The 62271-nt window shown below is 37.4% G+C and overlaps 1 protein-coding gene, 1 non-coding gene and 1 pseudogene across 3 annotated transcripts; 2 read left to right on the top strand and 1 right to left on the bottom strand.

The window, feature by feature from the left end:
• Positions 1–3255: 3255 nt before the first annotated feature.
• On the top strand, positions 3256–46596 carry MOSPD2 (motile sperm domain containing 2). Of its 2 annotated transcripts, none has more exons than XM_039873590.1 (15): positions 3256–3419; positions 3574–3631; positions 19185–19340; positions 20993–21079; positions 22774–22928; positions 26162–26222; positions 28394–28432; positions 32962–33086; positions 35640–35816; positions 37516–37628; positions 39741–39837; positions 40664–40760; positions 41145–41274; positions 43430–43532; positions 45728–46596. In XM_039873590.1, the coding sequence occupies exons 1-15, from the start codon at positions 3393–3395 to the stop codon at positions 45767–45769; spliced, it is 1467 nt and encodes a 488-aa protein (XP_039729524.1). In that variant the 5' UTR covers positions 3256–3392; the 3' UTR covers positions 45770–46596. The 2 variants fall into 2 exon arrangements, with proteins under 2 accessions (XP_039729524.1, XP_039729514.1); XM_039873580.1 differs by lacking the exon at positions 45728–46596 and adding an exon at positions 44115–45533.
• LOC120611887 (5S ribosomal RNA) lies at positions 12392–12510 on the top strand. The gene has a single exon (XR_005655308.1). It is a non-coding gene; the product is annotated as a 5S ribosomal RNA (ribosomal RNA).
• On the bottom strand, positions 36072–36978 carry LOC120611187 (ribosome biogenesis protein NSA2 homolog; annotated as a pseudogene).
• Positions 46597–62271: the final 15675 nt, after the last annotated feature.

The raw sequence follows: 62271 nt of genomic DNA, 5'->3' as shown, positions 1-62271 counted from the left end.
ACATGTATATCTATGTTATTTTATACTGATGCAACATCTGTTTTAAGTGTTACATATGTTCTTAGCATATGTTCATAAAATAAACCTTTAAACCCATGGAATAAGTGGTAGTTTTATTTTATTTTTTTAAATAGAAACAATCTGGAAATAAAACTGAGGCTCAATTTAGAGGCTCTTAAACCAATATAGACAAGCCCTGATTAGTCAAACCCTGATTATCAGGACACTGGGATATTAAGTCATTTGACTTTTTAATATCCTTACAACAGTGGCTGCAGAAAAAACACGTAACTCAAACCAGTTAAATTTTACCTCACGTTGCAGCAATGATGTGGGGTGGAGGGGAGATGTGGAAGCAGAGTATTTATAAAATGCTACATAATTAATTTGAGCTTTTCCTGTTCTTGTATTACCAGACACCAAAGTTGACTATACTTTATACATAAAATGAAAACAGACGTGAGCACACCAGAAAATAATACATGATATCATCCTCATCCGCTCTTCTCCACCAGCCTCACAAACAAATAAACAATGTTCTCTTTAAATGCTACTAAATTCATTTGGGTGCTGTGAATTGCATAACTCCTCAAGTTACTAAAGATCTGGTTCAGGATGATCCGAAAAGTGCACTATATATGATCTGCAGATGAAATCTAAAAAAGTCTCTAAGAAACCATGCTGATTACAACTAATACAAAATATCTTTGGAAAAGGGGTTGAATTAAGACATAGCTAACTAAAAGTTTCACCTAATATTAAACATAATCTTACAAGCATAATACTGATAGATGTGCCTTTTTCAACACATAGGACATTGTTATCTAAGTAAATTAACTTGGCTATAGAATAGGTCCACTGTTAAAACCTTTTTCTACCTATATAACTAGAAGTCATTTGTTGGGGCCTACCCAGAATCAGTGTCTGCTTTTTCCCCTTTCTAACAATGCCTCGTTGTCTGAAATGCAGGTAAATGTAGGGGAATGGTGATCCACTAAGAGAGGTAGGAAAGATTAAGCTAAAGGAGGTTTTTCTAAGTCATACTAAGGATTTCTTACTTTCTCTAAGCAATGATGACCCAGTGAAATATTTTAAAAACAGCCATCATAAGAGTATACTTCTGTATTACAAAGATCCTGGTGACAGTGTTGCAGACAGGGGTGAGACTGGAGGCCGAGCCATCGATTAGGACATAATTATGAGCACTTAAAGGGAGAGGTGACTGTGGAAGGCAATTTGGCAGTAAATGAAAATGCATATATCTGGCAATTTCGTTTCTAGTTATAAATCGAGAGAAATAATCCTACATAATAATGCACAAAGACATTGCTCTAGAATGTTCACTATGCTGTAATGTGGAATATTAAAAAAATAGTAAAAACTTCAATGAACACCAATAGGGGAATGAATAAATACAGATGGAATATCATACCATAGTTCAAAGGAATAAATTAGATCTATGTATATCATCATGGCTAGATTTCAAAAACAAAATGAGAAAAATTAAGTTGCAGAAAAACGTATACTGCAGTACACTATTGACGTAAATCAGAACACATAAAACATTACATATTTTCTGTTCATCTACAATGGCTATATTTCAAGTGCTTTCTCTGTACCAGGTACTGTTGGAACTTGGACTCACTCATTTATTCCTCACGACATCCTTGTGCCACATGCACCATGATCTCATCCTATAGATGGGGAAACTGAGGCATGACATTTAAGGATCATCTCAGAGGCCTACAGATAGGAAGTGACAGGGCCAGGATTCAAACTGGGCAGCCCACCCCATCCCACCCCACTCCTCCCCAAAGAAAAAAACAAGTAAAGATTCATGCCACATCTAAGTAAGTACTGTTATTCAAGAGAGGGGATGGAAATCAGGGGTAGGGAGACTTTAGAGAGAGATTCAATATGCAAGCCTGCCTCAGAGATAGTCTTGGGTTAGTTCCAGGCATATAATAAAAAAATTATCACAATAAACCGGCCATAATCTTTTGTTTGGTGACAGGTCTGCACTTCAGTTTGTAAAAAAAAAAAAAACCAACACAGCACCTGTGAAGCACAATAAAGCAAAGCACGATAAAAGTAGGTATGCCTGTGCAAAAAGCTATCAAGAATGCACCCGAAAACTTTTTAAACAACATATCATCCATTTTTTCTCCATAAAAATGTAAACATAAAAAGAAGTCTGAGGCCAAAGGCGCTCAAGTGTCAATCGTGATTGACTATGGCTGGTGGAAGCATAAGGACTGCTCTCCTTACAATGTCTTTGTAGTTTTGAGTATCTTTCAATTTTTAAAAGGCAATATTACTGAATGCAAAAACGATTTCAACTTTTTAACCAACAACCAGAAAATGCGCTTCCAGTACGTTATGAATCGATCTTTCTCAATTTTGACATTTTGCACTGGATAAATTGTGAGGCTGTCCTGTGCATTGTAGAGTTTAGCAGTATCCCCGGCTTCTACCCACCAGATACCAGTAGCAGGCTGCTGCCAGGTTGACAACAAAAAAGTCTCCAGACATTGCCAAATGTGCCCTGGGAGGCAAAACTGCCCCCTGTTTTGAGAACAATCACCTTAATAATGTAAGATGTTTTACATCTCTTAACTTTATATAATTGTTTCTGTCTAAATACTTAAAAGACATATTCCTTGTTAAGTATCTCACATTCCAAGTGGGAAAGATGCTGCAGGGGTAAAGGAAGTTTCAAGCGAAATATCCCTGAGTATGTCAATTAGTTAAAATCTAGATATTTCACAGGATGATGGACATAGGCCTCGGGACGCCCGCTTCCTTCCCGCTCTCCCCCAACTACGGGACAGGGGAGAAACTGGAGCCCTGCTGTCCCTTTGCGAAGGCTGGGTAAAGGAACACACGCTGGCCCTACCTCGGCGCGCGGGACCCCGCGTCCTGCCGCTGCCACTTTCCTAACGGCCCACCTGGGCGCAGTGTCCCGAGGCTCCAAACCTCCCGCCAGCGCGCTGCATCCTGGGAGGGCCGGGCCGGAGGCCGCATTGAGCTCAGAGGAGGCGGAGCCTCCGGAAAACATTGTGAAAGCGGATGACAGGTGGAGATCGCTCGGGTGGAGTTCCGCGGGGGAAGCGCCTACGATCCGACGGCTGGTGGGGGTGGGGCCGCGGTGCAGGGAACGTTAGGGGAGGAGCCGAACAAGAAGCGAATGGAAAACCAGGTTGAGGGCCTGATCCCGCCTCCAGACCCAGACGGCTGTATAGGATTGGGCGGCGCAGCAACGCGTCCGCCCGCCTTCCGGCATCACGCGACCGCCTCCACCTCTGCCCTTCCCTCTCTACCTCAGGGCCAGCCTGGCCCGTGATGAGATATTGGGACTGGCAGCTGTGCAAGTGGTAACAGCGACGGCAATCATGTCCACGCCCGCGGCCATGGCGGAGGTGAGGAGTCGATCGCACCGCACCGTTGCCGGTCCCCTCCCCAGACCCGGAATCCTCTCAGGCCGGGGGCTGAGCTCCCAGGTTCAGGTGGGCTGGGCTGAGGGAAAGCAGGAAGGTGCACTTGGTGTCTAAGCCTCTCTTGTCTTCCTTCCAGAATAAAGCCAAGCTCATCTCTGAAACCCGACGGAGGTTCGAAGCTGAGTATGTGACAGGTGGGTACCGCGTTCTCGGTGTTAAGGCAGGTGTGCAATGAACGTCCTCAACTTTGCTAGACTGTTTGTGGGTGTCTCTGTGGGAAGCATTAGGAACTGTTTCGACTCTCACATTGACGATGCCTTGCACGTTTCCAAAATTTTCCTCTCGTAACATGACATGCACACTGCTCCAAGTGGACAGGTGATGTGTCCATTGCTTGCCAGAGGGTTAACGTAAGTTGGGAATCGGTGAGTTTCTAGCATCTCGAGTTTAGGGAACTTGGAGGACACTTTCTAAGTCCATGGCACTGGTGACAATTTCCAACGAACAGTTCCTCTGCTAACCTTTTACCAGCAGCAATCTCGGAAATAAATCTGGAAATTGCCGTAAGATTATTCTCGTGTACATAATTGGGAATCCAAATTCCTTGAATATTTTGCCTAATTCCACATCATACAACTCAGTATGCTACCCACAGAATAGGCCCTCCGGTGCTGGAGCTTTTTTAAAATTATTTTCAATTACAATTGACACAATATTTTACTCTGCCATCTTGACCGGAAATCAAGCTCTTATCTTTTCATCCTACACTGTACCTAGCAAAGTACCTGAGTCCAGAATTGATTTATTGCTTGAACATTCTGGTTGCAGATGTCACAGATACTTGAGTTGTCCAATATTTGATGACTTAATTCTTATACAGTAACTTTTTAAAAATAATTGTTGGTATATATTATTCTAATCCTGATCCTGCCACTTAATAGCTTATTTGTATTTTCTGAGCATGTTTCCATAGCTGTGAAATATGAATAATTAGGAGGATTGAAGGAGAAAGCATATATCAAACTGTCTAGCATGGGGTTAGCATACAGTAGGCTCTCAATGAATCTTTAGCCTCAAGAATTATTTTGGTTACTGTCAAAAGAGTTTGACCTAATGAGCTGGTGTCTCCCCAGTAGTCTTTTACTTATGCCCAAACGAGGAATCAAAATATAGTCGTAGAAATGTAGCAGTAGACAAGATAAAGGTCATCTTGCTCCAACCTTATTTTTAAAATGAAGAAAGGTTAGAGACATTCATTGATTTTTCCCGAAATCCCTGGGGTTAGTAGCTAGGCCAGGGCTGGTGCTCAGGTCTTCTGAATTTCACTATAGTAATCTTTGGCAGCACAATCCTGATGAATTAGATCATGTCACTCCCCAGCTTGAAACCCTTCAGTACCTTCCTTTTAGAAAAAAAAAAAATCCCAATTCTTTATGGTGACCTACAGTACAAGACCATGCATGCCCTAGATTTTTCCCACCCCTCCTCTATCCTCATCTGTTCCTACTTTCTTTACTTAGTACAGATTTTATCACTGCCCGCAGTAAGAAACATATACTATGTTGCAATCCAGTACACACGCTTACAAAAAAACTGAAACAAAAGTTTGTTAAAGAATACTTATTTTGAAAACCTGTGACTGACTACCTGATGCCGTGACCCACAAAATTGTTATCACAATCCACAAACGTGACCCACAGTTTGCAAAGCATGACCAGCCACACTGCCTCTTTTATATTCTTTAAACAAAGTCTGTTTTCATCTCGGGACCTTTCCATTTCTGTCTGTCTGGAAGGCTCTAGGCCAGGTAGTATGCATGGCCAGGTCCTTTTCTATCTCGGTTTAAATGTCTTGAGAGGCCTTTGCTGATTTATTAAATAGCCTCCCTACCTAGTTTATTTTGTCTCCTTTGCAGGTCTTAACCATAACTTGTAATTATCTTGTTAATTTGTTTGCTTATTGTTCATTTCCTCCAGAAGAATATATATAGGTCTGAGGCAACCTGTGGACGTTGAGGGCAAGGTCAGACTCACCTCTGTATACCTAGCACAGTTCTCATCAATACATACTCATTGATGAATATAGCATTGCTCAAATATATACATACAGAGATTAGTCTAAGTTCGTTTGAAGAGCTATCCTAACCAGCTTCCCTCCCCCACCAAAATCTAGCAAGGAACAGCCCTCACAATATGTCTCAAAGACAAGCATTGTTTCTAAGTAGAGCAATGTATGGCATTAAGTATAGGGAGGGTTTTGTCTTTAAATATCCACACTTGGGTATGTGCGAATGCACGTGGGTGGGTTATCTGCACAGCCATTGTAAATATTAACTTAAAGACTTGCGTGGTTAAGAAAAATAAAAACCTTAGACTCTCTCCTCTTTAAGTTTCAGTTGTTTCCTAAAATATAGCATCATATAAACGTAGAATACGAAGGTGATTAAAAGGGTTTTCGATTTATATGTTCTCCAAGTTCACTTTTGAAAACTTAGCTCAGGTGTTTAGAACGTCCACTTTCCCTCTTTCTTTCATTTCACCTTTTCTATTGTCACATTAACAATATTTTCTTTCAGAAGAGGCTGAGGCAGACTTAAGCAATCGTGATGTTTTTGCTAAAGGAAAATACTATCTGCAATTATATCACTTTAAGCGCTGGCTCTGCTCCAAAAACTTCTTTGAGATAGATTCTTGGGAGTTCCAAGCACATTTTTGTTTCCATAGAAATTAAGTTACCAATTATGGATAAATTTGTAGCTGGCAAAAAGAATAAAATGTAAGTCTATTATTGTTTCATGCATTATTAATGGTCCTTTTTTTTCCTCGTTCCTGTGAGAAATTTTATCCCGAGTCTCAAATGAGTAACATTTCCTGTTCTCTCTTCCTCCTTGTGGCCAAAGCAAGACTAATCCCTTGTGACAATAATTTATTCAGTTCCTCAAATACTATGTGCTTAATTCTGGAGAAGAGTGTCAATATTAGAGAAAGAGCTGAAGAAGGATAAAGCCCCTTCCTGAACTACTAGCATCTAGTAGAGGCTTTAAAGCAGAACTGTTAAAAAGGCAACTTATTTCAAGAGTAATAAGTGCTACAGTCATTTCTGTAAGCGTCAAAGACAAGGAAAAAGCACATGGTTGGGGTGGCTGGGTTAGCACAGAGTTAGAAAAAAAAATCACAGAATAAAATGGTGTTTCTCATGGACTTTGGAAGATGGTGGAACTCGTCCAATTGAAGAATGTGATCCGGGCGGATCCGATAATGTGAGCTAAAGCACTGAAGTGAGAAGGTGTGGGGGCATGTTCAGGAAGCTGTAGGAAGTCCACTTTGAGGAGCCTCGGGAGGGTAAGCACACATGGCTAAGAACAGTGGCACTGAAGTGTAGAGAGCCTGAGACACCTAAGCGATGCCTTTGCGCTTTAGTGAGTTTGGAGAGCTACTGAGAGTTTTGTGGGCTTTATTATTTCAGGTTTGTTTTCTGACTTTACTAGTATATGAATACACTTAAATGAATTTGGGTGATACCAAAAGCATCTGAAGAATCCCCCATAAGCTCACCATCCAGACATAGCTCTGCTAACAATAGATGTTTTTCTGGTCTTTTTTCTATACATTTAAAAAAACATAGTTAAAAGACCATTTTGTATGTAATTTTGTGTTGCATTGTTTTTTACTGACATGATCTTATTTCCTCATATTTCTGAAGTAAGCCACATTTTATATTACCATTTACTATTTAGTTCTCTAAATAAAAGACAATTTTCTTTTAAATGTCCCTTTTTGGACATTTAGATTCAATTTTTTGTTAATACAGTATTAGGTGCAGTAGATTACTTCCTTGACTTGTGTCTAAAAGTAGAATGACTAGTTTTAATAGTGTTTTTAAGACACTTTATTTCGTATGTGTGCTAAACTCTCCTTTATAGAAGTTGCGCTAGCACTCATGAAAGTGTTAATGTCACCCCAGCCTTAGCCATAGTGTCATCATTTCTTAACAGATGGTTCTTTGTTTTAGTTTGCATTTGATTACTAGTGAAAATAAACTACTCTTCCTATGTTTACGTCCATTTGCAGTTTAATTTTTTTTTTCATTAGTATGACTTTATAATTGGTTTGGGCTTTTCTTATATCATTTTAATTTTTCGAATGTATTCAAACTTACCGCTTTGTGGTTTCTTCCATTGTTGTTAAATTTTCTCTCATCCAATAACTTGTTCTAGTCCCTTAATTTTTTTTGTCTTGGTTTATTATTTTTTAATTTAGAAATATATGTACAAAATGTATGAAACATGAATAAACACCCACGTACTCAACAATCAGCCAAAGAAATAGAAAGAACCTCCTGTTCCTACTCGTTCTGCATTTGTTGGTGTTACTCATTCCCTTGCTTTTCATTAGTTTTACCACCTATGATGTGTTCCTCTCCAGTACACTTACTAAATTTACCTCTTTATAAACTTTAAATAAAAGCTGAATATTTATTCCATGACTTGCTTCTATTCCTCAAGAGTCATTCATATTGTCAAATATAACCGTACTGTAATTGATTCCTTTTTACAGCTCTGTAGTACTTCACAGAATGAGTATACCAGATGATAGGTTTGGGGTTATTTTTAGATTTTACTGTTATGTACAGCGCTACTGTGAACATTTCTTATGTATATCTGGTGCCTACACTTTCTCTAAGGCAGTGGTTCTCAAACTTCATCCAGGAACTGTACATAGTTCCTTGAGCCCATTTCAAGGTGTTACAGAGCAAAACTATTTTCATGACACTAAAACATCATTTTCCTTTTTTGTCATTCTCTCGCAAGCATACAGTGTTTTCCATCGGTTATACAGCATGTGATGATGTCATTGCTCTGACTACCAATAAATATAACCCATATAAACAAAAAAGCTCTTTGAGGTCCACAGTTATTTTTAAGAGTGTAAAAGGGGGCCCGAGACTAAAATTTGAGAACTGCCGCTCTAGGGTTTGTACCCAACAGTGAAATGGGCAGGTTGTAGAATAGGCACGTGTTCAGCTTTACATGTTCAACATTACTAGGTAATGCCAAACTGTTTCCCAAAATGATTGTACCAATTTTCATTTTAACCAGCAGTATCTGAGAGTTCTTGTTATTCCACACCCTAAAATTTGGCATTTTTTCTTTTTTAATTTTTGCCTATCTGATGGGGTCGTTGGAGTATCTCATTGTGGTTTTAATTTGCCCTTGAGTACCACCAGCAAGATTGAGCATTTCTTCATATCTCTATGAGCCATTTCGTTTCCACTTCTGTGAAAATCACTTCTTCAGACTTTTCTTGGCCCTTTATTCCTCCATATAGATTATAGTATCAACTTATCATGTTTCTAAAAAAAAAATAAACTTAGCGATTTTGAGTGGAATTGTGTTAAATCAGCAGTTCAGTTTTGGGAGACTTAACATTGTCATGATTGAGTCTTCTTATCCAAGAACCCGGTATATCTTTCTACCTGCTAAATTCTTTCTTGTTGAAAGATTTATAATTTTAAACATAAAGGTTAACCTATTTTTGTTAAATTTATTCCCAGGTACTTTACATGTTTTTTAAAATTTTTTTAAGTTTTAAAAATATCGTTTGTATGGTATCCTTTAAAAATTTATTTTCTAAATGATTGTTGCTGGTTTATAGAAAGTGCATTTGATTTTTTTACATTAATATTGAATTCAGAAACCTTACTCTTATTAATTCTAATACATCTCTTAGTTTGGGATTAGTTTGGGATTTCTACATAGACAATAATATCACCTTGAAATAATGGCAGTGTTTTTTCTAACTTTCCAATTCTTACATCTTTCAATGCTCTTACTTCACACTGCCTGGGACCTTTGGAACAGTTTTGAGTAGAAGCAATGATAAAAGCTTACTTGTCTTCTTTCTAATCTTTGAAAGATAGCCCGGAGCATGTCACCATTAAGTATGGTCTCTGTAGTGATCCTTTATCGAAATGAAGATGTTTCCTTCTATTCCTGATTTGCTACTTTTGGTTTTTCTTTCTTGCTTTGTTCCTATCACGATTGATGGTTGAATTTCACTAAATGCATTTTATTTATCTATTGAACACATTTATCGCATTTGATAAGCTTTCCACTTGATGTTTTTCTTTTAATCTGTTAGTATGGTAGATTATATTAATCAGGTTTTTAAAATTTATTGGTGGATTCAGTTAACTAACATTTTATTTAGGAGTTTTGCTCTTATATTCACAAATTGGCCTGTAATTTTCCTTTTTGGTAGTTTTCTTGTGCACTTTTGAGATCAAGAGTATGCAGTTTTCATAAAATGAGTTAGTATTTCCTGAAAGATGCGGTCATTGTGTAGTTCTAACCTGATTCCTCATATTCACCCCTCCCCCTAATTTATTATTATAGTTTTTGTATCCTTGTTTACTTACCATATATTTACTAATATCTCTATTTACCATTCTTTCTTGAGTTTCAGATCTTATATCTGGAATCATTACCGTTTGATCTAAAGTATAACCTTAGATTTTCCCTTGATGGTAAACTCTTAATTTTGAAAAAGTATTTTGTCTTTTTTTTTTTAATTAAGCAATTAACCTTGAGGAATGCCTTCATTTTATTAAGCTCAAGGAGGCAAAGTGGTTAGAAAAGTAGAAGGCTCAGGAAACTTCAGTATCGTAGAGGATCTCAGAATTTCAAGGACAGGAAGATGAGCAGTGAATGGAAGGAACCCTGTAGGTAAAGGGCACATTATCAACTGGAAGTACCTGTTTATTATCTCTGGAAAGGAAAGGTGGAAAGAAAATGACTTTTAAAGTGTAACTACACAATTGGGTATTTTACATAAGCTCTCTAGATTATGAACCACCCAAGGGATCAGCTTATGCTTTATTCATCTTCGCATCTGCAGTACCTAGCTAGCTCTCTTTTGAGCTAGCATATGGTAGGTGATCATAAATTAGTCCTCACAACTAACGTGTTGCATGTCATCCCCAAGAGAGAAAGCCTCTAAAAGACAGATAAAGTTGTCATGATCGGAAGAAGAAAAGATCGTAAGAATCTTCATTTGTGGCATATTTAAAAATATTAAGTCTCTGCTATAGAGAATATAAGGCTAACTTCACATAGAGACTTGAATGATATATTTGTGATGAGATAGAGAACTGGTAGACCTGCTTATTTGGGGATCTTAATTTTCAATAATTACTTATCAGTGCCTGGCAAATATTTATTTTGACTCATCTCTGTAAGTTGTTGATACCTATTCTTCTCATATGCTCATCCTGAATGGTTAGTGAGATACACAATTTTAAAGAGCCTGTTACTAGAAATATTGTCACTTCTAGGATGTCAGTTTGTCTTTAGGCATTTGTCAATTGAAAAGCTTGCATGACAAGAGTGGTCTATTTACCAAATCTGTATCGTTACCAAAAACTTAAACTCTGACAAGAATTTTGGTTTGATTACATCTCTAGGAAGTGGAGTAGAGTTCGTAGAAATACATAAAAAAATATTTCCCCTGCAGCCATTTCACAAGGAATAGGAGGACAAAAATTGCTTCTTTTCCATCTAAACTATCTGGCTGAATTTGTTGACTACAGATATTTGGCATATATGTATAGAAATTTTTCGACATTAGTTATTTTATATTTACTAGTTGGGCCATGATTTGCAAAAGCTTTTCTTTTCCCATTATAGTGCTATATATTCACAACTGACATAGGACATTCATAGATAATTTTTAAGTTTTTATACAGGCACTCTATATCCAGATCATTGGAGGGAAAAAAAAAAACATAAAAATATGTAAGAGAAAATAAAAGACATAAGAAACCCCATATACATTTAATAGGACTTCCAGAAGGAAAAAAATAGAGGCAGTGCTATTTGAAGATATAATAGTTGATACTTTTCCAGAGTTTATAGAAAACATCAAATCCTCAGGTTAAAGAAGCATAACAAGATCTGAGCATCGTAAAGAAAAAGAAATGAATCCATAGGCACATCATAGGGAAACTGAGAACACCGAGGACAAAGAAAAAAAATCTAACAACCGCTGAGAAATGACAGATTATCTACAAAGGAACAAATATCAGACTGATACTTGATTTCTTATCAGCAACAGTTAATGCCAGGAAACAGTGAAATAATTTTCGGAAAGTGCCAAGGTAAATAACTGGCAATTTAGAATATTTAGTCAAAATTGAAGGTAAAATTTTTCAAGAATACAAAGGTTGACAGCCCATTGCTAATAAAAAAAATCTATTAGACTACTTCACTAATAAGTAAATAGAACCCAAGAGGAAGCAGAGGGATGCAAGGAGCAATGAAAAGCAAAGAGATTGGTAAGCCAATCAGTAAAGAAACAATCTAAATTAATATTAATAGTAAAAAAAGTTAACGATAGGAATAGAGGAGACAGGTAAAACATTATAAGAACTCGTTCAGAAGGATAGAGATATTAACTGTAGATTTTGTCATTTAAGTGTGAATATTTAAAGTTAGGGTAACCACTGAGAGACAGAAATAAAATATTCAGTTTCCAAACCAGTGGAGAAATGAAAAAGAGAATGAAGAAAAACATCACCTCTCTAGCAGAAGACAGGAAAGAAGGAAAAAAGCAGCATAGTAACCAGAGAACAGAGTAAAACAGCAGAAAAAAATCCAACTTTATCAATAGTTACCACAAATAGAAACAAATATATACTTCCTATCAAGAGTAGATTTTTAAAATCTTAATTACTTGCTGCCTATGAGACTAACTTAATATAAATTAATGTAGAAAGGCTGAAAATAAAGAGATGGAAAAAGATGCATATAAAAAAAATTTTAAACAAATGTGTTCCTGTGTTAGCTGTACTTTCATTAGACAAAATGTTTAGGGTGAAAAACAATACATATAAAAAGGGATGCTACTAGTGATAAAAGGAACCCTAAAAAGTTATAACAGTTAGAAACTAACAACATGGTCTATGGCCATGCCACCCTGAACGTGCCCGATCCCATCTGATCTCGGAAGCTAAGCAGGGTCAGGCCTGGTTAGTACTTGGATGGGAGACCACCTAGGAAGACCAGGTGCTGTAGGCGTAAAAAAAAAAAAATAAAAAAATAAGGGATTGTAAACTGACAAGGTCCTTGCAATCTGTGAGGTCAACCAAGGATTGTCTTGCCTAAAAAAAATAATAATAAATGAATGAATGAATAAATAAATAAGTAAAATAAAAGTATCTAAAATAATAAAGCAAAAGCTTTATTTTAATGAACTTCTTTCAGAAATAAAGAGAACAAGTAAGAAATCCTTAAGATTTTAGATTTAAACACCACAGTGAACAAAGTTGATAATAGATACGTGCGTATGTGTGTGTATGTGCGAGTGGATAGACTCTCCTACCCAACAAATAGAGAGTATATACTTTGAATATATATTTCTGCTCCTGGAGCTTTTGCAAACATTCACCACATATTAAGTCATAAAAGAAGTCTCAGAAATTACAAAGCAGCTAGATCATATAGACCATGTTCTCAGACCATTATGCGACTGTATTAAAAGTCACAATAAACAGTTACTTAAAAACAAATCAAGTGTTAAGAAACTGAAATAACACACCTCTAAATAACCCAGAGGTTAACAGCTTCCTAGTAATGTGTGTAATTCTTATATCTGCTAAATAACCTGTGGGTTAAAAAGGATATCACAATGAAAATTGCAAAAACTTAAAGCTGAGCAATAACAAAACATCTATGGTCTCACGTGCATTCATTAGAAAATAAGGCACTAATAAAAAGCTAAAAATTCAATTCAAGGAGCTACAAAGTGAACATGAGTAAATACAGAGAAAGTAGAAGGAAATAAGGTAAGAACAGATATTCATGGTATGGGGAAAAAAGATAGTAGATGTAATAAACGTAAGCTGGTTTTTTGAAAGGACTAATAAAATAGACAAAAACGTAGGATGAGTGATTAAGAAAAGGAGAAAAAGGCATACACTAGGAATAAAAGCAGATATACTTATAGATGTGATGGAGATTTTTAAGATCAGGGACTGCAATGACTAGCTTTATCACGGTAAGTTAATAAACTTAGATTAAATGTAAAACTTTCTAGAGAAAAGAAAAATCATCTAAAATTGTCTCAACAAGAAGTAAAAAACCTAAATAGATGAGTGACTATTAAAGATATTGAATTGGTAGTCACAAATCTCCTGCCATTCTCTACGCCCTCATAAAGATGCACATGTACACATAAGGCAAAAGCAGCTTTGTTAGTCCCAGGAATGCGAAGGTGATTCATAATCAGAAAATGCAGCAGAGGAATTTGCTACATTAACATAATGCTCCTCAATGAAACTTTTGAATAGGTACAGTTCAACCATCAAAACTATAAAAAGATAAATATTGAGGAGTGTCTTTAGTCTCCTGTTCTCCTGTGCCTTATCACTCCCTTCTCCTCCCTCTTTAGGTAACCATATTTGTTTCTGTTTCCTTTTTCTGTTTGTTTAAGTCAATATAAACATATATGCATTAACAAAATTAAGTGAGAGAAAGTGTTTATTTCAACAGAGAGAAATCACGCTGACAATAATACAACTTTATGAAAAAGCAAACAAAACTTTTAGCAAACATGGAAAACTTCCTTAACTGTGTTATCTTCTAAAAACCTATAACAAATGTCATGTTTAATTGTGAAACTTCAAAATAATTCCCATAGTCAGAAAAAAGACAGTGATACAGTATATAAAATAATCTAGTTAACAGTATGGCAAGGAATATAATAGGTATGAGATTTGCCAATCTTATCATTCATTGCTTCATGATAGCAACACAAAAAATCTCTAAGCTGCCTACAAATCTAACTAAAGAAATGTACTTTTATGTTATGAAAGAACATTGAAAGAAAACCTGAATAGATGAGCAGAGTGATATATCATCTAAGATAGTGTGTCTCTTACATATCCAGTATATGAATCCATCTCTTTAAAGACCGGAGCTGAAGCAGAAAGCACTGCCGCTCTCTACACCAAAGGGGAGTCAGTAAGTAAAGTCCTGTTTTCAAACAGCCCTCGAGCTAAGAATGTTTTTTTGTATGTTTAAAGGGTCACTAAAAATACAACAACAACGAAGAACCAGCAACGGAGACCCTGTGTGTCCTTCAAAATCCAGGATATTTAGATATTTACCATCTGGCCCTATACAGAAAGTTTGCCAACCCCTGCAGTAAACCAGCGGCTCTCAAAGTGTGGTCCCTGGACCAACAGCAGCATCAGCATCCTGTAGGAACTTGTTACAAATGCAGATTCTTGGATCCCACCCATGATTTTGACACTCTAAGGGTAGGACCTAATCTCTGTTTTAACAAGCCCTCCTGGTGATTTGGATGCTTGCTGAATTTTGAGAATCACTGCCGTAGGCCAGTGGCTTAATCCCATCAAAGAAGATCACTGCCTCTCAGTCTCTCCCCAGATAGGTTCACAGGAAAGTGGAGATTCATTTTGTTATCAGAATACTTTTGCATTTTTTTCAAACTTTATCTGAATTCTAGGTACACTTATAATAACTACAATATACTTCCAAGATTTTCTCAACTGATTAATAGGTCAATTAGAATTAAGTCTTCTATTCAGGGGTAGCACTCTTGTTAATCTAATATGCATAAAATTTACTCATATAGTATTTAACATTTTCAAAGTATCCTTGATCTTCATAAGACTGTGGGTAGGCAGACCTTAATTATCTCCATTTTACAGGGAAGAAAATCAGACCGAGTGACTTGCTCAGTCTCCCTCTATATAGGAGCAGGGGTCTTCTGAGTCCATCCCTCTGTCCTGTGTCCCGAATCTGGTTAGAAATCTTTTCATATTTGTTTACCTTAAAACACAGTTTCTGCCCTGTTGGTAATTTCACCAGCCATCAAGTACAAGACAAAAAGAAATGTTAATAAAGAAACTTTGTTTTATGAGTATCAATTGTATTTTCTATGTTGCAACATTTTTCAGAGTATACACATGAGAAACAGTGTGAAGGGGATATCGCGTCTGTGTGCATGCATGCACGAGAGAGAGATGAAAAGCTGAGAGACTTATCTTTCCCCTGATCCAGAGGTGAATCACCGTTTAATTATTTCTCAGCCAAATTATGAACTTTGCAATGTGTTCAGTGGTGATACACTGTATGAATATAAAACCAATTTACAGAGCAAAATTCATATAAGAACAAATAGTAGAAAAAACAATGAAGCACAGGTGTGCTAATAGTTCCCTAAGGTTTCTTAACAGAAGAGTGGCTGAAATGAGCTTTGAGCTATTTTGAAGAAATGCAAGGCTGAGTCTTAAAAATGTACCACTTGAGATTGCTGGCCTGTGATGAAGTTTTCACTGGTCCACAGCCAGATTAAATAAGGACACTATTATGAAAGTATGCATACGTTATTGGTATATAAAACTGTCAGACGAACTCAAAAAGTCCGAAGGCTTTGGCTAGAAATAAATGATAGAGATTTGTTCAAGTGCTTTAGAGTTTGCAAACTGGGAACACAGCTAGGCAAAAACCCGGAAGTGTTCCAAAGAAAAAAAGAAAAGATGAGAGTTCTTAAAAGTCCCATCCTTGAGAAGAATCAGCCCTGCGTTCTTAGCCCTAGGACTCGTCCCAGTTATCAGTCAGAAGTCAGGCAGTCTGGCTGATGGATGCCAGGTGGTCCAGAAGATGGTCACCAGGAGATCTGGTCACATCTGATGGTCTAGATATGTGAGTCCCTCAGCAGGTAATCAGGGGCTTATATGGAGGTCCAGGCATCGACACAGGACTGGAAAGTTCAAAATTTTACGTTCCCAGGCTAGTTAAAACAAGAATAGAATCGTTTCTTCACGCCTCAACCTACTCGATTTTAGCAATTTAGCACCTTGACTACAGTGACTCCATTTTATTTCTTTATTCTATTCCTCAAAACTAATCTCTTCCTAATCTCTATGAGGTAAAGTCTTTCAAAATGGTGCCCTGGGTAGGTTTTTAGGGGTAGTGTGTGTGCACACAAGTATGTTTTATATCTTTAGCAGCTTCTTTTTTGAGTGTCCATCTTTAGCTGCTTCTCATAACATCTGGACTTACCTAAAGACTAGTTTTCTGAAAAATCCCTGAAACTTGAGTATTCAGTTGTCTGGAGGCTGTATTTGAAAGCAGCAAATTGTTTTGTCCTAAGCACAGTTATTATTACACTTGGCCCTGTGGTCCTAGGCCAAGTTTTCCTTTCCTTGAATGCTCACTTTGTTTCTTTCTCATTCTCTCTTCCCTCTCCTCCCCCTCAGCCCTCTTCTGCCCCCACTTTTCTCCTGCCTCTCTCCCTCCACCCCCAAAAGATCCCCTCCCCAGTTCTTTCCTCAGTCTTTTCCACTCTGTTTTCACTCCTATCTAGGGGTGAATGTTGAACAGGTATGTCATATGTAAGTACACGTTTTATTAATACCAATATTCGTTTTAATATAGAGATTTCTAATTTCAAAGATCTGCATTCCTAAACGCTATCCAGGAGCAGTCGGCTTTAAATTTCTTAATAACATGCACTGTCCTATTTACAGAATCCTTAGTGGTGAATACCAGCAGTGGTAGTGATAATGAAAATAACAATGTTTTATTCTTATGGCTAAATAGTTATTGAGCTTTTACCACCTGCCGCCTATTGTTCTAAGTGGTTCTCAGAGTTCAGACGCCCAAGACTCTTTTCGGGAGCCAGTGAGGTCAAAACTATTTTCATGATAATACTAAGAAACCATTTGCCTCTATCACCCTGTCGACATTTGTACCCATTACACAGAAGCATTGGTGGGTAGAACTGCTCACTCTGCAGCCTGAATCAAGGCTAGTAGTCACTGTAGTCTTCATTGTTGGTTCTCTCAGTTTAAAATAAAAAGCCGATTTTATTTTAGAAAGCCTCTGATGAAACAGTGAATTTTATTAAATCTTGACCCTTGAGTAACATTGTTTTTTAATGTTGTGTGTGACAAAATTGGGAAGTATGCATTAAACACTTCTACATGTTTGAATTGCCAGCTGAATTAGTCACTTTTTTATAGACCACCGCTTTTATTTGAAAGAACAACTGGCAAGTAAACTGTTATTCAGACTTAGGTATTTGGCAGGAATTTTCTTAAAAATGAATGAAGTCAGCCTGTAATTTCAAGGAAAACGCCATGTTGGTCCAGAGGAGAGGACCGCCAGCAGGCAAAATGGATGACGCTTCTTCAGGGGTCAGGTGTTCCCAGGGCTCTCTTGATGCTAAGCAGTGTAAACTTTTCTATCCAACGCATGTTTATAAATGATCATTAAAGAAAAGTTGTTTTGAATGCTGATGAATTTTCCAGTAGCAGAGCTAAAAAACATTTCCCAAGGTTTACGTACCACAGAACCCCTCTTTGTATAGATTAGAAAAATAGAACCCAAATATTGAAAGCCTTTTCCAAGGTAACGCTCTATACATGCGTAGTTTATGGCCTCATATTTTATAGTGCTCTAAACTTTCAAGTACTTCCACATATACATTTTCATCTGATCCTCACATAATCCTGTGAGTATCTAAAGCAGCTTAAAGATTAGGAAATTGAGACTCAAAGAAAATAATTCTCTGAATGCACTTTATATTATCCTGCCCTTTAGGCTATCATCTCTGAGGGTCTGAAATAAGGCCGAGCAAACGGACAGGAGATAGAATCTATAAAACTTGGCAACTAACTAGATTCAAAAAAGAAAAAAAGACAAAGCAGAAATGAAAGAGCCAGAGAATTTTCTGAAGTTTCTTGCTAGGGTGCCTGGGAGAGTACCATTAACAGAGAAAATAAAAATAGAGAAGGAATAGATTCAGTCAACAAAAGTTTCCTGAAGGCCTTTTCATTGGCACTACTATAATCTGCTTCGGAGGATTCTTAGGCTGGCTAGACCTTGCTTTTATGGTCTCTATATGAGAAGATATGCTATGCATGCCAGTGACTCTGATTCAAGGGGGAAAATGCTAAGTGCCTTGAGAAAGGCTTAGTTCAAGTCCTGTAGCTGTTCACAAGCGGGAAGGAATGACTTCTGGACTCAGGGGAAATTTTATGGAAGAGGAAGCATTTGAAAGGAGTCTTGCAGAATGTAGAATTTGGATGTGCAGAGGTGGTTGTAGGGAGACAAGGAAGGTTCAATGACAGAAAAATAGAGCAGGGTGTGGAAGGAGGAATATCAAGTATAGAGGTTGGTAAGAACATAGCGTGTGTGTAGGCAGAGAATAAGAAATTATTTTGAAAACAATTATTCTGGTAAATTATAGGTGATGTTAACTGCTGCATACATGGTCAGTTTTCCATTTTGTATTTTCATTTTTTTTTTAATGACACTTGTCAAAAAAGTGTCTTTAAGTACAACTTAATTCTTTTACATATAGTTTCATTTTTCATTGACTAGGGTAAGGATTTCAAGTTCAGATAACATAATTGATCTTCCCAGATGTTGGTTTATAGTTTTAGAGAGAGTCGTGCAAAATATTTGACTATGGTCTTATTTTTTAAATCTATGGTGGTTTAAAGTAAACCTGCAGCCTTTAGATAACTTAATCTCCTCGCACTTAGAAATTCCATCAGTCCTTGAAATCGCATTTTCATCTGAACTGCATCCCTGAGTCTTTCTTCAAATAGCTTAGCTTTGTCTTCGAGGTCTTTGTTCTCCTTTGACATTAGCTTTTGTTATTATTCACTGCAGAATGTATCTGACTTGGATATTTATTACTGTTTTTCCCCTAGATAAGCCAGATAAATACGATCCACGTGACGTTGAAAGGCTACAACAAGACGATAACTGGGTTGAAAATTACTTATTCTGGAGACATGATGTTATAGATGAAACACTGAAGATGCTCGATGAGAGTTTTCAGTGGAGGAAAGAAATAGCTGTCAATGGTAAGCTGTTCGATTTAACCCCGACAGTATACTATCCCCTTCATAAATATTACTGTTTCACATTTATCTAATAGTGTATTTTCAAGTATCCTCGACAAGCATCATAAACACCGGAATATAAAGTTTTATACAGACCCAGTAACACTTTGAAAGGAATGTCATATGAGTAAGTCTTAAAAGTTGGATCATTCATAAGGAAATGAGATCACCAGGGAATAGAATCACGCTCCGTTCTTCACGCACAGCAGAGTCTCCTAACCTGTGCTTGTTTACTTTGGTACCATTAAACAATAATAGCAGGACAGCGTCAGCATCTTCACTATTAGGACTAAAGATAAGGAGATACTACCTGCCTGTTTTTCTCAGTTGTTGCCTTATGTCTTTATTCCCAGAGTTCCTTGTTCCACTAGGTGCTCCATATAGGATTAATGAATGGAGGTCCCCCAAAAGCAGGCTGATTCCCAAGGATGCCTATGGCAGCCTTCTTTTAATGGCTTAATTTCAAGGCCCACTTTAAAAATGAAATTTTCTCCAGAAAGGGGTTTGGAAATCTTAGGGGGTTTTAGAATAGTCTTCAAGTATAGAAAGAAATCTTCCCAGGAAAGGTTACTCATTCTCTCTCTTTCCTCCTGAAAATGTAACAAACTGGCATAACTACTGCTTTCGATGAGGTATAAAGAATTTCCTGACCTTGAAGATTATAAACTCTGGAGTGACTGAGTCTAGAGACTTAATACAAAGTAGTCGATGAATAAATCCAGAGCAGACACCCTCTCCAGGCCTCACACTTGTAGAAGGACTCCATCAGAAGGGGAGTATTTAAGAAACAATTTGATTGGAAATGTAAAAAAAAATACATAGGTAATTTCAACAAACAGTGGAGCACTTATTGATCACACAAAGTAATATAAATCTGATATTCCTAAATCACTTAAGTACAAAATTAATGTTTAAACTTAACAGTAGTGTTTTCTTACATAGAATTGCTTGTTTCCAATGGCAGACAGCAGAAATATGATACAAGGGTTGGGGAAAGATAAAGAAATCTTTGAAAGTTCTTGGGGAATTACTTGTGAAGGTAACAAGAGCCTTGCCACGTGCTGCCTTGCTTCTGTTGGTTCTCAGCCTCGCTAGAGACGGGACAGGCCCTTTTTGTTCCTCCTGCCAAAAAAGGAGCTGGCATTTTTCTTGAAGTGTTTTCCACTTGCCCCAAGTTTACAAAATTAGACTCCACTGCACATCAAACTTTGTGGGAAAATATTATTTTTCAAAAGAAACCATAGTGATTTTTTCATTAATTCTGAAGCTGTAATGTGGGTGTTTGCAGGGCACGTTCTCTTGAAATTGTCCAACAGTGATATTATTTGTCTGCAAGTCATTATTTGAAACACAACCGGACATAGAAATGTGTCTTCATAAACAGTGGCTGAAGCGTCAAAGAGCAACAGATGTTTTTTCCATTTCTCTCATCTATGTCTTTATGCAGTTAGTTTACTTAGTAAGAAACACCGTTATTTACTGGAATCTATCCAGATGTTTAAATAAGCTTTATCTTTTTTATGTCAGAGCTACATAACATTAACCTTTACATTATGTTTTCTTTTTAAAAAGGCCCCTAAGTTACAATTACTCACCAGTTTATCACTTTTTAGATCTGACTGAATCCTCCATTCCCAGATGGTTATTCGAAATCGGTGGTATTTATCTCCACGGTTATGACAAAGAAGGCAACAAGTTGTGTAAGTATATTTACGTGCTGGCTTTTCAAGATTTCGAGCTGTCCTTATCTCAACAGAATTCGTAATAGGCAGCACTTTCTCCATATGTAGCACACGGCGAGTTTCCTGCAGTTGGGGATTGTTCGAGCCATCCCGACCGAGCATCACATACTTACGAGTTGTACTACTGTTTACATTATAATAAACCAGGCAGCAAAGGCAAATGCTGCGTCCTCTAAAGCAGCCAAAATAATGTAATCCAGAGTCTCTATCTTCTTTCTAATTTGACTGTCATATTAAACTTCAACCCAGCATTTTTATGGAACATCTTTTTTGACAGCCCCCTAAGGGTTGATCCATGGATGTTTTTCAAGTTTCCCAGTCTTCTCCCCTTCACGTCTCGTGAATCTGTGTGATAGCCCATGGCGGGAGGAACGGTAACCCTCCTCCCTGCCTTCCCAGTGATTTTCTTCTCTCCCCATTGCCCAAACTCCAGCTTGGTTTTTTTTTTTTTTACCAAGGCTGAGGCTCCACAGGAGTGTCAGAGCGCCATCCTGAGCAGATGTCCTGCCAAGTGAGCTTACTGCATGGTCAGTGCGCACTTTGCCCTCGGTGGCATGTGGTCTGTTCCTGTTTGAACAGCACTCCTTGCATTTTCCTGTCGCTGGCTCCTCCTCCTCAGTCTTCTTTGCGCATTTCTCTTTCTGCCTGTCCCTTAAAAGTGCTTCCCTAGCTTCATTCCTTCCTTGGCCTCTTACTTTCTAGCTGATACAGTCTCCTTGGGTGATCTCAAGCACCACGACAGCTTCAGCTTCCTCCCCTCAAACAGCAGAGAGCCCACACTGTCCCCAGGCAACATGCACGTACATGCCCAGCTGCCCACTGACTGGGGCCACCAAACTGATTGCCAGCCGGCTGCCCTCAACACAACACACAGCTGAACATCCACGTCCCACCACCTGCTCTGTCCCTGCTCTGTCCAGCTCAGGCCAGCAGCCATTGGCTCTTCCCTCTGACACAGCTTCAGTTAGCCCCTCTCCATTTTCACCAGCACTTCCTCATTTCAGTCCCTCACTGTCCCCCTAACCCCCCAGCCCTTCCCGGGGCATCACCCGTTGGGTTTCCTCCTCTGCCTCTTCCCATCTCCTCTCTGTGCTGCTGCCTGAGAGATGTTGTAAATAGGAAAATCAAAACACCTTAGCATTGCATTCAGAGTCCTTGAAGCCCAGCCCTGTCTGTTCAGCTTCTCCTCTCACCAGTCATCACATTTTGTCCTAGCTGCCACCACTCTGAATGGTTTGCCACACTCCACCCACATGCACGACACCTGCTCACACCTTCATAGCGCCTCTGTCCACACTTTTCCTCTGGAAGGAACATTTTTTTCTAGTGCTTGACAGAGCCAATGGCTTTCTTTTCGTTAAGCACAGTGAACAGTACTCTTAGGTTATTACCAAATACTGTTTGTTCACCTGTATACTCTTTTCCACCTTACTTGCGAAATTTATTTCCTAAGGGGACAAAAATAGTTTACCTTTCAGCTACTCTTTAAGGTTCCCAAGTGCACACTATTTCTCATTTTAAAGAAAGAAGAGACGTGTTTAATCTGAGAGACAAAATGAATAAGTGAAGAAAAACGGAAAGGATAAGTATAAAAAAAAAAATTACAATGCCATAAACATTTTTCTTATTTTTATCTTATGTTCTGCTGAAAGTCTGGATCAGGGTGAAGTATCATATAAAAGACCCTAAAACCATACTGGACAAAAAGAAGCTTATCGCGTTCTGGCTGGAACGTTATGCTAAGAGAGAAAATGGGAAACCGGTAACAGTGATGTTTGACCTGTCAGAAACTGGAATAAATAGCATAGTAAGCATTTTTCTTTAATTCTAAATCATTGTTGATCATGCTGTCCTCCCCGCCACTTCTCCCCAACCACATATTCCTATAAAATCGAGCTAAGTTATGTTTGGGATTTATCCCCCGCCACGTTGTGAGCAAAGTCAAACATGGAAGACGATCTGCAAAGAAATAAATTTGCTTCAGTAGGTTTCCTAGAAATGTTGGTTGTCTGATAAATGGGATATAGTGGTAGGACGTGGAGGCCAGCAGGCTATTGGGTAGATGAGGTTAACCGTGAACTTGTCTATCGAAGCTCATTTCCTAACAGCACCTAACCCTGTGCCTGGCACAGCATAATGCACTCAACAAATATTAAGGAAAGTAACATTTGCTGTCTGTCGTATCATTAGATTTATATCATGTTTTACAGTTGTGGGATGTTGCCTGAGTTTTGTATATTCAGCACTTTGTGATTTTGTGGGGGTTTGTGTTTGCTTGTTTGGATTTTTGTTTGTTCGATTTGGTTAGCTTTTGCAAACCAGTTTTCTCCAGGTGATTTTGCAAAGCTTCAAAAAAAATAAGACCTACCAGTCTTTAATTTGGGCCCCTGTGACCTTAGTGCTAACTACAAACCCTTCAGCAGCAATGGGGATCTGTAAGGACATTTATTAAGCTGTCGTTTCTTACATCGAACCTTGGCTAATTCTGGTAGCAGTGAAGTGGCATTTGCACACTTGCCTGGGGCAGGGCTAAAACCTTTTTGAAAATCCACTTGGCAAAGTATGTTAAGAATCTTAAAATGATTGCATTCTTACTCTGCCTGGTAACTAACTTCTGGAAATCTATTCTAAAGAAAAAATCCTGAGTACAGAAAAAGTGTTGTGTACCAAAATGTTTTTTCAGAGTGTTATTTAAAATAGTGAAAAATTAGGGAAAAAAATGTATATATCCACACAGCGAAATGGTAAATTGTATTCTATCTAATTGATGGAGTATATGTATTAGTGTTTAAAAGGAATTTGTAGTATTGTTGGAAAATACCCTTTTTAATGAACAAGGCAACAGGATTACATCATAGGAATACCTAGCCCCCCAAAAGGAAACCTTAGACATTAAAAATTTAATTAATTAATTAACTAATTAATTAATTAAAAACTAGAGAGAGCTGCTAGAGAGAATGAGAGACGAGTTATTTTGGGTGGTAGAACCACAGATTTTTTTTCTTTCCATGTCTCTATTTATCTTTTAAGAGTCTGTTGCCCTGGATTTTTTCAATCTAGTTTCTGTGTCAATGAGTTTTAAATTAGAGTAAATCATACTGTGACCCAAATCTAAATCAACATGCTTGGATAACTATTTCATAAAAATGAATCATGATTCTGTTATCTTTTATGTATAGTGATTTTCTAATTCTTAACCCAGAATCATGAAAAGTAATTGTTAATGTTTTTTATTGCCATATAGGGACAGAGAATCAACTTGAACTGATTTTTTTCAAGCTACTTATATGCTACCTCATTGTCTTGAATTTATAAATGAGGTTTATTTGCATTACTAAGTACTGAAATCATTATGGTTTTAAAATTCTTGAAGCTTAATGAATTTTTACATATCAACCTCATGATTTGTAAAGGATTTAAGTTGGCTCATAAAGATGTATACACAATGTATACAGAAAGATGTATACAGGGTGAGACATTTTAAAAATTATTTGTTAGCATTGGGCCACCAATTTGGCTCTAAGCTTTCGGCTGCCCACCTGAAAGAAATGGCATCATTTAAAATTATTCGGAGGCCATGCTTCAAAACCAGTGTCTTGGGAGAAGTGTAAGCATTCCTGATACCCGAACCAGAGAGAAAAGTCTTTCAAGGGTCCTGAAAGGGAGGACATTTTATGAGATAATGAATAGCATCCTTGAAAGCATCCTCGCAGAATGCAGACCAGTAGTTTCCTGGAGCTCTTTTATGTAGTACCTACTAATATATGTACACCAGTGGCAGCCTATGAAATCCACTTGAATTAGCAATAACTTGGGATTTTATAAGGAAGGATATTCAATTACATAAAAGATGAAAAGAAGAATATTGGATGAAGACTTTTTTAGGCAGTCTCTGGGGGCCACAGATCCAGATACTAGGTAACCAAATTTATATATAACTAGTTATTTGGAGATATTTGACTCTTACTTAACTATAAATTAGTAAGCTCTGTGCACAGTGGATATAATGATTAGTCATAAAGGTATTATTATATACTAGGATTTATCCCATAATAAATACCTACAATAGTTAAGGATGCTTACTTTCAGTTTACTAGAGTTAAAGATGCTATAACTCACATGCTAGGAATGACTTTATAGACTCTCTTTCTAGGACAACCCATCTTTCAATAATTGATGGATCTAAGTTTGCCTGGTTAGATAGATGATAGATTGATAGAAGGACGGACGGACGGACGGATGGATGATAGATATCCTACAGTTCTTATAAGATGGCTGATCAGGATTAGTAAATCAGCCTGTGGCTGTGGAATAACATGGAATGAAGTGATCCATGTGAATCATAATCCTTATAACCTAATTTCATGTTGCTGTGTTCAAGGCAATGGAACCAACCACACAGCTATGTTTATAAAGTCTCCCAGAATTGGAGTCAATGAACATTTGAATATAAACTAAGAAATTCTAATTCTAGGTCCCTAAATAAGAGGAAAGAAGCTAGAAGTGAAATAGATATAGCAGGTCAATATGATCAGATTAACTTAACTGTTAAGGAAAAGATTAATGAAATATATTTTACTAAAGCTATTATGAGGTACAGAAATTAACTTTAAAAAGCAAATATACCAAAATTTATAGACATGTATTATCATTTCAAGTAGTCAGGTTGTAAACTGTACATTTGTTTCAATAATTTAACTGTTTAACAGATCTTTAGAATTTCTCTATGGGGATTGCTTTTAGGTCCATTTTAGGTCCACGTTACCTTAGCAGCCTGGGGTATCTCTAGTTTGAGGTAACATGAATGATGCTTAAGCTTCTTTCTGATTTAACTCATTTTTAGGACTGATTATTATAAGTAGCTTAATGACTTAATAGCTTAATCCTTAGGAATATAGATATTTATATATGAGCTTATTTTTAAAGACTTTAATAATTGTCTCATTTGTATTTAATAATTTATCACCTTTTGAAATATGCACTTTAAAATTCTCAAATGTGGACATTCTTAAAGATTTCAATGTATAATCTTTATTTTAGGACATGGATTTTGTACGCTTTATCATCAACTGCTTTAAGGTTTATTACCCTAAATACCTGTGTAAGTAACTTACTTCTTTATAAAAATATGATGTGTAAAAACTGTGGACAATGTCTGAGAATTGTGGAGTTTTATATTATTATAGTGTTTAATAGCTGAAACACTGTTTTCTGATGAAGAGCTTAAGTGTGTTCATAGACATTTCAGTGCGTATCCTAGTAGGTACAGGGGAAATTTTTCATAAATAATCATTGTCCTTTACAATTAGTTTTAAGAGTTTAAGTTCTAAACTGTATATTACATACACACATACACACACGGAGACATAAAAACATATACTTATTTCCAAGATTATCCCATTTTTCCTAATCTTTCAATTGAGAAATTCCTTTAAAATATTACATAGAACTTCTCACATACAAAACCCAGATAAACAATATTGATAAAGTGTACTCTGTGATAAACAACACTCATACGTATGGTACACTGTGTTACTAGTTGCTATTTAAAAACTGTCATTGAGAAAACACTTGCTATCTTGTACTGCATGTGAATCTGGCATTTGGAGTTCCTTTGTTTTTCATTGTGATTATTTCATTCATTACCTGAACGAAGAACTCTTAATTAAATCTTATTCAGTTTTGATTTATTGGATTTATATGATGATTTCTCCCTGGAGAAATGGAGATGCCATCCCACATAAACAAAGACTTTTAACCTCAGTGGGTTGAAAGTGAGAAGATAGGAGAGAGGCAACAGGGACATCAGAAAATGGCAAATATCACAATTAGGGTCTTTTGGGACTTATGACTCAAGGTGACACTAAAGGCCTAAAATCCCTAGATCGTCTTACTTGTGTATGCTTTTGCATTATTAATGTGAAGTGAGGAATAGACAAAAAGCATTAGAATATCAAGGATCAGTGCCACCCCAGCCCTATGACTTCAGAGAGTATTTGTGAGTGTTTCTAGTAAACACAATGTCTTGTTTGGGGACCCTGTAGGACCTGCTGTTCCTTCTGAATTCTTACTGGATCTGGCATGTACCCTGAGTCAATAACATGTACTGAGCAGTGCCAGCCAGTGGTCAGTAGGGAATGTTATTAGCCTGTTTCTCTTATGTACACCATGAAAATAAAATATTCACTCATTTATCAAAATATCTATTAGAATTTGCAAAGAACCATTAAATAGTATTATTACTTTATAAACACATCCAAGATTTTTTTTTTGACAGTACTAGTAATAAATGCATGGCTCAATATAAAAATGATTTGGAATATATTCATTCCAATAACTAGCGATAAGTAACTAGAGATATAGATTTATATTCTACCTATATAATGTAGTTTTGCAGACATTGAATTTTGTAGATTTTTAAATTTATTGTGCTTTAAAATCTGTCGTGAAATATATTATTTCTTAATATCTTGAGTCCAAATCTTTTTAGACATATTCCTGACGAAGACTGAAGTATTAAGTAGCAGGTAGCTCTTTGCAGATACCTTGTTCTTCACATGTACTTCACTGTCCTGCATTAACAGAATCATTCTAGGAGGCTCTCTGCTCAGAGAAGAATGAAATTACATTTGATTCTTCTGGAATGAAGAATAAAAATTGGATATCAAAAATCCCCCTATGTGGTTTCTGGTTCTTTCTCACAAATGTTAATATCTTCATCTAAGTATGCAAATAATACTTATGTATACTTTGGAATTATTGGCTTCCTAGAGCTCATAATATTAAGAAAAGTAGAAATAATTTTTGTTTCTTCAAACATGATGATTTATTAAACTGGTGGGGGCAAATGTGAGAGTGGTTTAACAATGTAATCTCTAGAAAATTATAATTGAAACCATAAATTTGATATTGAAATCATTTTCAAGTTCAGTGGACTTCAGCGCTAATATGACACGCCACGTCTCAAGACTCCACTTACCGACTTAACTATTTTCTTTTGTACCTTTCTGCAAACAACAGCAATAAACAAAAGAACAGGCTACTTACCAAAGGACAGTGATAGTGTATTATTCGTTTCCTAGAAGCCACCCTCCCGAGTGGGACCCTCACCACTGTGGGTTTAATTCTAGCATTCACACTTCACTGACTTAGAACTGGGTCAGCCAGCTCAGTTTTTAGTAATATTTAGATCAACATTTTTTCTAGGTCAGGTATGACTGATATTACTATAGTGGTACTAAATCACATTCAATGAATTTTTTCATCTTTCAGCAAAAATAGTGATCTTCGATATGCCTTGGATAATGAATGGTGAGTATATTATTTATACTTCTTAAAACAAAATGCCTAATATACTTTTTTCTTTGCCAGTTTAGCCATATTTCTATGGTTGTTTAAAAAATTGTTTATATCGTGCTTGGTGTAGAACATTTGAAGGCTGTTCCTAAGCAAACTGGGCTGACTTTCTACCCCCAGGCTTTCGGGACACTCAATTTCTTCTCTAAAAACAGCCTCAAGATGTTCAGCTATTCAAATAAAACTAGTCAGAAGCCTCAGTTTGTCACTCACAAATGGGGTATTTCATAGAACACAGGGCTTGCTAGGTTTTTTCATGGGCTTCAGGTGTTGAGGAAGGTGGAATAAATCTGAAATTTAATCAAAGTCTCTGTAGTCCCATAGCCCTGATGACAGTCATGATATATTTTCCCTTCCCCCTACGATATATATTTTTTTATAAAAATATTTAACTACTGAAAAACACTAGTAATCATAAAACTTCTCACAAAGAAAAGACCAGGTCCAAATGGCTTCACTGGTAAATTCTGCCAAACATACAAAGAATCAACATCAATCCTTTTCAAACTCTTCCAAAAATATAGAAGAAGGAACACTTCCCAACTCATTTTATGAGACAAGTCTATTCCTAATAACAAACATGACAGGAAAACGACATACGAGTATCCTTTATGAATATTGATGGACCAACCTTCCATCTACTAACAGACCAAATCTAGCAGCATATAAAAAGGATTGTATACCATGACCAAGAGGGATTTATCTCAGGAATGCAAAGTTAGTTCAACATATGAAAATCAATGTTATCCAATATATCAATAGGCTAAAGGAAAAAAAAAAAACCATGATCATCTCAATAGACACAGAAAAAGCATTTGACAAAATCCAGTACGGTCTCATGATAAAAGCACTCAAGAAACTAGGAATAGAAGGTGCAAAGAGTTGGAACAACTTGAAATTAGGGGGACCGTGGTAGTCTACACGCAAAACTACCCTCACTTCTGACACCAAATGTAAGTTCAAGGGATTCTTAAAACCACTCTCAGGTTCACTAGAGTGACCCACAGAATTCACCGTAAGCCATTCTACTCACAGTTACGGTTTATTACATACAGGGAAAGGATTCAGGTTAAAATCAGCCAAGGAAAGAAAAACAGAGGGCGGAATCCAGGGACTACCAAATGTGGAGCAAATTAATGTCCCAGCATTGATACGTGGCGGTACCCATGGAGTATTGGCAACCAGGGAAGCTCACCCAAACTGTGGCATTCAGAGTTTTTATCAGGGTTCCATTACACAGGCCTGATCGATTTACCGCATGGTTTATATCAGTCTCCAGTCTCTTCCAGAGGTCTACTGATACTGTGTGACACAAAGCCCAACCCTAAATCATACTGTTCCAGTTAGGCCCAAGGCCCCCAGACAAAGACGGTCCTATCAGGCATGAAGGTTACCTCCCAGAAGCTGAGGGCAAAGGCCAGACCTTTCTTTGGGTAAGGTTAATTCTTCACTACGCAGAAGAGAACTTCTTCAGCCTGATAAAGGGCATCTATGTAAAACCGGCATCTATGAAAACCCACAGCTAAAATCATACTTAGCAATAAAAGAATGAATGCCTTGCCCCTAAGATCGGGAACAAGACAGGGTTGTCTGCTTTTACCACTTATACTGCCAGGGCATTGAGGCAAGATAAAGAAAGAAAAAGGCATCCAGATTGGAAAAGAAGAAGTAATACTATCTATACTTACAGATGACATAATCTTCTGTATGGAAAATTTTAAGAAATACAAACACACAAAAAAACTATTAGAATAAGTGAGTTCAGCAAGGTAGCAGGTTACAGGGTCAATACACAAAATCAATTGTGTTTCTATATACTAGGAACGAATAATCCCAAAATGAAATGAACAATTCCATTTATAATAGCATCTCAAAGAATAAAGTACTTAGAAATAAAATTAAAATGAGTTCAAGACTGGTACACTGAAAACTATAAAAAGCCATTGAAGGATATTCAAGACGTAGGTATACAGACAGCTGTCACTCAAGGACTGGAAGACCTAATATCGTTAAGACGACAGTACTTCCTGAATTGATCGATTCAGTGCAGCCTCTGTCAAAATCTCAGCTGCCTTTTTTACAGAAATTGACAAGCTTGTCTTTAAATTGATATGGAAATGCGAGAGACCCAGAGTAGTAAAAATAATCTTGAAAAAGAATAATGCAATTGGAGGACTCACACTTCCCCACTTCTTGATTTTAGAACTCACTACAAAGCTATGATCATTAAGACATTGTGGTAGAGACCTAAGGGTAGACACATAGATCAATAAAACAGAATTGAGAGTCCAAAAAAAAGCCTGAACATTTATGGTTAATTTTTTGATAATGGTGGCAATACAATTCAGCGGAAAAAGAATAGTCTTTTTAATAAATAGTACTAGTACAACTGAGCATGCATCCACATTCGAAAGAATGAAGTTGGACCTTTACCTCCCATCATATATAAAATTTAACTCAAAATGGATCAGACCCCTAAATGTAAGAGTTAAAACTGTAAAATTCTTAAAAGAAATCATAAAAGTAAATCTTTGCGACCTTGAATTAGGCTGTGGTTTCTTAGATATGACACCAAAAAGACACAAGTGAGAAAAAAAAGATGCATTGTCCTTCATTAAAATTTAAAAGTTTCGTGCTCCAAAAGATACCATCAGGTGAAAAGACATCTCTCAGAAGGGAATAGTTACAAATCATGTATCTGATAAGGGACTTATGTCTAGAATATATAAATAACTTACAGTGCAACAATTTAAAGAAATGGCCCAATTAAAAAGGACAAAATATTTGAATAAAAATTTTTACAAAGAAGTTATACAAAAATATATAAATATATACAAAGATGCATAAAAAGATGTTCAACATCATTAGTCATTAGAGAAATTCGAGTCAAAACCAAAGGAGATACTACCTCATGCCCACTAGGATGGCCAAAACAAAAGACCAGAACAAGTGTTGACAAGGATGTGGAGAAACTGGAACCCTCATACATTGCTGGTGGGAATGTAAAGTGGTGCACACCACAGTGGAAAACAGTTTGGCAGTTCCTCAAAAAGTTAGACACCGAATTACCATATGACCCAGCAATTCCACTCCTAGGTATAACTAACCCCAAGAGAACTGAAAGCATACATCTGCACAAAAACTTCTTCACAAATGTTCATACCACTAGTCATAATAGTGAAAGCAGAAACCCAAATGTTCATCAATTGATGAAAGGATAAACAAATGTTATATAGAGATCCAAAAAATGGAAAATTATTCCGCCATAAAAAGGAATTAAATACTGATACATGCTACCTCATGGATGAACCTTCAAAACATACTGAGTGAACAAAGCCAGTAGGAAAAAAACACATATTATATGATTCCATTTATATGAAATGTCCTAAATAGGCAAATCCATAGAGACAGAAAGTAGATCAGTGCTTGCCAGGGAATGGGAGAAAAGAAAATAAGGAGAGGTTGCTAACGGATGAGGGTTTCTTTTTGGTGTGATGAAAACGTTGTAAAATTAGATAGCGGTGATGCTGGTGCAAGTCCGCAAATATACTAAAAACCACTGATGTGTATACTTTAAAGGGGTAAATTTTATGGTATGTAAATTACATCTCAATTAAGCTGTTCTAAAAAATCAGATTTAGCACTTTAGTTAATTCAAGTAGCATAATTTTAAACATGTCAACTCCCAGACTTTTAAAATGGAAATTAATGAAAATGTAAATGTTATGTAAAAAATTTTTAAGCACAATTAGCCAAAGTAAAAATGTAATTCTCTGAAGTACTGTTTAATGTTTATATGCTGTTTTATTTCCTGATTTTTTTATTGACACTTTTGCAAATTTAATGCAGGATTCCTCTTTTCATTCCTTTAAAATGTGCTTAGAATGTCGCAATGGAAATGAGGCTTTAAAAATTAAGTATAAATCAGAATGGCAGAGTCCGCGAATTCCTTCCTCGCAGTTGCATAAACTGCAGGGCTTGGGAGAACTGCAGAGAAGTCTGGGGTTAGGCTGCTAAGTCTGGATCCAGCTCACACCCATAATGAGGAGAGCTACTTCCTGACTTGCTGTATGAGGGGGGTTTTCAGAGTGGGGATTTATCAGAAGCGTAAGGCAGATGACACTTCTCATACCACTGTGCAGTTATTCCCTGAATCGCAATGCTATTTGATTCAGTATCTGGACATCTTAGCAGTTGGGATCATTGATGGATTTGTGCAGAGGCCAAAACCCTGATAATTTTATTAGAGAACTTCAGGGTAATTTAATCTTCCTGAATCTTCATGGAACATTTGAAACCCATAAGGGACAGTCACAGTGTAACAGCCCACAAGAATTAGAGAATGTTAAATATCATGCCATCAGAGACACATATTAACAGATTTTAGCCCGAACTAATTTCAGAAGACCTGAGTTAGCACATACGGTAAATTAATTGAGAAAGGGAATGAAAAGAATTTTATAACATGACTGTTTTTTCTTCAGCTGCTTTCAAAATTGTGAAATCCTGGCTTGGTCCAGAAGCAGTGAGTTTGTTGAAGTTTACAAGTAAAAATGAAGTCCAAGACTATGTCAGTGCAGAATACCTGCCTCCTCACATGGGTGGAACTGTAAGTATAGGACCTGATACTCGTTTCCAAAATAAGACCGTGCCACGGCACATTAGGCTGAATTCTTTCCTCAAGGAAAAGGGAAAAGCACTGTCGTAACATCCAAAGAAAGATCATAGATACCCCAAAATAGCAAGCAGTGTTTCAGACTTTTTTTACGTTTTTAAGATGTTACGTTGCTATTTTTGAATGATTCTAAACCGGAAAGTATTCAGTATTCAGTAAAAAGAAAGTACTCAGTATTCAGAAACAAGTATTCAGTAAAAAGTCTACTGCTATCCCAACCACCCCATCTTCCTCCTCAGTTCTGTTTCTTTATTTCCAGGCCTCTATATTGCCTATATGAGCAACTGTAGTATATATATAATATATGTATAAGCAAACATAATAGATATGTAATACTTCCTCCTTCCCATCTCTTTTGGACAGTAGTATATTTATACACTATCGTGCATCCTGCTTTTTTCTTCACAGCATGTCTTAGAGATCATTCCAAATCAATCTGACAAGCTGTCTTACTCTTATTTATGGCTGCATAGTATTCCAGAGTCTAGAGACAAACCATAAATTATTTAATAGCCATAGGTATTCAGTTTCGTCCTGATGAGTCTTTAGTTTGCTTCCAATTTTTTACTGTTGAACAATCTTTTTAATTTAAAAGATAACATATACTATTCAAGACTTTTTGGGATATGATTTTACTACTTACAAATGAGAGACCAAGTATAAGTAGGTTATGTGTTAAATTCTTAATACTGTATAACAATGAAACATTGTGATAATGACTTTTTTTTTTATAAACTGTGAAACCTATGGAATTGGTATGCTTTGGGGTTAACTTGATTGATAATATTGTTATTTGATTTTATAATCTGCTTTGGATACTGCCTTCTTGACAAAAGTATATTCAACCAGAACCAAGGGGATAGCAAGATGAAAAGTTTTATATCCTTTTGTTTTCTCTGATTAAAAAACAAAGCTTGAATATTTTTAATTTAAAGTTTGCTGCTTTCCTATTCTGAGATTTATTTCGCATTTTAACCTAGAAAAACAGGGTATGGTTCATTTCAAGTACCACCCTTAGTCAAAATGGTGACTTGATTGATTTGCCACTTTTTTATAGTATGCCCATAGAATTGTTCTATCTTAAAATTAATAGCAGTTAATAAATTTTATTTTTATTTTTGAGGTAGAACAGGTCATTTCTCTTCTCTGTTGTTAGTGGCATATTTCTTTAAGATACATTGTTTTCTGTAGTTAAGACTACTATTTCTTAACATAAATTTTTTTTTCAAAAAGTAACACATACACGTGATTTTTTAAGAAACAGCAAACAATACCAAAGACTGATAAGTATAAGAATACAGTGAAAAGTACATCTCCCTCCCCAGGTCACTGCCTACTGCTACTCCCCAGAGGCTGTCACTGTTTACAAGTTCTCTCTCCTGGAGATATTCTATCCATAATGCTTTTTTCACATAATGTTCAGGTATCATACACATTCTATTGTGATTTTTTTTTCCACGTCATTTATTTTTAGGTTATAGCATATTGATTCATAGAGGTCTACCTGATTCTTTAAATCACTGCAGAATATTTCACTGCGTGGATATAACATAACTTACTTAATCAATTCTCTTTTGAAGATGCATTAGTTATTTTCTAACCTTCTTCCATTACTAATAACGCTGCAGTGACTATCCTTGTAAGTAACTTGGTGCATAGGTACAGCAGTATATGTAGAGGATAAACTAGAAACAAAACCATTAGGTCAGTGGGTACAGTCAGTTGTTCATTTTGACAGCTGTTGCCACTTCCCCTCTAAAGAGATTGTGCCATTTACCATTAATGTGTGACAATGCTTGAGCCATATTCTTGCCAACACCACATGTTCTCATTTTTGCCAGTGTCGGGTGAAAATTATTTTATTATAGTTCTAACTTAGATTTTTTTTATTGTAATTGATATTGAGTATGTTTTAATTATTCAAAAAGGCAGTTTTCATTCTTTTACTATGAACTATACCATTCCTTTATTTCTTGTTCTGTTGGGTCATTATTCTTTTCTCATTGATTTATACTATTAACAAAAACTGTCTTTCATTTCTGATGTATGGTACATATTTCCCCAGTTGTGGCCTTTGTAAAAAAATTTCATTTTAGTGTGCTCAATTTTTGTCAATATTTGTATGCCTTCTAGGTTTTGTGCTATGCTTAGAAAGGCTATCCCTGCTTAGTTTTTAATCCTCCTGTGTGTTGTTCTAGAGCTTATATGGTTTTTAAAAATACACACACACACACACACACACACACACACAGCCTTCATCCATCTGAAATTCTTTTGGTGTAAAGAGTGAGCTAAAGATCCATCTTGCTTGTTTCACAGATGGCTGGCCAGTTATCCCACACCACTTCTTACCCTTTCCATTTCAGGTTTTAAATTTCACTAATTCAGTCTGTTCTTTTGGCCAAAGGAATGAATTTTAACTTTACTAAGATAATTATTTTTTCTACCCACCTCTTAGCAGGCTGACCCAAAATTCTTTTCTTTTAGGATCCTTTCAAGTATAGCTATCCACCACTAATAGATGATGACTTCCAGACACCATTGTGTGAAAATGGGCCTATTGCCAGTGAGGATGAAACTTCAAGTAAGGAAGATATAGAAAGTGATGGCAAAGAAACCTTGGAAACAATTTCTAATGAAGAACAGTCAGCTCTTCTGAAAAAGGTAATTCTAAGAATAAAATGAAATTGAGTCAAAAACTGTGGCCTTAGCCCCAATTATACTACTAGCTCGCTATGTGATTTTGAGTAATTCACTTAACTTTCTTCCCCTCTATATCTTTTTTTTTTTTTTTGGTAAAACTGGGCCATTCTAATGTTCTTTATAATAAAATAAATAGTTCTTTCATTGAGTGCAGACATGTAACCTGTTGGCTAGTACTCAGAAACATCACAGGTAAAGGTGATTTTCCTGATTGGTGCATAGTCTTCAATAATTATAAGGAGTTACTTGTGTGAAACCTATCAAACCAGTAAGACTGCATTTATGCATCCATCATTTTCAGGACTGTTGGTAACCTGGGCATATTTTCCCAAATAACCTTGCCACCTTGTGTCACAAGGCCCAACTAGCTCACATTCACCTCAACGACAGTACCTTTGGTAACAACACCCAAAGCTGTATAAAGTGGGGATGAGAGATTTTTCTTTACACCAAGTATTGGCAGGCAAAAGGTGGCTTTCAATTCAGGATGTATTACATGGGCCTTCTTGAAACGTAAGCCCATTGGCCTAATGAATGTTTCATTTAGGTGGTTTTCGAGTAAAGCCATCTCCAACAAAGCAGAATTTAGTAAGCATCCTCTTCCATGCTTCTTTCTCTTCTCTGTTCAAATAACTTTTAATACCTGTTTCTCCCTGAGCAAGAACTTTGGGCACAGGGACTTCCCATTTTCCCGCTTTCTCTTTTCATTTTTGTTTAACCATATTGGAAAGTACTTTGGCTTGGACTGTCCCTCTCTGTCCAGTAGATATGCAGGTACCGCTCCTTGTGGAGTCTTTTCATCATTCTTTTGTTTGGTGTTTCTCTTTTCATGCATCTTGACAGTCTTTTTCATTTGTATTTTCTCAGCATGGCACTGTTTATGGTAGAGCTTAGCTTTGAGAGCAATCATCTCTTTTACTGCTTTGAACGTTCATGAGCTTCTCGACCTTCCTTCTTTCTCTTTTTCTCATGGTCATCCAAACAATATCCATAGCGCTTACGGTGTAACTCAATATACCTGTTTTGTGACATGGTTACGGCCACCGAGCCATGGGGCGCAGCCCCCCCGACGCAAAGAACTTCTCAAGTTCTCGAGTCTCAGAGACCCGTGAGCTGACTCCATGTAACTCGCAACAGGAAAGTCCCCTCTATATATGTAAAAAGAAAGAGGAAGGATGGATGAGATGGGCCGGCCAGTTCCATACTTTTGTATAAAAATTGGCAAAATGCACCTAGAAAGAATCGTTTTATCTCAAATATTTTTTATTTATCCAAAACGAAAATTTCAAATAAATAAAAATATTTTAGATATTTATTAAAACTTTATCTTGATCCACTTCCTTTATTTCATATTTTCAAAAGCACTCAATTGTCACCTTGTTATACGTAATCAGGGTCTTGATAAATACAATTTAGAACAGCTTTAAAGACTCTTAAGGAAAGGACCATGTTATACTTCCTACAGTGACATTTCTAGTAGGCATTCAAATATGTTAAGGTAATGTTAATATATATTAACTATCCAATTTAGATATAATAAAACTACGTTAAAGACTATAACTTGCATTGAATCAATATGTTTACTTTTTGACCTAATGACCAGCCCAGCTGTCAATATGAAACTAAATTTATCTTTTCTTCATATTTTTTTGGTCTTCAGATTAACTTAACCGAACCTACTTCCAAAGCAGAAGAAAATGAAAAAGTTGATTCCAAGGTGAAAGCTTTCAAAAAACCATTGAGTGTGTTTAAGGGGCCCTTATTACACATCAGGTAATTGGAGAAGATTTTATTAGCTACACTTTTCTAACATATTTTGATCATCTTGAGGGAACTGTAAAGAAAACTTCTATACTGTTTTTGAAACTGTAGAAAAACAAAATTAAGGGTTACCGAAGATTCACCTTGGTTTCCAGACAGTGGATATTTTTGACTACCTTTCTGTTATTTTGTTGAGTATGTTTGAAAGGCCCTCATTATTTTATTACATCAGGTAATAAAAGCGAATATTCATATATTAACAGGAAATCTGAATAACATGTCCTTTTCTTATTTTACTGATACTGTTAGACTTGCACAAGTTCAAAGATGGCAGAAACATTGAAATGTATGCATTTATTGATTTGACCTTCCAAAAGCTAAAGCTGAACCAGAAAAATAGACTTTTTTTTTTTTCTAAAACCAAATTTCAGCTCATCTCTATTTTTGTTTCAGGGTTATACAATCCACAAGATTCAGGATTGTTTCTTGATCATTATGTAAAGATCTCTTTTCACTAATGATGCTTTTGCTTGGTAAATCTATTCAGTCTCATATTAATATTGCTATACCCTCTTTAGTGATGACCTAATGTATCGTTTTCTATCTCTTTACTTGAAACCTTTCTATGTAACTGTTTTAGGTATGTCTGTTATGAACAAGTTGTTTTAAAAATTGAATCTGAGATTGCCTAATTGACAAGATTTGTTTACATATATTTTGATTACTGTTGTAATTGGATTTGTCATGTCTCTGTGTGGGGGGAGGAGGGGGAGGGAAGGAGAGAGAGATCACACATGCCCATTGTTTTCCATGGTTTTTCTTTGTTATATTCCCTCTTTGGAGTTTATTTTTCCCTCTACTGGTTTGGAAGTTATACACTCTGTTTCTTCACTGGAAACCTGTCCAAACCATAGTTCCTGGCTTATAAATGTCGAGGTATGGCCGGAGGAGCTGGCTAGGGAGAAAGCCAAAGTGGAACTTTGGGCTCTGCCATTCCCTGCCTTCGCCTGCAGGAAAGTCACAGCACTTCTCCACATACCCAAAGACGCAACCTATGTCTCTCACCCCAGAGCTTCTCACGACTTTTCTGTTGGTCACTGAGAGCAGTTCTGAGGTCCAAAACCTTCCTGTCTTCTCTATGACATATTTCAGATTGAGTCCTAAAAGGCAGCCAGCGACTATGCTCATTTACAGTCTTGTCCAAAGCTGAGCAAAGCCCTACTGGGAGAGCACATCCTTAAAACTGTGTGCTCTCTAGATGAACAAACATCTCTGAGATAAAGACATTCCTGATAGAACAGGAATCTATTTACAGATGTATCTCAAAGTGCTATCTGACAAATTCACCTTTTTATCTAAAACAAAAACACTGCCCTGCCCATAAACATGTTTGGAGGTACCTGCTGTAATTCGGCTTATGTAATTAAACTATACAAACTTAACTGGAGTCTTTTTGTTTTCATTTTAGGCCACGGGCATTATAGTGGCCAAAAATAGTAACATTTGCATTTTGAGGCTCACTGATTTTACTGTTTGACCAGTTTTTTCTCCAGTTCCCACCCCAGATTTTATTTCTGTCTTCATATTTCTTCTTCCCTATTACAGAGAAAAAGCTTTTTTTATGTAGTAAAAAATTATTCTGTTACTTGAATACATCCCTAACGATCTTTCTTTTTAAGTAATGCTCTTCTCTGTTGGTATATAAAAATACGCCCCATTCTAATCTGTTTGTAATTAGGTAAAGCTGAAGCAGCAATTCCTTCTTTGCTTTATTATCTATCATCTTCCCAAGAGTTTAAGTAAATGCTCCTTATGGTGGTGCTGATTATAGGACTAATTCAGAATCTTTCTTATCCTCTCTCTGTTCCTTCCTCCTTTGCTTTTGATCTTGGCAAAACCATAGGACTTTTTAAATAGCATGCATTGAATCAATAAGATTAAATATGATCAATAAGATTAAAATGCAAAATATATTAGGTAATTATTTTGTAATCTTGTCTTTTTGATGAAATCTCTTTATACAAACAAGTGTAAAATAATAACCGATGTTTTTCTTCAAGCTAATGATTACGTTGTCATTTATTCTGAGTAATACAAACGACTTATGCTTTTGTCACCACTTAGCCCAGCAGAAGAACTGTATTTTGGAAGTACAGAATCTGGAGAGAAGAAAACTTTAATAGTGTTGACAAATGTAACTAAAAACATAGTGGCATTTAAGGTAAATTTCTGAAAGAATAAATCATGTGTGAAACTTTGACATGGGAAGTGATTTTAGACTTTTTTTTGACATTTTAATTGAAAGATTGATCATTTTGAATTTAGACAATGTTTTTATGGTATTTTTAAGCATGTCGTACTGCCTTCTAGTTCTAACCATGTGACATGAAATAATGCCCAAATTAATCCCAGGGTTTAACATTTATTGTAAATTTAAAAAAAAAAAAAAAGGAAAACGAATGATTTATCGTAACAGTGAAAAATAAAACTATAAAATCAAATATATGTTTCTCCAAGGTAGTATATATTTAGGAGTGTAGTTTATACTGGGTACTAACCTGATACAGAGCATTAAGCGTAACAAGACTGAGCCTACCACCATCCTGTACTGTATGTGTTATTTCCTTAAATCATCTATTTAAATTTAACCACTAGGATGTCTGGATGTCTTTTGATTAGCTACTGTGTTTTTTTTTTTTAATTTCTGAACACTATTGTACCGTGTTCTCATGCATTCAGTTTTTTTAATATGTGTCATTAAATTCAGGCAATGAGCAGACAGAATAACTATCTGACGGATGGAGTAATTTTTTTTAAGAGGAAGACTGAGTGACGATTGGACTTAAAAGATAAATGAATATTTATTTAAATAGCTCGAGATTAGCTTTTTTTCTATTGGTGGGGTAAGGGACATTCTATGCATAACCACCAAGCTTACTTTATAAATGTAGGTTATTATTAACTGCTGATTTTGTTAAAAGTCCTTCTTAAACCATTTCCCCCAGAAAGCGTAAAGGTTATTATGTGACTACTGTGTTTATAAACAGGTGAGAACAACTGCTCCAGAGAAATACAGAGTCAAGCCCAGCAACAGCAGCTGTGACCCTGGCGCATCAGTTGACATAGTTGTGTCTCCCCATGGGGGTAAGTTGTCCCTTGATGACCACTTGGGGGGATCTGGGGCTGGGCGATGATTCAGCGGAGCTGGACTAGAATCTAGAAATTAAGTGTCAGCAAATCACTTCACTGCACTGTAAGCATGTTTTCCCACGTGTAAAATGAGATGGGCAAATGAGTCTCTAAAGCCCTTCCCAGCGTTAAAAAATTAATTGAGTAAAATTGTTTAAACTGATGCCAGTTGAAATTGAATTTCAAAAAAGAAGTCTTCATTTTTAGAACTTTTTTCTTTTTCTGGTAGTTTCACATTATTTTTCCTTAATGTTTTTTTTCCAGAATAATGCCTTAAGCCACATATATAACCCTTTATAGATTCCTGTTTATATAATAAGCTGCCCTTTTGGAATGCAGGTTTAACAGTCTCTATCCAAGACCGTTTTTTGATAATGGCTGCAGAAATGGAACAGTCATCTGGCACAGGCCCAGCAGAATTGACTCAGTTCTGGAAAGAAGTTCCTAGAAACAAAGTGATGGAGCACAGGTATGCTTTTTACTCACAGGCCGAAAGAAAATTCTGAAAGAAAAATGTGCCTATGTGGGCTGTGCAGACATACCTTTCTTCCAGAGTTTAGCAGACATTGAGGCATCTAGTGTGGGCCCTGAGTTCTGCGAGGCTGTAGGATACCCAGGTGAATGAGAACTAGAGTTTCTCAGGATGGTTGCTAATAGCAGACACTTGTTTACAGGCAGTATAAGAATCTGGATGTGTTAAAACACAGATCTTGTCTGATAACTACAGTATAATCATGGGTGGGAAGAATACCTCTTAGCAGTCAGTCAGGGTCCCTGTGAGTAGGGACTGAATAGCCACTGATCTTTTAACTCTTCTCTGAATTTGGTAAATACCTTCTTAAAGTGGCGGGCAAAAAGAGCCTTGTCATTTCATCTTGCTAAGGCAGTCCCTTGCTAGCCACTATATTGCTTCGAGTCCTCCTTTCAATTCGGTCTTTCCTTAGATACCAGTAAGAATTTTTTAGGATGAAAGCTCTCTACTTTCCAAACATAGAAGGTTTTTCAATTCAAAGGATCTATTGTCTGGCCATTGACAGGTAGGATCTTATCTTAATCTCCATATCAACTCAAACCAATAAGCCTTTTTTTTTTTTTTGCGGCCAACCACGGACACAAGAGTTCTCCCGAAAAAGGGTTCAAAAATGTAGTCCTCACAAGATCAGAAAGTTCATTCCAGAATTAGCATAAGAGCAAAACCCTTCATTGTCTCAGGCAGCAAGAATGGTGTAGTATAAAAGTGTCTGAGGTTTCCCACAAGAACATGAGATGCCTCTAGTCACAGATGTACTAATCAGTGACACTGGTCAGGTACTACTGGAATGGGACTTTTTCAGCACTTAAGATAGATGAAGGTTGAGACAACAAAGGCCCCTTAGGGACGAGGACCCTTTATGACAAACTCCCATGGGAGCTGGCTCGGTCAGACAAAGAGAATGCTGCTTGTCACTCTGTGTCTCAGATCCCCAAGCCTATTCGGCTGGCCACCAGATGCATGCGGACACATCCATTCTCCAGCTGGCAGAGACCAGAGAGAACATTCTCACTAGTCACAAAGCCAAGCTCTTAAGACATAGAACAAGATGAAAGGAAAATCTCTTTGGGCCTGTGGTTCTCCTTCTTATGACAAATGACACGAGAGACATAAAACAGTGAGCATCTCTGGGAGGAAAAAAGATCAACAGAAACAAAGAACACTCATAACAAAAATCTCTACTAAAGTCACTGTCCCCAAAGAACTAGTTCAAATATTTCTCCTTCTAATCTAAATTTAGAAAGGAAGGGACACAGTGAAACTTTTCCCTTCCCCTCTCAGCCTGCACAAGAGTAAGATTTGCAAGAGCTAAGTTTGATAAGAATTCTTACCCTTCCTTGGCTTCTGCCAGTCTTTCAAGATCCAGTCTGTAGGTTCCCAAGCCAGTACGGGGTCTCAGCAGGACCCATGTTAAGTCACCAAACTGTAGATAAGAAAAGTAATTTTCTTTTACCCTTCTGGGTTCTTGGCTGAGACTCCCCCACTCCAAATCAAAGATTAACAGAAGGAAAACAAACAGAAGTTAATACTGCGTACTCCTCCTGTACGAATTGGAGAGATCCTGAAAACAGTAAAACTCCCCAAATGCCCCAAGGCGCCACCTTAAACACCATCTCCAGCAAAAGACAAAGGAAGATGTTAGGGGTGGGGCCAGGTTATGGAGGTTATTGGGAAAGGCACAGTTATACAGATATAGGTCATTGCCTTCTCCACTGATGAGCCATTTAAGAGATTGAGTCACCCTCCTCTTCCAGGTACAGAAAGGGAGGCACCCTTACAAATGGAGATTTCCCTTAGAAGTGTAAATGTCTCTTACAGAAGGGTAACTTCTCGGGTCTTCACAGCTTTTCCACTGTCTGTCTTTAAAAATAATCAGCTCCAGATAATCCTTATGCCAAAGAGGCATTTTTGGACTGGAAAATTCTGTTCCCTTCAGAGATAAGGGGACTGCTACCTTAGGTGTATCTGGGGAGAGGAATGAGTACTTTCCCCTGTGTTACATATATTTCTGTGGTTTTTGTTTTATATTTTACTTTTATTTTTTAAAAAATCATTAAAATTTTTAAGTTATGTTTCCTTTGGATTTTCATAGGTTAAGATGCCATATTGTCGAGAGCAGTAAACCAACCACTCTTACGTTAAAAGATGGTAGTTTTAACGTGTCAGATAAAACCAGTGAAGATATGTGTCTACAAGTAAGTGTTCATTCTTCTTAACTAAAACAAAGTTCTTTATGCTAATTAACATTAGAAATCCATTTTTTCCCACTGACGTAAGGAAAACGTCTGGCATAGACACGACAGAAATGCTCTCTTCTTTGTGAAGGGAGGCCAAATCAGAAATGGTAAGCAGCAAGTTACTTGTAGAGATCTACTTTTTAAAAGCTCTGGCCATTTGAATTTGAACTAGGGACCATATAGTAAAGCACACAGTGCTTTGGAGAGTAATCAGAAAATTTGATCCCATAGGAAATGTACCATGTAGTTCATGTAAAATTTAAAAAGATGGAGTTGGGGGCGGGGCTCTCTTTCTGAGCAGCTAGTTTCAGTACTTCCGGGAAGTGATTGCTCATTTTTCAAGTAGAAAACTAGACCTCTTCAAAACGAGAGTAAGCGGATAACAGGTCTGTTCACCAGACAAATCTAATTCCACATTGCATTTCTAGCTCCCAGCCTTTCAGAGTAAATGTTTGGATTTCTAATATTCCTGTTTGTCATTCACATGAATAATGTACTGTTTTATTGATACAACTCTTTCATCCTTTTTCCCCTCTTTAGCTCAATCGTTTACTAGAAAGCAATAGGAAGCTCGAAGACCAAGTTCAGCGTTGTATCTGGTTCCAGCAGCTGCTGCTTTCCTTAACAGTGCTCTCGCTTGCTTTTGTCATCTCTTTCTTCTATTTGTTGTACAGTTAAAGAAGTGGTGCTCAGTAGGATACATGGTTCTTTTGTCCATTAGTTGAAAAAAAGTAAGACCCAGAACATCTCCAGCGTGGTACTAACAGCATCACACATAGTGCTTCCTAAAAGGAAATGTGCAACACAGGGAAATAGATACATGTCTTGAAAATGAACTGTTAGAATAAGGAAACACTGAAGCAATTGATCATAAAAGCGTATTAAGCTAGTTGTTAAAGTAAGGCATATCCGTTGTGTAAATTAATAGTTGAGGCATAACTTATTTTTTCCTTTTGATTTGAGTACTTTTAAAGCTTAAGTTTTATCTATGTGTATGAGCTGAACTGAAAAGTATAACATGCTTTGTTGCAGCCAAAAAGTGTAATCTGCTTTTTTTATGACATAATTATTACAGCTGAGCCAACTTATTAGCTTTTCTATACTGTGTATATAGAACATGTATATTGGGGGAGGTGAAATAGAGTAATTTCTGTAATCACGACTTCGTAATTTTGAGAATTACTTCCAGACGCTAGTCAATATTCTTTGGGAATGTAAAACTATTTAATGCCAAACCACCTTTTGCCTTTGTTTCTTACATGTCTTCCTTAACAACCGGCCTTTTATTAATCTTGAACTTTTTAATGAACACTCTCAGAATTTGGGAAACGAAGTTTGGTTGGATTTTCTTTGAATTCTGTTAGTGATATGCAGAGGGAACCTCCCGTCCCACTTTCGAGTCTTTCTAATGCCATTTCATGTTGCTCCTATGGCCGGACCCTGAGCCTTTTGCTTCATTTATTCTAAAGGCCTGATCCTCTATTGCACCCTCTTTACCCTCTTTTCTAAATGAAAAGAGTTAAAGGTTTTTAAATAGTTTTTGAGATGCACAGCGGTATCATTCGTTTACATTTCGGTTCCTTGTTAGAGTCAGCCATGAAAAAGGAAACTTGACAAAAGACCAGAGTAATCTATAAGGATGAAGAAAAAAAGAAAAATTGAAACTCAAACATTCGTTGTCCTTTTAAGAGTGAAAACCGTAAATCGTAACCAACTATAAAACCTTCATGCCAGGGCTAAGTGAGTGACTTGCTTGATACTCTGCCTTTGTCACAGTAATACCGAGGATCATTCCGAAATTCCTGAAAAGAAACACCTTGCAGGAGTAGAGGCAAATGAAATTAGTTTGTTTTCCTCATAAATACGTCCACTTTCAGTCCATTTTGGTTCATGTGTAAATCTACTTTATAGGAAAGAAAAAATAGTCTGCTTGTAAAATAAATCATGAGTTTTGATTGAGCCATGTTTGGAGATTTCTTTTTTTTTTTTTTCAGGTGCAGCGTAGGCAGCTTTCATCCAGAGAGAGTCGATGCTTCCAAAATTGAGTTATGAAAAATGATGCAATAGACCCCCCTCAAAACTGGCCTAGGAAATAAAACCTTAAAAGGACACTGGTCTGATACTTGGTCTTAATTTGGGTTTTTCTATTTCAGTTTGCCAACTCCAGAAGTGAAAGTGACTGCAGCCCACTCTAAGTACTGTCCATACTGCCTCCCTGTGTGTGTGCACAGCGGGGTCCCCTTATATGTTACAGTCCCGGTTTTAACTTAATCTAATCCCAATGTGTGTCTTTTGTTCCTTGGCAAATAAATGAGGAAATAGTCAAAATTGGAAATGTATTGTCCTAACAGTGTCCCTTTAATGTTTCATATGAAAATTACGTTGGCTCACTAAAATGTGCTTCCCTGACGCCTGGCCAGTTGAATTTATTAACATATCTTTTTAATGTTTGTGTCTATTAAATGTGACGGTGAAATCACTGAAAATTAACTATAAAATCAAAGGCATCCAAACTTTCGTACTTGTCATAATCACATATATTTGCATTCGATTTTATTCTGTCTTCATTTGATTTTATTTAATCACATTTGTAGGATTATTATTTTTGGTACTCTATAATTAATAATTTTATTTCGAATCACGTCATTACCTGTTCACGACCAGATTACCAAGTGTCAACATTTAGATTGTTTTCACTTGAAGATGGAAATGAATAGATTTTGCATGAAAACATTAATGAAATCTCATTAGTTCGATCTGTAAGTAGCCTAAAGATGCAATTGCTGGGGAGCCTAGCCTCACATTTCTTAATAATACCATAACTTTTTATATCTTGCCACTAATTTTGACTGGATTTAATAGCACTTTATTGTACAATTGCAAAAAAATATATTCCTAGAATTGTTGCCAGTGTAATTTCTCTAATGTTCTGGTGCTTTTCATATATTTTCAGTATTTTTATTACTATATTGGTATTTTCTTTGTATAAATTGATCAAAAGAATGTTTTCTATTTTAATATGTTTTAGAAAAATAATTGCATTTATGAAATAAATATCATCAGGAAAAATATCTGGTCTCTAATTGATAAAGCATCTTAAAGTCAATGTTCACACTCACTCTGACCTTTTAAAAATCACATTAATTTCTTTTAGACTTGCTTTGCATTTTTATAAGGACAGCCCTGCAAGCTTCCAGAGATGCAATTGTATTATCAAGTGACCTGTCCTTAGTGTGTCCCTTTTCTCCTCACCCCCGGGTCAGGGTCAGAGTCTGGCTGCTCTTCAATGGAGCTCTGTTTTCCTTGGACTGAGCCTTGGACTCACTGTCACGGCTTGGGGCTCCATCGTGAAAGTGACTGGCAGAGCTGCCCCACGTCCTCCCCATCCTCCCCATCCTCCTTCCCACTCACCTTCCTGCCTGATGGAAGCCAGCAGGAAGCAGGGCTGACCCATCCCACCTAGCTGCTGGGCACATGGAAGGCAGTCCCTGTGAGGAGGTGCTGGAGCACTGGGCACTGGCATTGCTGGAGAGGGGCGGTCGGAGGCAAGAGGCACCAGGGATTATTGGTGTGGTCCCCTTGCTACCAGAAGACACACCGGCCAAATGGCAGCTACTGCTCCACAAAAATAAAACGAATAGGACGGGTCCGTCTTCTAAAGTGAAAAAGAGGGAGAGATACACAACCATCAGAGAAAATCAAAACTGAGCTACAAAGACGAGTGACCCACCAGGCAGGCAGCACACATACTGGGGACAGTGGGGGTGTGGTCTCCTTTCCTAAAAGACACACTTTTCTAGGAAACGAACTCTGGGGAACTCTTATCTCTCTCCCCTAAATGTTCACCAGCAACTTGAGGCATCCTGATGGGCCCGCAGAGGCATGGGGCTGCCATCCTCTCCCTGGCCGAAGAGGACAAAATGGAAGTCCTCCCATTTGTTCCAGCTGAGGCGATGATGGTTAGGAGTGAGGGCTCTAAAATATGACTGCCTGCCACTTGCTACCTGTATGACTTGGGAACGTTAGTTGGCCTCTTTCAGCCTCAGTTTCCTCGTCCCTAAGTAAGTCTGACGATCATAGTACTACTTTCCAGGAATGTGAGAGCGAGAGGAAGTAATGCATTTGTCAAGGCCAGTGATGCTCAACTGCCTTGACTGCTGTGAAGGATGATCCCTTCCAGTCTGAGGAAGACACAATCACACGTTTCCTTCCACCATCGCGCCCACAGCCCCTTCAAACATCACACACACAAACACACAGAATTGATCTTGCAACTCTCCACCTATAACCATTTCCCCTTAAATCTGTAACAATTCAATAAAAATATCACAGGATCTTCTACATCTTCATGATAACTTTGTCCTTACATTGAATAAAATTACCTCCTTGTAATGTCTAAAGATTCTCTTCCCTACTCCACTCATCATGTCCCCTGCCATGCAAAGGCATGTTAAAGTATTTGAGACAATTGGTTCCACTGGCAAGAACATAGAGGAACATCTCCCTGACCCATAGGGGCAAGATATATGCACATTTTCAAGTCTTTCTAGAGAGAGAGTTTGACTGGTCCTCAAAACTCTACCAGTGCATGCTCTTTTGTCCTGAACAGTCTGGGAATACATCATAAGAGCTTGTGTCTTACAGATAAGGAATCCAAGGGCTCAAGCAGTAATTCTCTTTCCTGAGGTCACGTGGCTAGTTGGTTTCAGAGCCAAGCGTTGAACTAGTATCCCAAGCCCAATGCTCGTCTGTTACAAGCACCCAGAACTGCCATGTCTGAGTAATAGGTAAAAGTGTTGAAAGCGCAGGTCTGAAAGCTTTACCTTCACTAAACAGCAGGAGAAGAGAAGACAATACAGTTGATCCTTGAACAGCATGGCTTTGTATTGCATGGGTCCACTTAAATGCGGATTTTTTTCAATAAATACTGTAAATGTATATTCTCTTATGACTTTAATTCTTCTGGCTTACTTTGTTGTAAGAATACAGTATATAATACATATAGTACAAAATATGGTAATCAACTATTTATGTTATCAGTAAGGCTTCTGGTCAACAGCAGGGTATTAGTCACTAGGTTTTGTGGGGAGTCCAAGTTATACACAGATTTTCGGCTGTGCAGGCATTTGGCATCCCTAAACTTGAGTAGATGCAGAGGTGACAAAATACAACAGCCACTCGAAACCCTTGGCTGGAAAAGTAAGTTTCCTTATATTCTCAGCTATCCACAGACCTTACTTTGAAAAAGGTTTGAAAGGTACTGGTTAATGTACTGTTTACTCTGATGAAGAGTTTGGTGTGCAGCATCAACCTTCTGAGAGGTTTATCCATCACTCTGTAGAAGGGCAGCTAGTAGAATGTGTCACTACTAGTTGTCTCAGCCATAAGTCTAGTGACCTCAAGGAGTCATGTGTTCAATAATATCGAGCATATAAGTTTTCTATTGCCATATAACAAATAACCTCAAATTTAGTGTCTTAAAACAACACAAATCACAGTTTGTATAGGTTGAGCCCGGCACAGCATGGCTGGGTTCTCTGCTCAAGGTCTCACAAGACTAAAATCAAGCTGTCAGCCAACTGCATCCTCCCTGGAGGCTCAGCTGGATAAAGATCCACCTCCAAGTGCCTTCATGTTGTTGGCAGAATTTCCTTGTGGCTACAGAACTGAGGTCCTCAATTTCTTGCTGGCTATTAGCCAGGAACTGCTCCCAACTCCTAAAGGCCACTCCCAGGTCTTCGCTATGTTGACCCTTCCATAATCAGTTCAGAACATAACTGTTCCCACTTCAAATCTCTTCTTTCAAAGGGCCCGGTTCTGTTTAAGGGCTCACCTGATTAAGTCAGGCCCATCCAGGACGATCCCGATGAACTCAAAGGTAATTGATTAGGAACCATCTGCAAAATCCCTTCTGCTGTATAAGCTAACCTAAATCATAAGAGTGCAATCCCGTCACATACAGTAGCCCTGGCCCCCACTCAAGGGGAGAGGGTTATATAGGGTGTTGGGTGGGACCTGCAAACTCATCAAACCTAATCCAGGAAACAGACCAGGAAACAGAGGACCAGAGAACTTAACCTTGCCCAGTCTGATTGACTTCTTTGAATTCACAGATGTCCTCCGCATGAAAGGAAATAGACTAGAATGTCTAGATAGACAGTATGTCTCTGTCCCAGTTGGCTTTCTCCAGTCTCATAGGTTCAGTGCACACAGCATTCAAATTTTTATAAATAAATATTATAAAAATTATAAATAAAAAGTGAAAACTATTAATGGAAAGTATGTCACCACTATTTTAAACATTTAATCATAAAAACCCCCGAGAAGCATTCTCATGATAAGTTAATGTGTTAGGGCAAAGGGGACTTCTGGTAATTGTGTGCTTTTGTAAACAAAGCTCTAGTGAAAAACGATATGTTTCTTGTAACTTTGCCTTTTTTTTTTTTTCAGAATAATCCATTCACTTCAGTTAGCTCAATTCATTTTCTTGGACATAAAAATGCTCTGTGAAGATAGCTACACAAAAACGTTAAAACAATAAGAACAAAAGTCCTTTTCTTACAGAGACTTGCATCGTGATGCCCAGCATCTACACTGTCCAGTTTTCTTTGGATCAAACCCCAGAAAGTCCCCTGCAAATTTTCAGGTCATTCTAGAGCTCTGTATGTATGTGTGTGTTGAAAAACGTCACTAGTTTTTGAAAGTCATCCAAAAACGTCCTTCTTCATGACATGATCTTGCCCCACAAATTCAGACTTAATTTCACCTCTTTATGTGTGTACACATTGTTGTTTCTGACTATCAGAAACCTCAAAACTCCTAATATTATGCCTGTCCCCTGTTGCTGGACCTGGGACTATAACAAAGAAGTGAATCATTTGTCTTTCCCACTCCAATACTCCTCTCTCTTTTCTGCATCAAACCTTCACTCTAAAACTATCATACAGACTCATTCAGTGGAACTTATTTAACAAATTTAACTATTTGCAGTTAAATTTGCCCTGAACTGCTTTTGCTCACTAAGAGGCAAATGTGTTTGAGCTACTTGAGTCAAATACCAAATCACACTTTGCAGTCATAAACTAAATGTCAGAAGTGTGTTTTGGGGTACTTTTCCTATATTCTAACTCTGTGACTCCAGCTACTTCCTTTGATGCGGGAGAGAGAGGAGGTTATTATTAGGGGAAAGAACAATAGTATGACAGTCCGCTAATTTTAATTTTTCGTTAATGTGGCTGACCAATAAGTTGTTAAAAAGGAAAGGTAAAAGGAAACTGATGTAAAAAGCAAATTCAGTATTTACTGCTCTGGGGTCTTTTAAACTGCTTAAGATCTTTGTCATTAAAAGTAGACATTTGTCTTATAGAGGAGTTATATTCTAAAGTCAGTGCTTAGGGTAGAATGGAATACAGTCAGAGTTCCCCCTGAACATTCATTAGGAAGGTGCTACAATACAGATGGACATAGTAACCCATATCTTGGTGGATCCAACCATAATTTTTATCACCAGAGAAAGTATTTGAGTATTTGATTTGTATTTGGGGTGGGTGATGTGTATATGTGGTATGTGCATGTTTGTGTGTGTAGTATCTTTAAAACCAGAATCTCCATCATCAAGATTTTCTTACAAGGCACAAGAGAATTGAGAATGAAAGAAAAATATTCATGTCTACCATTCTACATACATCGAGAGGAGTAGACCCTCTTGATTCTAAGAGCGAGAGCCAGATATAAGTGAGGTTGCTCACATAGGGCTGAATCAGAACAGAAATCTGGTCTTCCTCTTAGACAAACCCCTTTGGGAAGGGTCCTTACCACATCTCCACTTCCATCTTGCTCCCTGTTCTCTCATCCATTCTAATATCTAGTTCCATCACTCTAACGAAACGTATTTGCTAAAGTCCAGCCATGACCTCCTTGTCACTTCATCAACGCAACTGCTTCAGCCTGAATTTAAAGTGAGTTCTTACAGCAGCATTTGGCTGTGCCAACCACCAGGTTTCTGGGACAATGAACTCCTGCTGTTCTTCTCCCACTGATACCCTTTAGTGTCTTTTACTCACGCATCTTCTTCCACCAAGTCTTTAAGATGTTAAAGTTAGAACTGGGCACTCTTTCCTTTCTCTTCATAGGCAATCTCCTCCACACCCAGGGCTACAATTAGTATTGGCAAGTCATTAACCTTTGAATAGTCTAACCAGACCTCTGTGTTCTAAATCTAGACACATGTATCTACCATCAACTCAGCAATTCCAGGTATCCAGTAAAAAATGTCAAAAACAACTCATGATCTTCCCCCAGACCTGGTCTTCCAGTGTTCATCTCAGTGGATGGTATCATCCTCCATCCATTTACACCAGCTAGAAATCTGACCTACATCCTTGACCCCACAGGGCCCCTCCCCTATTTTTCTCCCTCTCCACTGCCAGCCCCTCTTCAATCTACTGCATCTCTCACCTGGACTTCTGCAACAATCTCAGGAAGTGTCCGGGCATCCCCTTTGACTTTCTGAATTTCATTCTCCATATTGCTTTCAAGGATATTCAGGGCCCATTGAAAATGTACAGCCTATATATTACTCCCAGATTAAAGCTCTCAAGTAGCTTCCAGGGCTCTTTGCCCATGATTAAATTTCTTAATCTGGCCTACAAGCTCTGAAAGATCTGGCTCTTGCCTACTTTTTCTGCTTCATTTCTCCTTCTCTATCCTTCTTTATGGTCTGGTCCCATCCCTCTGCCCGGAATTCTCCTCCATCCCAACATTCTACCTTCGTTTCATCACAATGGCTCTCAGCCCATCATATGCTCAAAAACAGTCTCTCTCTTCCTGCTCTCACCACTTTTATTCAACATAGTATTGGAAATTCTAGCCAGAGCAACTAGGCAATAAAGAGAAATTAAAAGCACCCAAATTGTAATGGAAGGAGTAAAACTGTCAGCATTTGCAAGTAACATGATATTACATATAGATAACTCTAAAGACTCCTCCAAAAAACTATTAGAATTAATCAACGAATTTAGTAAATTTGCAGGATACCCGATTAATATGCAAAATTTCATGTTCCTATATGTTACTAATGAACTACCAGAAAGAGAAATTAAGAAAACAACCCTATTTACAATTGCATCAAAAAAAAAATCTAGGAAGAAATTTAACTAAGGAGGCGAAACACAGGTAATTATGACATTAATGAAAGAAATCGAAGACACAAATGGAAAGATATTCTGTGGTCACTGATTGGAAGAATTAATATTGTTAAAAATGTCCATACTATCCAAAACAATTTACAGGTTCAATGCAAGTCTTATCAAAATTCCAATGGCAAAATAGAGAAAAACAATTCTAAATAGAATTAAAAATAGAAAAACAATTCTAAAATTTGTATGGAACCACAAAAGACACTGAATAACCATCACACATTTGAGAAAGAAGAACAAAGCTAGAGGCATCATGGTACCTGATTTCAAACTATAGTGCAGAGCAACAGTAATCAAAATAGTATGGTAGTGGCATAAAGACAGCCACATAAATCAATGGGTCAGAATGGAGAGCCCAGAAATAAACCCACACATATATCGTCAATTAATTTACAACAAAAGAGCCAAGAATATAAAATGGGGAAAGGACATTCTCTTCAATAAATGGTGTTGGGAAAACCAGACAGCCAGATGCAAAAGAATGAAACTGGGCTACTATCTTATACCATACACAAAAATTAACTCGAAATGGATTAAAGACTGAAATGTAAGACCTGAAACTATAAAACTTCTAGAAGAAAATATAGGCAGTAAGCTCCTTGACATCAGTCTTGGCACGATTTTTTTTTGTTCGACACCAAAAGCAAAGCAACAGAAGTAAAAAATAAACAAGTGGGACTATGTCAAACTAAACAGTTTCTGCACAGCAAAGTAAACCATCAACAAAATGAAAAAGCAAAGTATGGAATGGGAGAAAATATTTGCAAACCATGTCTGATAAGGTGCTAATACCCAAGATACATAAAAAACTTACGCAACTCAATAGCAAAGAGCAAACAATATGATTTAAAAATGGACAAAAGTTCTAAACAGTTTTCCAAAGAAAGACAAACAAGTGGCCAATAGATATGTGAAAAGATGCTCAACATCACTTGTCGTCAGGGAAATGAAAATCAAAACCACAATGCAATATCACCTCTCACCTGTTAGAAATGCTGTTATCAAAAAGACAACAAACAACAATTGTTGGCAAAGATGTGGAGAAAAAGTAACCCTTGTGCACTGTTGATGAAACTGTAAACTGGTGCAGCCACTATGGAAAACAACATGGAAGTGCCTCAAAAAATTAAAATAGGACTACCATATGATCCAGCAATTCCACTTCTGGGTATTTATCCGAAGAAAATGAAAACACTAATTCAAAAATATATCTGCACCCCTATGCTCATTGTAGTATTATTTACCATAGCCAAGACATGGAAAAAACCTAAGTGTCCACCAACGGATGAATAAAGAAAATGTGTACATACACACGGACAGAGGAATTATTCAGTCATTAAAAAATAAAGCCTTGTCATTTGCGACAACATGAATGGACCTTGAGGGCATTATGATAAGTGAAATAAGTCAGACAAAGAAAGACAAATACTGTATGATCTCACTTATATGTGGAATCTAAAACAAGCAAACAAGCTCGTAGATACAGAGAACAAATTGGTTTCCAGGGGCAGAGGGTGGGAGTAGGCCAAATTGGCAAAGGGAGTCAACAGATACAAATTTCCAGTTATAAAACAAACAAGCCATGGGATACAATATACAGTATGGTGACTATAGTTAATAATATTGTACTGCATATTTGAAAGCTACTAGAAGAGCAGATCTTAAAATTTCTTGTCACAAGAAAAAAAATTGTAACTATGTATGGTGACAGAAGTTAACTATTTATTGTGATCATTTTACAATATATAGAAATATCAAATCATTATGTTGTACACCTGAAACTAATAATGCTATATGTCAATTGTACCTGAAATAAAAGGTATGTCTCATTCCAAGGATATGGTCAGGTCCCACTACTAGATGTTCCCATGATGTCATCATGTTTCCTTCATAGCACTTTTAACAAGATATTTGTGTAACTTTTTATTAATGCCTTTCTCCTCAGTAGACTATAAACTCCACAAGGGAAGGGATGATGACCACCACCAAGTCCCCAGAACCTAGCACATACCTGCCAAATGCGTGGAGCCTTCAGCCTATGTACGGTGAAGGAATTCATTCCCAGGAACTGAAGTTCCAGGCTACCCTTCTCTTTGTTTCTAGCTTTTTTTCCTCATGTACGTGAATCAATTAACATTAACGAAGGGCAGCTTTAGGCAAAGCACATAACTTGGTAGGAAAAACAGCAAATAAAAGAAATAGTGGCTGTTCTCAAAGCCTCCAGAATACGTGGTCTGCAGCCCTAATGGGGATTATAGGTTAGTAGGGCCATTATTCCTCCAAGCCTCACAAAGACATTCTTCCTGTCATCTGTCATGGACACTAGAGTGTGATAGTGTTCAGGCTCACCCAAATGTTGAAGGAGCAGGGAGCTTCCCAAGCTGGTGAAGCAGAAATGACTATGGCACTGAATCACGGCAGAGTGGTTTCTCGGGCGCCATTTTCTACCGATCTCCATAGGCTAACATTTCCCCCAAGGAGATCCCTTAAAACACTAATTCCATAGTTCACTCTGGGCCAAAAGGTTTCCATTGTCATATAACTTTGAAAAACACTGTGTTAAACAAAATTAAACATTTCCCCCAGAGAATTTTTCAGAATTTTTCGTGTACTAATATACATGATAAATCTCCAAGAATAGTATGTATTTACCAAATTTCCAAAACCATGGGATCCTCTTTCCAAGCGATATATTTGGGGACTAAGTATCCTGAGAACACATTTTGGAAAACATTGTGTTGAGAGTTTTAACACTCATCGAAGGGACCCTGTATGCCTATAAGCCCAGCCTGCAACTGGGGTTCAAGTCAGAGCCAAAGGTAATGCTTCAAAGTGAAAATGCCTTGACCTTTCTAAATAAAAAAGGGGAGATTTATTGATAAAGCCCAATCTAGAACTTTATATTCTCATTTTCTAACCTCCATTTGTAAAATTAATGGAATACGGCAGAGTGTGTCTTTTAACTAAAAGTTGCCTGCAATGTGAAGATCTTTCTGTGGATTTGCATTTCCTTGTCCTATTTTATCCCCTACAGCTAGTTCATTCTGGTCAAGACCAGACTGCATGTCTGATTCTCCCTTCTTTTTTACCCCTATCTGGACCAATATTTGTCTGTTCTCTTTCAGTGGGTTGGTCAAATATATGAAACATGTTTGCGACTCACTGAGATGGAAGCTCACCGGGACAGCCAGCCATTATTTCTCTCCACTTGGCAGGATTTCAGCCAACCCACACACAGCTTTGGCCAGAGCTTATGGCCCGCGCGGGCAGTCATTAACTTCAGGAGAGACATCTGCCTTTGTTGGTATTTCTTCGCTAAGGGAAAATCCAAGTAGACCTCAAGGGCATCGAGAATCCTAACTTAGTGGACTTTATTACAGACATTACAAGTGGGTATGTTTAAAGGTAATGGTATTTTCTAAGTATTGGCACACTAGCATTGGATATAACTACATATAATCCTTTCATCTCAGCCCGCCTTTCTCTGTGTTAATGATATTTCCTTTCTGAGTCTTCTTTTCCATCTTGATGTTTCTCCGAAGACAAATTCTGAGTACTTCACTTCACGCCAGTGGTACAGATGCTCCTCGATTTACAATGGGATGACTACCCAATAAGCCCACCATAAGTTGAAAATATCTTAATTTGAAAATTCATTTAACACTATGGAAAACAGTACGGAGTTTCCTCAAAAAACTAAGATTTGATCTACCATATGATCCAGCAATCCCTCTACTGGATATTTATCCCAAAGACTTGAAAACTCATATCCAAAAAGATATTTGCACACCAATGTTCATAGCAGCATTATTCACAGTGGCCAGGACATGGAAGCAACCAAAGTGTCCTACAACAGATGATTGGCTAAAGAAGCTGTGGTACATATATACAATGGAATATTATTCAGCCATAAGAAGAGATAAAATACTGCCATTTGCAACAACATGGATGGACCTCAAGATAATCATGCTAAGCTAAATAAGCCAGACAGAAAAAGTTGAAAGTCACATGATATCACTTATATGTGGGATATAAACCTAAAAGCAACAAACGAACGGGACAAGCAAACTGAGACTCATGGACACAGACTGTAGACTATTGGTTACCAGCGGGTAGCGGGTGAAAGGAGCGGGGAGGTAGATGGGGTACAAGGGATCAAATACGTGGTGACAGAAATCTAACTATGGGAGGTGAACACACAGTGTAAATACATATGCCTTACTGTTAAAGTGTACAGCTGAAACTTATTAGATTTCATTAACCAGTTACCATTAAATAAATAATCAATCTTTAAAAAAAAAGCATTTAATACACCTAAGCTACCGATATCACAGCTTAGCCTAGCCTACCTTAAACGTTCTCAAAACACAATGTCCAAAACACACCGGCAACACCGTGCACTGTAGAGTACTGGTAGCTGACCCTCTTGATCACGTGGCTGACTGGTAGCTGCAGGTGCAGCTGCTCAGCACCACAAGGGAGCATTGTACCGCATAGCGCTAGGCCAGGAAAGGGTCGAAGTTCAAAATGTGAAGTATGGTTTCAACCGAATGAGTATTGCTTTCGCACCATTGTAAAGTCAAAAGGTCCTAAGTTGAACCATTATAAGTCGCTTACATCTTCGAATTTCAGCGGTTCTGGCACTGATTTTTGGCTACTTGTACCTATTAACTCTTCCATTTCATGGCTCAAACTTAATATACGTTTTTGCTAAAGATTCAGGGGAGAGAAGAAAAGGTGACTCTGAACTACCCATATATAAGTGCATTTGATTTACCACAGGCACACCTTTCTATACCTATTGAATCTAATGTTCCTTGACTTAATTATGGGTGAAATTTCCACATTCCTTTTCTTGCCCGCAGGACTTATTATTCAATATTATATTTTCTCACCCTCTGGTAGACTGTTTGCTGGGCAGTTCCTAAACAAACAGGGCTTGAATCAAATGACTGAAAGTTCAAGGTTTTATGGTTTCAGAAAGGTAGGAGGGATAAAAATCTGTTTTCTTGCACCTTAGCAATAAGCTTGGAAAATCCAATCAATTATGATGAAGATATAGAGGCACTGAAGAAAATATCACTTCTAAAGTAGGGCCTGGTAACCTTAGAGAGAGATCAATAAAGAGTCCTTGGACCTTTTTAAAGAGTGTGTTCAAAGGAATCAGGAATCCATAAAAATGCACCACAATTTAAGAAAGCCTGGGGCGGGGCCAAAGAGTGGGCATTTTTCACAAGCACCTAGGTCTTGCTGATGAGGCAGTGCCTAATGAGACTTTAAAAATGCAAGAAAGACCAACCCGGGGCCCACTCCAAATCTGCTGCATCGCAAGCTGCAGGTAGACAAGATCTCGAGTCCCAGGTGGCTCACATGCGCATTAAAGTTTGAAAAGCATGAGTCCTTTTTCCTCAGCGCCTTTCCATTTTATTTCTCTTTTCGTCCCCTTGGCTGCAACAGGTGTGGTGAGAAACTGTTATGATCTTTTGTGGGTTTGCTAGCTAAATAGTTTGTGGGCATTTATAAGCGGGTTAGGGAAGAGTGTATATTCTTTAAAATGAATTAAACGTATATTGAGTTAAATCCAGGTGCTGTGTACTATGCTGGACACAGTGTTACAAAGAGAAATAAGAAGTGGTCTCTATTCTCAGTGGTTCCCTGAGGTGGGGTGGCCCTGGCCCGGATTTAAGATGTGTGGTATCACTTTCATAAAAAGAGACTTTTTGTCTTAAAACGTCTTCATTTTATACTTTAATAATTAAATGGATGACACTGACAATTTTCCAGCTGGCCATGCCCCAGAAATGCATAGATTCCAGGTGCATTCGCCATAGGTAGTCCCATACAAACCTGGGGTATCCTGACAAACACATTTCATTGATAAGGACTCCCCATTAGCAGATATTATCAGGTAGTCTAATTAGCAAATCTATAAGATTTGCTCAGGTCATTTCTCCCTGGTGTGTCCCCAGAGTGAGAAAAGCTGGATTGCAGATCCAGTGTTAATCCTGTCCTTCCCACTTGCATAGATGTCTCATTCTAAGAGCTAGGTGATGAAGTACAGTTTAGAAAATGGGCTTTTTAGAGGAGGAAGGAAAGGAGAGACAAATGTCTAAGAGGCTTACGTGGAAAATTGCTGACTCTAGTCTAACAAAACTCATCCTAAAATGTAGCATCTGAAGCAGAGAAGGCATTAAACATTTGTTGACTGGATGAAAATACACAAATGCCTTAGCGCAAACAGCTTACAACACTAACCATACCACATCCCTGCCCTTATCTTGTGCAGAGTTTATCTTCCACAGTTAAAAAAAAAAAAATGCGGGTTGTGCCCTGACCTCCCTTTGGCAGAGTCCAGTTGTTAGAATTGCTGGTGTGATCGCTAGTAATAAATGGCTCTATGTTTATTCTCATCTCAAAAATAATTTTGATATTCAGCTTTGCAAAATAAATTCAGATGTTTAATATGCCACTGAGAATTAATGGATTCGTTTAATGTTGGAAACGCATTAAAAGAACAGAGCATATTCTGGGGACCAATTATTCAACATTCTGAGGCTTTCCAGAGCACATATAAAGGGGACATCTCAACAGGTGCTGCTTACAGCTTTCTACCACGTAGGATGGTCCTTTGAAACAGGTACTGCTACTCAAACTTTCTCCTTGCAATCACTCGTACTGAGTGAGTTCGCTTCACTTGGGTGCTAATTAAATGGATTTTGCTGGATCTATGAAATCAGTTTCTTGTTTAGCTCCTTTAGGCAAGTCATAACTCTATTAACTTGTCTCCTTTTATTTTCTTTCCATTAAAAAAGGATTCCTAAAACTAGGACTAGCTACCAAGTATTCCCAGAATGAGACAGAAGGCCAGGACTTCTAGATTATGATTAAGCCCAAAGAAATATACGTGAAAGGCAGAAGGAGAAAGAAGAATTGTTTGTGTCGTATAGCAGCACTGCCACCCATAAGGATGCGAGAGTAAAAGGGCACGTTTACATCTACGAATAGGTTCTACAAATAGCCACTGAACAAAAACAGCAACTCTCAGACTTTGCTACCGACAGAAAGATTAGATTCCATCTTCCCAAATCAGGAAAGTGCTGGGTTATATTGGAAAAGGCTCTTTGCCCCAAAAGCCCTTTGAGTAGATGGTGGGATGTTCAGGATATTATGTCAGGGATTTATCTCTGGCTTAGGAAATACAGGAACTTTGAAGTTCACATGTGTCTATGCGAATCCCGGCACCTCCCATAAGTGTTCAGAATGGTTTTGAGCTGTTAAAAACAAAATTAAGCCCAAAATGGAGTTGCTTATGCTACACCCATGCCCCCAAATGGGAGGAATTTTAATTACAGTTTTGGCTCTTCGAAATGGAATCTTTTTTTTTTTTTTCCAACATTTATTTATTTAACATTTTATTTCTTTTTCTCCCTCCCCTCTGGTAACCATTAGTCCATTATCCATGTCCATGAGTCTCTGTTTGTCCTGTTCATTTGTTGCTTTTAGGTTTATATCCCACATGTAAGTGATATCATGTGATTTTCATCCTTTTCTGTTTGGCTTATTTTGCTTAGTATGATTATTTCAAGGTCCATCCATGTTGTCACAAATGGCAGTATCTCATCTCTTCTTACGACTGAGTAATATTCCATTGTATATATGTGCCACAGCTTCTTTACCCAGTCATCTATCATAGGACACTTCAGTTGTTTCCATGTCCCGACCACTGTGAATAATGCTGCTATGAACAGTGGTGTGCAAATATCTTTTTGGTTATGGGTTTTCAAGTCTTTGTGGTAAATACCCAGTAGAGGGATTGCTGGATCATATGGTAGATCAAGTCTTCATTTTTTGAGGAACCTCCATACTGTTTTCCATAGTGACTGTACCAATTTACAGTCCCACCAGCAGTGTATGAGGGTTCCTTTCCTCTGTATCCTCTCCATCATTTGTTATTACTTGTCCTGTTGATAACAGCTATTCTAACAGGTGTGAGATGGTGTCTCACTGTGGTTTTGATTTGCACATAAATAGAATCTTAACTCAGCCTGATCAGCACCAGTGGAGTCATCTGCCTGACAGACACCTACCATTCCCTAAAGGAAAGCGAACTTGCAATACCCAACCCGCTGTTTTGCCTAGTATAACTTCCTCTTCCCGCTCCCTTCTGCCTATAAAAGTCTTTCATTTTGTACAGCTCCTCAGAGCTCCTTTCTGTCTGCTACATGGGATGCTGCCTGATTCATGAATCACTGAATAAAGCCAATAAGATCTTTAAAGTTTACTGTTGAATTTTGTTTAACAGAACCCAAAATGATGCAAAGATCATATAATGACAAAAATGATATATTTAAGTGAAAAAAGCAGTATATATAACTAAGTGAAAAATGCAATTTAAAATAGAATGTTTAATCTTTGCAGGGGATGAAAAGAGAAAACACTGAATTAACAGGCATTGTATCTAATGGCAGAGTATGGACTTTTTCATTTTTTCTTTTTCCCCATTTTTAAAAATGAGCTTATGATACCTCTAAAAATATTTTTATAATTAAAAATTTTTGTACGCTTGAAACTAATATTGCATTCCGACTACACTTAAATTAAAAATTTTTAATAGATTCAAAACAAAATAAAAACAAATTGTGACGTTAGTTGTATAATTTTTTCTTTGATACTTTAAAAATGTTTAACCATTGAACATCGAAAAATGAAATTAAAAAGAACTATCACTGGGTATTGACAAGAAACATAAATATACTTCTAGCACAGTGTCTGACACTTTATTTCCAAGTTCATTCTCTTTTCAAAGGAACACTAGTCCCCTTTCATTTTTTTTATTTGTCGAGGCCAAGTTCTCAAAACCTTCATTATTTTTTCTGGTTCTTCAGTTAATGTACTATAAATCATGATAAACCTGAAGTCTCACAAGCACCGCCCCATGTAAACTTGCATTTGCTAGGCAGTGCCCATTTGCACTGCTTAGGATTTCAGGAATATTCTGCTTTCTCAGTCCAGAGACCTCCACTCTGCCTCAAATGCTCCTCATTCAACAATCACTGGCCCTTTCTACCTCCTTGACATCTTCTGAAAGTGTCCGCTTTTCTCCCGCCCTGCTTGCTGTTCCTCTAGGCCAGGAGTCCACCAAGTTTTTCTGTCAAGAGCCAGATAGTAAATATTTTAGGCCTTGTTAAGTCCAGATGGTCTCTGTCCAAACTACTCAACTCTGCTGTCAGAGAGAAAGCAGCTGAAGGCAAGCAGAATACACCGCCCCAAATACACCTCTTTGGCATAAGGATTACTTTGAGCTGATTATTTTTGAGAAAGAGTAGACACAGGAGAATCTCTGGAAACAAAGTAGCACTTACCCTTTTGTAAAGGACATTTACACTCATAAGGGAAATCTCCATTTATGTGTCTCTCTCTACCAGGAAGAGAAAGATGACTCTAAATCTCCAGAAATTCCTCTTAGTAGAGAAGGCACAAAGTTAAACCTGCACAACAAA

The sequence above is a fragment of the Pteropus medius genome, unplaced genomic scaffold (assembly GCF_902729225.1).
Source record: "Pteropus medius unplaced genomic scaffold, Ma_sr-lr_union100, whole genome shotgun sequence".
Classification (NCBI taxonomy): domain Eukaryota; kingdom Metazoa; phylum Chordata; class Mammalia; order Chiroptera; family Pteropodidae; genus Pteropus; species Pteropus medius.
This window is presented reverse-complemented; position numbering and strand designations above follow the sequence as displayed.

What these genes read in the sequence shown, in the direction of transcription:
- MOSPD2 (XM_039873580.1), top strand. Translation starts at nt 3,393, where the DNA reads ATGTCCACGCCCGCGGCCATGGCGGAG. An exon ending in AAACTGGAATAAATAGCATA is followed by an intron (nt 22,929 to 26,161) that starts GTAAGCATTTTT and finishes TCTTTATTTTAG; the next exon opens with GACATGGATTTTGTACGCTT. An exon ending in AAAACATAGTGGCATTTAAG is followed by an intron (nt 39,838 to 40,663) that starts GTAAATTTCTGA and finishes GTTTATAAACAG; the next exon opens with GTGAGAACAACTGCTCCAGA.